Source organism: Carassius auratus, chromosome 17 (assembly GCF_003368295.1).
Source record: "Carassius auratus strain Wakin chromosome 17, ASM336829v1, whole genome shotgun sequence".
NCBI lineage: Eukaryota > Metazoa > Chordata > Actinopteri > Cypriniformes > Cyprinidae > Carassius > Carassius auratus.
This window is the reverse complement of record NC_039259.1, coordinates 16,825,024-16,897,112: the sequence shown is the minus strand read 5'-3', so window position 1 is coordinate 16,897,112 and position 72,089 is coordinate 16,825,024. Positions and strand designations below refer to the sequence as shown.

Sequence of the window (72,089 nt, the reverse complement as noted above, 5' to 3'; positions counted from 1 at the left end):
GCAAGAACCTGCGTTTAAACTCTTAAACAGATCCAATGTTCAAGCTGGAAAGGAGGATTGGAACAGTTTTACATTGTGACAAAAATCATAAAGGTAAAAAAAGTTCTTCATAATTTCATAATAGATAAAGAACAGTCTCCCTATACCTTTAAAAAAATAAACAAACAAAAAATACTTAAATCTCTCAGGACATTTAATGTAACTTACAGTAAAATACTATTAAATGTACAGTTTTGGAAATAAAAACAAGTCACCTTATAATTTACTATGGAAAAATTCTTGATTAAATATTAAATTAAACAAAATTAGAAACACTGTCAATATGAATACACGCATAATGTCACGGATACCATTGCGTGTGTTTTCCTTGTGCATTTGCATACACATTAAATGTCTTTCTCAAATCTTATTCTTGCTGCACAGCATGCGGCGTCACATTGTTTCCTGTTTATTTGTTTTTGTTATTTTCAATTATTGCGGATGAATGACACATCCGTGTAAACTGCCAATCATACATCAGTTGTAATCGTCCTTGTCATAAGCACGGTTCAGCGATGTCAATCAAATTCTCATTTCCTGGTGTTACCGTGACAAAATGTGTGTATGACTGAGAGGTCTGATTCTCGGCAGACTCCAGCCCTACAATGAAGAAACCACTTCTGACCTGATATCCACAGACTCTTCTGTCCCCTTCAACGCCTGACAGATAATATTTCATCATTTTTCTAGATACGGAGTACGGTGAGACTTTATGTCCAGGGGCACATTGTATGTTTACACCCCCAGGTTGAGGTTGAATAGTGTCTGTGCTGCTCTGACACTGGCCATATGTACACTTTTAGACGCTGGTCTCCCTAAGGCATCATCTGCCTCGTTTCCTGAAGCACTTTACAACAAAAATAAGAGGAAATCGAATGGAAGTTTGGTGTTTTTGGCTGCCTCCTGTGGTGCCGAGCCACTGTTTATTTCTCAATGTCTTAGCAAAACAGCCTCGTCAAGCAGCAATCTCAACAACCCTATGATGTAAAGGTTAGGAAATGCCCAGCGTGCCCGTCAATAGTTTGCGCTGATACACACTGCAAAAAATGTTATGAACAAAAATGCTGTGGTAAAAACCTGTAGGTAGTTTACAGTAAGCTATATATACGGTAGAGATTAAATGTAAATTTACATAACACCTTTTGATTCTCAATATAACAAGTCATCTTAGAATTGACAATAAAGTCAAATGTGACACTTCACTTTTGGTTTTTCATTGAAATAACAGGTTCATATTATTTATTCATTAAAGGGATAGTTCACTCAAAAATGAAAATTCTGTAATTTAGTACCAAACCTCATGTCGTTCCAAACCCAAGAGACCTTTGTTCATTATCGGAACACAAATTATCATATGATAATGTGTCATATGAGTTACCATGAGGGTGTTTTGTATTTGTCTGCATGACACTACACTTTCTATGTAGTAGAATTTACTTTGGAATAACATCTATATACTGTTTGTATATGTGGAATAGCTACTTTTTATAACCATACACCATATAAAATGTAAATATCCGTACAAGTCTGGTTTATTGTACGCTTAACCTTTAATGTAAAAGACACGTATACGTAAATGTCACAGTGTCTGGTCTATGTATCCCTTGGTGTCTCACTTCCCCATATCATCACACCACTTCAGTACTGCATTTCACACTAAGCTTTATCTGAACTAATCACTTCATTGCACACAGCTGTTCCCACTCACATTGTTTGCACCTGTCTATATATACCCTGTTTGTTTCTGTCATTGTCATGGAGTCCATGATTTATGTCACCCTGTTTTTTCGTGTTCCCTGGTGTTTGTCTTGTTTCTTGTTTTGGACTGCTTTTCTGGATTTTGAACTGATTTGGATTTCTGGATTACCCAAATAATATACTGCTTTTGGATCTTCTCGTTTGTGTGCATTTCGTGACAGTAAATGCACACGTTGTTCTTTACAGTTGCTTGCATTTTTGCTGTATTTTTATTTATATGTACAGGTAACCACAGCGGCCAATTTTATTCTGTTTAAACAGAAGATTTGTTTTAAGTAATGTATTTGTTTATTTATGTGAAACTTGGTCCAGCATTTTTTTTTGTTTTTTGTAAGCTACAACTGTTTAAAAAGGTAAAATGTACAGACTTCAGTAAGGATGCTAGCATTCTTTGCTGTGTTTTACAGTATATTTGCTTATCTCTTCTTAACTTCTTAACTATTATTTTATTTTAAAACCAAACCTCACTGCTCAAAAAAAAAAAAAAGAGAGAGAGTGAAAGAGAGGATTTACAGCTTGCATTTCTCCTTACATGCAGGTCAATACATCTCCTTTGGATTCACGACATGCTAAGGTCACAAGGGAGCACAGATAAGCATATAGATTATTGTTAAATAGGAAATGCCAATACAAGGCCATGCCAAGCCATGCTGTTTTCTTTTAATGATCCTCTTTGAGATCCTAAAGGGCCGATAAATGACTGGTGATGGCTGGTTAATCCTGTCTATAGTAAACACTCCAGCGTGGCCAGGTCTTATGCTCATCTCTCTTTATCCAGGTTTCATAATTTATTGATAGAAAAACTTGCATTCGTTTTCCATAATCCATCTGTAAATTGGAAGTCTGCCTCTCATAAAACGATCTGTTGATAAAAATATGTATTGCATTCTGTGCTGTGCATTCAAGCGTTACATATGGGAGTTTTACTCTCTGAGTTTAATCTGAAATACTGATGTAATGATTATTATTTATACCGTATGGAATTTTAATGGTACATTACAAAATATATACGTTCTAGAATACTTTGAAAGATGAGACAGGTAAAAGCTGCTACCTGTTTAAAGGCCAAAAGTGCTTTAAAATATACATAATTTCATATTTCCCTCCAAAATTAAAATTCTTCGATATTCATGGCATGCTTATATACTCGCATTGGGTTATAAAATGATTTATGTAATCATGATCATTGAGGGATATTCTGATGGAATATCCCTTTTGGCAGAAGGCTGGAGGTGGAAATTTAAGTTTAAGCAATTTTCTGAGGAAAATGATCCATCACATATCATGTCTTCGCAAAAGCAAAACTAGGCAATGCCATCCAAAAGTCTGAAAATAAATTATTTTGAAAATATGTGCCAATTATGATTATGTTAATTTAACAAAGATTACAAATTTTCCCACATATTGGGACAAATCACAGATTTTTCATGTGAAAATTTAGCTTTGCCATCACATAAATAAATAAAAAATGTAAATATATTAAAATACAAAACTAAAAATAATATTTCAAAATTTTACTGTTTTTGAGCAAATAAATTCAGCCTTGGTGAGCTGGAAAAACCAAACCAAACAAAAAACGTATTCAACCTTAGTTAAAGAAACTTCCTGAAAATAGTTAAGGCTACATTTCATAAATGTTAGGGCTTTTTGTTACTATTTTATTGGGGCAAATTGTCACAGATGTCATTTCATTTTATACAAATGTAATTTTATAGAAAGTGTCTCAACCGAGTTATATTCTATAATTGTCTGTTTAATGGTTGTTTCCATTGTCCACACAACTGCAATAGCCTTTGAAGTAAAAATCTACAGAGAAATGTACTTGGTTCAACAAAATAGTTCGATAAACAAATAAATGACTAAATCAGAGTCAATGTTGGCGCTAACTTAATCTTAGCACCTTAATGAATGGCTTTTATAAAGGTTAGTTTTCAAAACAATAAACAAGATGTCTCCCAAAAAGAATTAACTAAGGTTTTCAAGCACACAGAGTAAAAAAAATAATAATAATAAAAATAAATTGAGTGGCAATGAGTGAAAAGAGGAAGTGAGGTTTGTGGTTGAATTGTGCCTCCAGAGCCATAAACACTCAAGGTTGTTGGCCTTACATAGAAATGAATGCAGTCAGGTCCACTTCACTAATGAAAGAAGTCATGACTATTCTTCAGTGAAATACATAAACACACACACAGCAGCCGCACACATGTACACACCCCACACAAAAACTCACATAAACACCAGAAGCTATCAAATTAATTTCCGAAGCAGTGCAGTTTAAATCGGAATCTCTTCTGCAGCCCTGACCCGCTGCCAATGTATATTTAATCAAGATGAATGACCTTTTTTGCAGTCTTTGTGTTTTCCGCAGCCCGACCAATGAAATGCATGGCCTACGCTTTAAGTGATTGCTTCTGGAAGGCAAGGGAGCGGATTCATTCATTTCAGGACACTGAAATGTTTTCACAAACACGGATACAATGTCGTGGTAAGAAGATTATCGCAGTAACCATTTGAACCATGATGTAAAGAAGGTTGGGACATGTCTGAGGAATCTTCTGTCTGGCATATTTCAAACCTCCCCCAGTCTTAAAGAAACTAAATGACACAGAACAACATCAGTATATAGCTTGGCGTCTATGCATGATGTAACTTGTTTGCTTGAACATTATGTAAGGACTCCTCCAATTCACGTCAGGGTTCTGATGACACTGTCAATGTTCATTTTGTGATAATGACCAGCTTACAGTATATTATCCAGCATTATTACACAGCCAAAATGCACAAAACAACCATTCTAGCAACACAACAAACAAGTATTTTATAAATAAATAAATAAATAAATATTTCGAAAATTTTCATTCAAAATACTAGCCAAAAATTGAAATTATAATAAAATAACAATAATGACTTGTATTCACCTGATGTCATAATTCTCAACTCATAAATATGAACTTCCCAGGACAACCTGAACACACCATGATATACAGTATGTACAATGTTACCATGGATGACTGTAAATATTAGGAAATACTGCTGAACGCTGCCATTGGCCAATCAGAATCAAGAATACCAGTTCTTAAACAATCCAAGAAAAGCATACAGCACACCTCTTGCAATCCTCTCTGCATCCAACCATCCATTCTAAAGATATTCCAGTCACATTGTATGCTCTGTAGGGAAAACAAGAGGTACATGACCAGATCCCTGAACCAAGTCAAAGGCTCTTGTATGGACTCCTATGCACTTCCTATAGTCTCCCAATACAATGTCATTTAACAACAAGTCAAACAGATTACTCATATGCATATACTGTAATAAAAATATAGGAGGGAGTCTGTATGACATCTGTATCCATAGCATTTTGCTATTGTCCACATTCAATTGTGCTCAGAGTCAAGGAAAAAGATAAGGGTCGGTCTTTCAGAGCTGTATCCATGTAGGAGTACAGAAAGGTGACAACCCAAAGGACAAAATGTGCTAGGAATACATAACCCACATAAACAGAGAATAAAAAAGACAAATAAGCGGCAATGTGAGCACAGAAAAGATGTCAGACTGACATTAAAACATTTATTCATATTTCGAGTGGCCTCTCTCTCTCTCATACACACACCTCACATTTCTTGCATACAGGGTCAGGCAATAAACTGTTGACCAACTGTATAATGCATCAATGTCTGACTTGAAATGGTCAAAGAGATCAAGTCGGCTCTCTCTGGAAGAAAGAATAACCTGCTTTCTTCTGCAACCGTGTTGCCATTAACATTTGAAAAGGGCACACAGAAAGAATAAAACACACACACACACAAAAAAAAGAAGAATGGATGCAAGCGAGGTCACAGCGGTGATTTAAGAGCCACATACACTTTCATGCTGCTAAAATTACATGGCAGAGGCTTTTTATTTTTGCACTATGATGTCAAATAGATGAGACATAAACAGACGCCCTCTAAAACCCCCTCACCTCGCCAAGGTAACCTGCTGAAATAATATAGTTATTAACACCCAACAAATCTGAGGTTCAGTGTTGTCCTGGGAAATTCTGAATGCATGTGAATGAACAAAATGTAGAGTACGAATTTCACTGCATTAGATAAAACATCAAACCAAGTGGAATCTGCAAACATTTGAGGCTAGAGGATTTTCCAATTATTTATTAATAATTCTGTTTATTTATTACTTGCTTGAAAAGTGTGCTGAAATGAATATATTAACACATCATGATGTGATATATGATATGATTTGATATAACTGAATGGCATTTATGCAATGTAAAAATGCTGCGGTCAAAAAAGCATATAAGATAACAAGTTATACAATAAATAATAAAATAATAAGCTATTTATAGAACTAATGCTACCTTTGAAAATATCTCTTGCGATTATTTCTGATCTAGAAGTGTTTTATTGTGGTCTTGTGTCATAATTCAAAGCATTTGTTCTCTGACCACTGAGGTTCATTGTATGCACTTAACAAATCATCACAGTATAATTATGCTTTCCCTTTGCTTATGCAACATACGTTTTTGTCCTCTTCTTCCAGATATTCCCAGCACGATAAATTGTCTGAGCAATTAAAGGAAACCCTGATGCAATTAGAGAGCTTGATCCCAATCTCTGATCATAAAAATGAGTCTGTATACCCTCAGTTACAGTGCTTGTAAAAGGACAAAAAAAAAAAAAAAGGAAAATATTAATTTTGAGTCTCTTCTGCCCTCCTGTGGTCAGATGCTGCGTTGGATTTATTAACTTGATCTGAAAGAAGTCTTTTTTTATATATATAAAAAGTCATAAAAAATGTGTTTAAGAATACATATACCCTCCAGATTACCTATATCTATATTATCTATAAAACAGATGCAATATTTAAAAGGTAGCATAAACAGTATTTTAGTACTGCACTCAATAATAAAGCCTACTGTTTATCAATAAAATATATATACTAAACTATGTTTTATAACAACAACGAAAAAACATTTAAATTGCTAGTCATTTTCCTACCTAAAAATAAATAAAATAGCTATTCTCTAAAAAATAAAACTCTGATATTGTGCAGCTATTTTCCTTCCTACAATGTTATCAGATAGGAGCTTATATTTCTAAGATATCAAACCATCAATCAATAAACCAAAATCCTATCTCTGATGACCTTGCTGTTCCTTCCCCCAGAGCAGACTGATAAATGAGGTACAGATTGTAGAAGTTAAAAAATCAAATAGAAGTAATCAATGTATGCATCCAATTGTATTATAAGCCTCCACAGGAGAGCGGTGTAAATAAAGTAGTCTGTAAAGCTGACTTGACAGCTCCACAAATCTAAAAAAAAAAAAAAAAAAAAAGAAAAAAAAAAAAATTCATACCAACTATGAGAAATCCCTTCACATCTAAATCGCAATGGAAACGTAGACTGAAAAATGAAATAGGTTATGAAAGATGACATGTTCTGTGTGGATACTATCAAAGAAAGAAACTGAATATCAAATTTAGCCAATGCTTTTCTCCTCTGAAATTGTTTCCAAAAAATTGCACATGGCTCCATCACAATGCCGGAGAAAATGATGCCTTTAACAATGGCCTACAGTAAAAACTTGTTTTCACAGATACCCCTCAAGTCACAAGAAGGACGTTTATATGGTGGAAAGGGCCTTAAAACTGCTATTCAATTTCAAAAAGCATGTAGCTATATATATATTATATATATATATATATATATATATATATATATATATATATATATATATATATATATTATATATATATATATATATATATATATATATATATATATATATATATATATATATATATATACACACACACACACACAAACATTTATTTTATTTTTTTCATCAGAATCAACTACAGTTTTACAGATTCATATATCTGGATGTAAGCCAACATCTGACATCAAGGATTTGTTTATATACATTTTCTCTTCTGTTCGAGAGAAAGAAAAAAAAAGTGTGAGCTCAAAAGAAGCATTCATCATAAAACTTCATGGCAATTCTGTCTTTGAGTCAACATGCTTTTAATCATTATTTAGCATTTTAATGTTACCATACACGTACAAATATATTATATTTAAGCCTATATACATAATACTGTATATTTATAATAAATATATGCTTTACAGTTTTAAATTAACAAATACAACAAAACATTGCAGGAATCTCTAGAAAATACTTACAGACGCTGAAATTGTTGATTGTTGCTTTCCCACCAAAATGATGTCACTTCCTGGAGGACGATGTCTTTTATTCATTAAAGGGATTTTGCACACTAGACTAGCTGTTAACTACAACAAAGACTAAAACAATATTTATTTGAAACGTATGACAAGAGAAAGAATAATTACGAAATTTTGAATATTTCCTAATGATCAGAGCTTTTATTTTTATTAACACCACACCACTTTTACTTTTACATAACACCAGGAACAAGGCAAAGATAGGTAAACATTAAAATAAAAGAACATTAACTTTATTAAATAAACTGAAGATTACCCGGAAATCAATGTTCACATAATATATTCCTAATATATATATATAATTAGGAATGACTCTTTTCTAAACGCAGATAATATAATAAAATCAATTCGTTTTCACCTAAATGGTTTACTGTGGTAACCAGTATTTTTTATCACCCAATATAAACCACGCCCCCGTAGATGACGCGTGTCCCCTCTGACTGGAGACGCTTGTGGTGGGCGTGGTTAGGTTCATCATGGCACCGCCCATTGCGGAAACTGCAAGTCAGCTGATAATGTTGGAGGAACGCACTAGTAAGAATGAACATAGGTAATCAGTTTTTGAGTATTTTTCTCTTTTTCAGCATTTGTTTAGGTGAGGACTACGATTTGGATGATAAAACTGGATTAGGACGATCGTTTGATGGCATTGGTGGTTTAAGCGGTGGCGGGGTGAGTGTTTTACTTTAGTCCGCTTCCTTTTTCAGAGTTTCTGTAGGGCTCAGTTTACAGAAAACGCTAACGTCTTCATAACAATAACACTCAATGTCTTATAAATGTTTTTTTACAGGCGACCTCGCGTTTGCTCGTCAATTATGCTGAACCATATAGGAGTCAGATTCTAGACTATCTGTTCAAGGTGTGTTTGCTTAGAAAGCAATCTGATCAGACTATGTTTATGTAATATTGTGTATTTACATTATAGACTGTATACATGTCAATATGTATTTAATAGCCTAAATTTGGAGCCTCATTACAAATCCTGAAGGTTGAAATTGGAGGTGATGCTCAGACTACAGGTATAGAGCACTTTCACTTTTAAAACTTATGTGGAGTGAATGTGTTATCCATATGACCTATTTAATGTAATCATTTACAGATGGAACTGAGCCATCACACATGCATTATGGAGATGATGCAAATTATTTTAGAGGATATGAATGGTGGCTAATGAAGGAAGCCAAGAAGAGAAATCCAAACATCACCCTCATAGGTAAATAAATAAAAAATCTGTACCAAATGGATCAAACAGGGCAAACATCCAAAGTACTTAAAGTGTTCTTGTACTAATGCATTCAGTTCCAGACTGTTATTAGTAGTTTTCAACTTTAATCGTTGATTTTCAACAGGTCTACCATGGGCTTTTCCGGGATGGGTTGGAAATGGTGAAAACTGGCCATATAGTTTCCCTGATATTACTGCTTCTTATGTGGTTTCCTGGATTCTTGGGGCCAAGCAGTACCATGACTTGGACATTGATTATGTTGGGGTGAATGCATCTCATCAATTCCAATAAACTTTCAGTTTTTCTGTGGCCATATTCCTCATTAAAATAAACATCGGATTAATTTTTTTATTGCACAGATATGGAATGAAAGGAGTTTTAACTGTAAGTACATAAAGGTGAGTACTGTCAGAGTTTCATCTTTCATAATATTTTTTTTTTATTTTTATTAAATACTCTTCATCTACCGTATTTGTATCCTGCCTCCACAAATTCTGTTGCACTTCTTAACATCTGTTAAATTAATAATACTCTAGTGTATAAAAGTTTGAGGTTGGAAAGTTTTATATATATATATATATATATATATATATATACTTCTGTCTGGCAAGAACACATTAAATGCTCAAACGGTGTAGTAAAGACTTTTATTTCAAGTAAATACTGTTCTTTTTGACTGTTCTTTTAAACTTTTTATTCATCAAAGAAAAAAAAAACAATTTCCGCAAAACTATTTTGCAGCAAATCCATTTTTAACACTGATAATAATAAGACATGTTCCTTGAGCACCAAATCACAATATTATAATGATTTTTAAAGGACCATGTGACAGTGAAGACTGAACTGCTGATAAAATGTAGCTTTAAACAGGAATAAATTATATTTATAATTTATTTCAATTTATTTCAAAACAGATAACATACATTTAAAATTGAAATAATCTTTCACATTATCTATGTGTATATTTGATCAAATAAATGGTGTGTAATATTAATAAATGGTAATATTCAAAAATCTTACTGACCCTAAAATTTTGAAAAGTGAAATGGTGTCCGTTTTATTGTTACATTGTTTTTTTATTTTTTATTTTGCATTTACATTTGCATTTTTGATACATAGACAGCATGTGAAACTTAAGTTTAGGTCTAAAATGGCCATGTATATTTTCTTTCTCTGCAATGTTTGCTAGCTTTTGCGATATACACTGGATAAAAGTGGTCTGGAGAGAGTTAAAATCATTGCAAGTGATAACCTCTGGGAGCCGATTACCTCTGTTGTAATTGCTGACAAAGAGCTACAGGAGGCCGTTGAAATTTTAGGGTAAATTTTTTTCAAATGTACTGTACACATTCCTTTTTTAAATATGCATTCACGGGGAAAAATACACAGAATGACATGTAGATATGTTTAAAGTGTGGTGATGTGAGATCCTGAATGTTAGAATGGTTTGACTGACAGGGTTCATTATCCTGGCACCAACACTGTGCCTAAGGCCCTAAAGACTGGCAAGAAACTATGGTCTTCTGAAGACTACAGTACCTTTAATGACGATGTCGGCGGAGGCTGCTGGGCCCGAATTCTCAACCAGAACTACGTTAATGGCAAAATGACAGCGTATGACAACTCAGATTTGATCTAAATCATGTAGCATTTCCCAGTATATAAGGAGAAATATCACACATATAAACATTCAGACATATAAACGTGTATATTCAATGATGAGAAAAGCGGTTTGTGTTTGCTTTTAGGACCATATCTTGGAACCTTGTTTCTAGTTATTATGGGGAGCTTCCCTTTGGAAGGGATGGACTAATGACTGCAAAAGAGCCATGGAGTGGAAATTATGTTGTCGAGTCCCCTATTTGGATCACAGGTAGTGCATTTTTATATACTCTATATATGCATAAGTATTATATGCATAATATAAATAATGTGTGATATAACTATCAAAGTTTTTGATTCATAAAATTCTATAAGCCCACACTACCCAGTTTACGGAGCCTGGCTGGAAGTACCTGCAGACAGTGGGACACTTCACACATGGTGGAAGTTATGTTGCATTAACAGATGAAAGAGGAAATCTAACAATAATCACTGAAACTATGGTGAGAATTAGTATAATGTTCACTACAATTCAAAAGTTAAGGGTCACAAAGGTTTACATTTTTTAAATACATATTTTTGAAAGAAGTCACTTATGCTTGGCAAGGCTGGTGAGAACAGCATTTATTTGAAGTAGAATCTTGTCTCTTTTGATCAATATAATGTATCCTTGATGAATAAAAGCATTAAAGCATTTCTTTTGAACAGTAGTGTACATATATCCAGTTAACGGTCTTTATATTTGTACGAAAACCCATTGCTCCATTTTATTTAATTTTTTTAGACCCATGATCACTCCGTGTGTATAAGACCTCCTCTGCCTCCATATGATGTCACTGCCCAGAATGTCACCTTCCACCTGAAAGGGACCTTTGTATGTTTTTGTTTTCTCCCTCTATTTTTTTGTGGTTTAAAGGGTTAATAATAGATAAAATGACTTTAAATTTTCATAATTATTTGGAATAACTTCTTTTTTCTTTTTTTTTTTTTTTTACAGGCTTCAATCGGTGAGCTGCAGGTGTGGCATTCAAAGTTTGATTTCAAGACAAACAAGACGGTCCTCTTCCAAAATATCAAGCCTATTAAAGTAAGTTTATACATAAAAATCAAGATATTCATGATATAATCTCTTTTTAAAAACAGTTACACTTTATTTTAAGGCATAGGCTACTTGTTACAGTGTAATTAATTGTGTAATTATACACAATTAGTTGTTATTATAACATAATTATGATATAGTATGTTATTATAAAATATTCTGAAGTTGTCTGGGTTCTTAAAAAATATGAATAGGTTTAATAAATGATTTTTCTAAAAATTATTTACTTGTTATTTGAAATCTAATGTAATATCTCTATGTAAACTGTGAATGCTGTAGGTAACTGAAGGGTCTTTCAGCATAGAGCTCGATGTTGATGAGGTATATACATTTACTACTGTACGAAATGGTCAGAGAGGGAGTTACCCAGATCCTCCACCCTCTGCTCCCTTTCCTAAATCATACAAAGATGATTTTGATGTCTGTAAGTAGCTCTATTTTCAATCTCTTCCCTCATTTAATAGTTATTCTAATACTTTTCACACAGTGTGCACAAATCTAACAACTTTGGCTTCCTGTATCCCAGCTGGAAATCCGTATTTCTCAGAGGCTCCAAACTTTGCAGATCAGACGGGGGTCTTTGAATACTTCACCAACCTGACAGATCCTGGACCGCATGCTTCCACTCTGCGACAGGTGGTCACTCAGCGTCCAGTGACCTGGGCTGCAGATGCTGATCAGACAATAAGTGTTATTGGTGATTATCAATGGTGAGGACTTTATAACTATTAAGTACGCTGCAATTAAAAAAATTGGTGTCAGAAATTAATAATTGAAATCAGTAAGGATTCAGTAAAAACATTTATAATGCTGTTCTTTTCTTTTTAACACTTATGATAAGAAGAAATATTTCTTGAGCACCCAATCAGCATAATAGTATGATTTCTGAAGAATCATGTGACACTGAAGGCTGTAGTATTGGCTGCTGAAATCAAAGGAATAAGTTACATTTTAAAATATATTACAATGGAAACAGTTGTTTGAAATTGCAATAATATTTCATAATATCACAAATTGTTCTGTATTTTTAATCAAGTAAATGTAGCCCTAGTAAGCATAGACTTATTTGAAAAACATAAAATTAAGCAACAAAACTTTTACACTTTGGTCATGTACTTGCTTGAGAAAAATAGATTCTATGCAGTTCACAGCTGAATACACTTATGATTATCAGGAAAGACCTGATGGTGTCATGTGACATATACATGGAGTCTGTGCACACTGGTGGAGTCTTCATTGCTGTCAGAGTGAACAAAGGTGGAGGTGTTGTCCGAAGCACAAGGGGAGTCTTTCTCTGGGTCTATGCAGATGGCACCTACAAAGTCACAAATGACCTCAGTAAGCATCTGGATAATAAAAGCCTTGTTTCCCTTTTTCCCTACTGCTGTAAGTTTGACTAAGCCAGGTCATATTTGCCATTTGATTCAACAGATGGAATGACGGTTCTTGCTGAGGGCCTGTCTGGAACTAGAGCACGTGTGTGGTACACACTGACCCTTACAGTCAAGGTCTGTTGAAATATATTTGTAAATGTTTCTAAATATATTTATTGCTGAGTTTTTCTTTTTTTTAATTTTAGTTCTGTCCATTGTTTCTTGAATCTAATTTTGCTACACTGTCAGATTTGTGCTTCAGTTGATCTGTCATTTATTCTGTGTTTTAGGGAAACTATGCATCAGCAGATCTCAATGGCTATCCCCTCTGGAAGAATACAGTGCTCTGGGAGCCACGACATGGATGGGCGGCCATAGGCACTAGTTCATTTGAACTCGCACAGTTTGATAATTTTGCCATAGAGGCCTTAACTTGATGGTTTTTGATTTGCCACTGTTGTGACACTGTAAACTAGCAGACTGGAATCAAACAGGTGTGTGACTACTGTGATTACTGTGAAATTTTACGAGTTGTTAATTTTTAAGGGAATCATATGATGTTGCTAAAAATAACATTATTTTGTGTATTTGGTGAAATGAAATGTGTTTCTGCGGTTTAAGGTTCAAAAGACACATTATTTTTATTATTTTACATAATTTTCCCCATACTATACATTATTGTTGCTCCTCTATGCCCTGCCTTTCTGAAACGCAACGATTTTTACAAAGATCATCATTATAAAAAGTGAAGCGTGCTCTGATTGGCCAGCTATCCAGTGTATTGTGATTGGCTGAATGCCTCAAGCGTGTGATGGAAATGTAACACGCCTTAACACTGTGATGCCAAGTGTCCTGGTCAGAACAATGGCGGAACAAGACATTAAACATTAAAACCCATTAACAAGACATTTGTTGCATCCAGTGAGGACATAATTATGGATTATAATGACTTATACTGTCTTTTTATGTGTTGCATTGCATCATGCCATGTAAACATAAAACCATTGCTGGATTTGTGATTGGAGAAATGACAAACAACAAGTACTACTCTACACTGCTCAAAATCCGCTTTTAAATCATCAGTGACAAATCCTTTAAATATGTAAACGTACTTACAGACTGTGAGTCAGAACAGCTGGCATTGTAGTCTTCTTTCCCAGGATCAGGAAACAGTCCTCCATAAAATGTGCTGCACACATCTGAATATCTGGGTTGAACTGTTCTGGAACAATGTTGTAAATACAACTTAACCACTGATTTCTAGTTGTGTCCTCTTTTGAAAGGCTAAACAAAGTATTTTCGCTTTCGCAACAAAACACACTACATCTTCACAACATGGCGGCAGTGGTGACCAATATTATGAAGCTGCAGACTCGGAGCCTGAGCCTGCTGCATCTACAGTCCTGCACCCAGAGTCCCACATTCTTAGCCGCCTCGCAAAATACGTACAGTTGGTCGATTTGTCTAAACCTCTGTGTCAGTTAGGTTTAGGGGCGGGGTTAGGTGTAGGTCATTCGTACAAATTCATAGGAATTGTGCAACTCGTAAAATACATACGATTTGGCAAAAATCGTATGAATTTGTATGAGTGTGGTCGTACGAATTAGCCACCTCCTAAAATATGTACGAATTGCCGTGAGATGAGGTTGTAAGGGGTCTGAGAATGCGGTACTCTGCAGCTTCATACTACGCGTGGTGACAGCAACAATAAAGTTACGCCTTCTTTCTTTTCGTGAAGTTTTGGGCGGCATTATGCAAATCATCCCATATCATGACATAGACGTGGGGCATGTTATAACAAGCTGTTTTAGGAGGCCATGGATGAGTCTTAACTTTTATAAAGAATATCTCTTAGGTTTTGAGACTTTAGTCTTTGCAACTTTATGTATCTTATCTATTCACGAACAGCTTGTAACACTCCAAAGAGAAAGAAAACTTGAAATCGCATCATATGATCCCTTTAAGGTTTCAGTTGCATCTACAGCCAGTGTGTATTAATAATAATTAACTATTATTATTATCATAATTATCATTTTGGTTGATTTAAAACATCTAGAAAAATGACAGTGTGACTTTTGTTTTCTTTTTTGTTAATTTAATTTGAATGTATATATATTTTTTCTAATAAATGACTGTTAAGCTGGAAAAAAAAGATCTTGCATTGTGTCATTTAAAGCAGGGAGAGCTGTACAAATTTGTGACAGTATATTCATGCTAAAGCACTAATAAATGCTTTATAATTTTTCAATTCATTATGAATGTCATGCCACACTCCTAAATGTAAATGAATAGTGAAACAATATTTGTAATTTTTATGTAATGGTGATTTGAATAAAGGAAATACTTAGCTTAAAAGGTGTGTTGGGGGGGGGGGGGGTTCACAGTGTTCACAGTGTTAAAGAGATGGATTCTACATGCTAAACATGGCCAAACTTTATTTTTTATTTTTTATTTTTTATAATTTGGACAAATGACCGAATTTCTGTGCTGAAAATCTTACTTCCGGTTGGTACAAGTTTCTCGGAAAAGCATGCACACGTAGACCATAGGAGAGAGCGAGAATGTGCACATCAACAGACTTCATTGGGAAATCGTCGCCAGCGCTCCTTGGGATTTGTTTGAGAATGTCTCCAAATAAGTGTGTTTTTGGATGTGAGGGAAAGTTTACAGTGATCAGAACCCAGCGTTACATGAATAGAGGATGCAGTTTGTTTTTTTTCCCGGGGCAGCAACGGAGTGTAGCATTGTGTGCTCGTCGTTTCAGCCTCCAGGAGCTCGGCTTTTTCTGGAGAGAATCAGAAAGCTGTATTTTTCTGTTATAAATATGATAAAACTAAACTAAAATTTTTGGAGATATGAAGGATGCAGTACTACTCTAGGTACTCAAGATTAACATGAGATTAGGTGAAAACTGTGTTATGTTATGTTATGTACCCTTTAAGACATTGTGACAGTATGTTGAAATAGGCTTATTCCAAAACATCACACCTTTCTCCTGTGAAAAAAAATATGAAAAAGTTATAATTTTGTTGAATAATGTTAGTCTACCTGCTTTAACCAGCTTGATCCAAGTCTCTGCCCCATCAGTGGTTAGTCCAGATGATCAATTATCTAGCTCAGCTTAGACCAGATAATGACCACAACTGACCAGCATGATCAATCACACACAACCACCTGCAATCAGAAACATGTAATGCCATGTCTGTGAAGCAGCACAGCAACATTTAGACTACGGAGAAATATCCATGTTTTATGCGTTGTTTTACATGATTTGCGTTAGCTCATAGTAGTATGATAAATATAACCTTTTATATAAGGCTAAAGCTAGACTTTAACTGAAACAGACGGTCAAAATAATGAATCACTGTTAGTGAATATATTCGTTTGTCTGCATTTTGTCATCTAGATTCTAGACAACACTAATATTATTTATTTTTATTTTAAATTGTATTTTTTTTTATTATTATTACTATTATTTACTTATTTATTTATTTTAAATGATTTGTATTATTTATAGAAGCTTATGTTGTAAAAACTATTTAGTGTCATACCACTGATCTATTTTATAGATCAGTGTGTCATACGCACGTTGAACCACGTGAATACACCTGTTTCCTAGCAACAAAACAACAACAACACGGAATGGCAGCCAAGACTGTTGAGATGCCGCAAAACGCCAGACGTGTTTTTATTAACGATATTGATAAATATACATCGAAAAATATTGCAAGGGTAAGATTTATCAATTGCAATATTATATATAGAAAAACTGTGTCACATGTTTTAGCTTAATAATTATAGACACTGCTTGAAATGAAGTGTCGACTTGCAGGGCAATTATGTCCATACGTTACAACAGTATCGTTAACGTTATATATTGTTTACCCTTATTCTCCTGTTTTTAGTTTTTAGACTCATGTGTGGTTGGTGCATCTCTTGTGGACCCTGGAGAGGCTGATGTGGAAGAAGATGACGACAGGCTGCATGATGAGCAACCAAAACTCAAAGGAGCAACCTTCCAGATTGTGGGAACTGTTTCCAGCCAAACAGAGGAGGCGTGCAGTTTCATTGCTGAAGAGTACAGCGTAAATAAATCACAACTAGCCTACAGAATGCAGAAGACATTAATTTTATAAGTTGTTGCCAGTTGTATTTTTATTCACCAAATACCTTTTACTCCCTAACAGAACTTGAAGCGAGAAGACCTTCTGCATCATCTAATGAAATGTGATGTGGTCATTTATGATATTACTCAGAATGCTGATCAGATAGATGAAGCCCAGTGGGCTGTCTCAGGTATCACATTTTTATTAAATCAATGTGCACTTCTTTCTATTTATTTATTTATTTATTTATTTATTTTTTTGAGCAGATGCTAGTTAAATTTTTTATTTTTTTTTATTTTTTCAAATCACAGCTCTTTATGAAGAAATGGACCAGTTTTCTGGGCCCAAGATGTTTATCCTGGTGTCAACAATTATGACGTGGACTATGACTAAAGCAGCTGATAAAGTAGGAATAATTAAAGTTATCAAATAAGTACTCTATTGATCACCACGAAACAAGAGTAAAAGAAAAAAAAAAAAAAATTATATTTTTAACTCCACTATAGGATTATCCAGAGATTCCTTTTACAGAAGAACACTACAGGAGAAGAAAAGCTCACCCCAACTTCCATGATCATATCGGTTTGGAGAAACTTGTGGTCAAATTAGGCAAAACTGTAAGCAAGAATCGCTTACATTTAGAAAAGCAACACAATATTAAACAGCTGTATACACTATTTGTATTTGCTAATAACATTTGCAACACTTCAAGTGAGAAGTACTTAAAAGTCTGAAGTTTATATTTATTTTTGAATGATTTTCAGAAAAGCTCCCAGTTCTCTACATATGTTGTTGCATCAGGGCTACAGTATGGAATGGGAGAACACATCTTCCATTTATTTTTTAAGGTAAATCATATGCACATACTTTAAAAAGTTGTAATTACTTTGTGCTAATTAAAGTGTTGAAGCCAAATAGTTGCTTCGTGTAGATGTCATGGTTGGGCGAAGTCTCCCAGGTGCCCATCTTTGGAGACGGCTCCAATATTATCCCCACTATTCACATCAGTGATCTGGCAGGGTAAGTAATATTGTGGAGCTTTTTATGAAAACTAAATTACTGGCCATTTACACCCCTTTGATTTGGATTCATGAAGGATCATCCAAAATATCATTGACCACAAGCCGAAGTCACAATACTTTGTTGCGGTTGATGATTCCAAAAACACAATGGAGGATATCATAAAGGTGAGAATTTACACTTTCAGTATATATATATATATATATATATATATATATATATGTATGTATGTATATTTGAAAATTAATGGTTCTCATTCAAAGAAATCTTCTTCCAGGCAGTATCACTTGTGCTTGGACCAGGAAAAACTCAGAATGTTTCAAAAGAGGAGATTTATCTAACACGGGATCTGACGGTTGTTCTGACATACTACAGTGAAGATTATCAATATTGTACAGTTTTGGTTATGTAATTGACAATTTTTTTTCCCTCTTTTTTTAAATTTTTTTTTTTTAGCAAACAGATATTGATTCTTTGCTTGTCAACCTTCGTATTGAAGCAACATATCCAAAAGAGAATTTTAACATTCAGTGGGTGTCAGAATCTGGCATGGTTGAAAACATTGAGCAGATCACTGAAGAATACAAGCAGACAAGGGGATTGTTGGTACGCTGAAATACTCTTGCGTTTGTGATACTTCCTCTCTGTCGAAGATCAGAGTTGGGATCTTTGCGTTTCATCAAAAGTTTTACAGTATAAACACCTGTTTATATGTGTCTCAGCCCCTTCGGATCTGCATCCTGGGACCACCTGCTGTTGGGAAGAGCACTATAGCGGAGAGGATATGCAAGCTTTACAAACTTCACCATGTTAAGCTTAAGGAGACAATCACTGAAACATTAGAAAACCTGGTCAGTGTTGTACAACACCTAGAATTTATTCACAACCATCAAAGCATGTTCATATAATTAAGATATTATTTAAAAAGATAGTTCACCCAAAAAAAGAAAACTGTCACCATTCACTCACCCTCAAGTTGTTCCAAACCTGTATGAGTTTCTTCCTTATGTTCAATATATCTGGTGATATATATATATCAAGATAATTTGACAAATGTTAGTAGCCAAACCTGACTTCCAGTAGTGAAAAAAACTAAAACAAACATAGAATCATTAGCTACCATCAACTGTTTGGTTATCAACATTCTTCAAGATATCTTCTTTTGTGTTTAACAGATACAGATGGAACACCATGAGGGTGTGAGATAAACGATGACCAAGTTTTCATTTATGGGTGAACTATCCCTTTCAAAAAAAGCAAAATAAAAATAATGCTGAAGTAAATAAATCATTTCTGTTTTTAAGAATTGAAAAAAAAAAAAAGATCTTTAAATTGTAAATATTTAATACTGATGATTCATCTAAACAATCAGGAGTCGTGTGTTGGAATGGAGGATGAGGAAAATGATCAGAGTGAAGCTCAGGAGTTTCTGGACACTCTGAAGGAAAACATGAATCAGAATGGAGGTTGTATATTTGTAATGTGTTATGTGATATATATTGAGATTATATATATTAAGATTTTTGTTTTTGTTGTTTAGGACGGCTAGATAACCAATATGTCATTCGTATAATGAGAGACAAACTCAGGACTAAACCCTGTATGAACCAGGGCTTTGTTTTGGACGGTTTTCCAAAGACTTACGAGCAGGCGAAGGAGTTATTTACTGGTGAGAAATATGCCCCTTTTAAGGTGCTATATTAACAAATTAAATCATTATTCTGATTAATAATACATGAGTTTTGATTTGCTGCATGATTTTTTACATATTCAACAGGTGATGAAGAGCCTGAGGACTTGCAATCTAAACACGAGAAAAAGATCATCCCAGGTCTGTAATTAATTAATGTAAAGTATAATGCAGATTAGAAATGCCTTTAATTATTAGCCTTAAGATTTGAGTCTTGCATGACTGATTCAAATCTTATAAAATTCATTTAGCTACACAAAGTGTTCAAAAGTTTAATAGTTGTAAAAGGAATCTCTCATACTCACCAAAAGTTGAATTTATTTCATCAAAAATACAGCAAAACAGAAATGTTATTAAAATTTTATAATACCATTTGGCTAATTTAATGCATAAATCAAAATATTAAGCCCTTTCAAGAAAAACTGTACCATGCAGTTTTTGAATGAGAAGGCTGTGCAGTCTTGTTCAGCTGAGCTTTATATAATGTGAACATTTTCAGTGAGATGTTATATTTGTAGACATGAACTGAGAATATGACACCCACAACTCATTTAAAAGATATACTTTAACATGTGGCTTTAAACATCGCTATGACACTATTAAAACATTCATCTGTCTCTTTTTCAGAGTTTGTGTTCTTTGTCGACGCCACTGATGTTTTCCTGAAAACCCGCGTCCTGAATCTACCCGAGACTGTTGTAGAAGGAACCTCATACACTCCTGAACAGTTCCTTCGCCGCTTAGCCAGTTTCAGAGAAAGAAACGTAGAGGATGAGACGTTGCTGAACTACTTTGAGGATCTGGAGATTCATCCTGAGCACATGGGTAATGCTAAAGGAGAGAAACAAATCACATTTTAATGAAGTGCAGTAGTACTACATCTGTTGATCTAACTAATACAGGCTAAGCATTAAGGTACAATCACATTTACGAATTTTCCTGGACAAAATCCAGACATTTCAATATGTTGGTGGGTTTTGATGTGAGAGAATGAAAGGAGACGGACTTGGGCATTGTTCTGGTTTAGAAGTGACAGCTAAAATGTTTTAATGAGGGATTTGTTTCGTACAAACATGCAGCTTTTCATTTCACAAGACGTTAACTGTTGAACTGAAGTCGTGGATCACTTTTTTTTGGATTATTATGGTGTTTTTATCAGCAGTTTGGACTCTCATTCTGACGGCACCCATTCACAAGTGTGGCCTAAGTGTTCAAATACCTGCATATCTATTTTCCTTATTTCTCTTTTATTTCAGAGATTACAAGCAATGATGACAGTGAATACCTGCTGGTCATAGAGAAGGTTTGCAAAAAGGTGGGCAAACCGAAGAACTATGGGATAGTTTTAGAAGAGGTTGAGGAAGAAGAGCGGCGGCAAGCAGAACAACAGCTAAAGGAAAGGGCAGCACAAAGAGCCGAGGCAGAGCGGCGGGAGGAAGAGGAGGCCCAACAGAGAGATCAGCGCTGGGGGGAATGGGTAAGCACCTGCATTCAGTCTTCTGATAACCACAGTGGATTCAGTGCATTTTAAGTTGTTATAAACTTTATCAGTATATAAAAAGATTCTAATCTCTTCTTGTCTATGAGATGTTAGTGTGTGTTTGATTGTTTTAAGAATCATCGACTTGAGGAGGTGAGGAGACAAGAATATGACCTGTTGGAATCTCAGTCAGAACTTTTAAGGAACTATCTGATGAAGGATGTGATGCCCACTCTCACCCAAGGGCTCATCGAATGCTGCAGAATACGTCCTGACGACCCCATAGACTTCCTGGTGGGTTGGTCATCTTAATAATACTTATAGAGTCATTTGTTTTTCTGGATGAATTGTAAAATTGTCACTCTTTGTATCTTTCAGGCCGAATACCTTCTAAAAAATAATCCTGAAGGGTAATAAAACATGGACATTATTTGCCTTGGGGTTTCAGCAGCAAGTGTAACTTCTGTCTTAATGTTGATTGAAAATCTAAATCTTTAATACAGTCTGTGATTATGAATGAATAATAATATTTCAATGATGCATGTAATGAACAAATACAATGCAAATCAAATAGAAAACACATTTCTTTCACTGTGTTTATCTTTCCATGATTTCAAAATGCAAAGACAAAAAACCTTAAAAGGTTGATGGAATGAAGCTGGTAATTGGAAGTTCGTTTGTGGGAAATGATGTCCATCATGTCATGATTAGACGTATTTGTCCTCTGTTTTCAAAGGATAAATGTTACAAATGGCAGATAATTAACAGACCCTTTTAGCTAGCCCATAATTGATTTCATTAGTAAAATAAACAAATACTGCAATTTAGGAAGTGCTGTAGCTCTTTCAGTTCAGCTTTTAATATGATAATACATTAACATAGTCCTCAGTGCCACTTCATCTGTTCTCAAATCGAAGAATATTATACTGACTAAAACAATGATCCAATGCAGAAGGGCCACAAAGGGTGCAAGAGTCCAGTTTACAGTAGGCAATAACAGAACTCAAAGACATGAGGAATCACGGGGTAAATGGCAGCAGAAGGTGGCAATAAACAATAAACCGGGTTGGAATTTACAAGTCAAGTGCAACCATAATAGATGTACAGCTGCTAAGGATGGGATTGTGTATGACAAAGCACAGGTGCATGAGGTTAGGCAGAAATATTGGCTGTCTGTAATATGGATGGGCCCCGAGTGGAAACGGTTTATGAATCTGTTTATCAGCACTTTTGATGCAGAACAAACTTTTTAAAATATCAGCCCTAAGAGTTTCAATTTGAAATTCAGCTACTCAAATAGGCAAGCATCAGTGATCGGAGATATGATCATTTAACAAGCTCCTCTGACTTTTAAATGTATTGAAAATGTTGCATTAGGAAAAATGTTTTCCAAAATTTCCAAAAAGCCAAAATTTATTGCACAGTATTTTTCGAAGAATATTATTGTAAATTGACTTTGTTACCTAAAATGTCTACTTAAAAATCTATATAAAATAAATACATTAATATTTACTGTTATAAAAGTTCCGGGTCCAGATTTTTTGACAAAAAAAGAGAAAAGATCAGCATTTATTATTATTATTATTATTTTTTTTTTACTAAAAATCTTTCTTGATGAACGAAAGAACGAAAAAATCACCTTTGATGAACTTTCTGCATCCTTGCTAAAAGTGTCCCTGCCTAAAGTATTAATTGCAAAGAATAAAAGTACTATTTTATTTATTAATTAAAATCTCACTACACAAACTTTTGCTAAGTTATACTGTTTAAATCTACTATTCTGTCTTTCAAGACTTTAGCAGGTTACTATACAGGTATATACCACTAGATGGCACTCCTACCCATGCAATACAACATATTTCTTTTCCTTCTGATTTCCCACCAAGACCACTAAGATTGAAACAAACAACCCATTTGACCACATACTGTGGAAACATTTATGTATGTTAAACAGTTAAGCCTGAGTTTATACTACTACTGCAAACTTGTATAAGTATCGATAAGAACTTTTTTTCCCACGGCACTGAACTATATTTGCACCTTTTGGATCAATAAAGCATGCCTTTTAATATAATAACACAAAACTAATACAGTATCCAGTATAACTTTCATTGCTCAGTTTTTGAGAGATGTTTATTTCAGTCTTTAATGACTTTAAATGATAACTGTATGTCAATGCTACAAGGAATAAATACAATGCAAATCAAAGAGAACAATGCAATTACTTACCTATGCCACACACACACATAATTTATTCAATTTATTTTTTTGTATTTATGTTTTCAACTATGTTTGCACCTTATAAAGCAGACCTATTATTAGTATCGGGGCTAAATGTGTCACATGTAAGTCCAGAAGTCTGTACAGGTGTGTTTACTTATGTCACTACATTAGAGGTCTGAGTATCTGGCTGTAAAACAGTCAATCCAAAACCCTGTCTGAATTGGAGGGGGGAAGTGTTTTGTTGCTTAGGAACAGTTGTGTCTGTGTCTCAGTAGGGGTCTCCTTGTGAATATCATTATGTTCCCTTCAATCGACAGAAATTACACATTTTTCTAGTCTGCCAATATTTATCATTGGCTGCACTCACTTGCAAGGCCTGAAAATGTATTTTTATTGATTACAGGACATAATCTGGGATCATAACTAACTTTGTATCCACATAATATTCTAGATGTCTACAATGAAAGGTCTTTTCATCTTGACAAACTACGAGAACATTAGCAAAAGTAAAATGCATGTGGTTGTTTTGTTCAATATACCTTGTTTTTGTTCACAACAAACCTGGCAGGTCAACAAAGTATTTTTTTTTTTTTTTACTACTACTTTAACTAACTCTCACCGACTGAAAGAGTGAAAGAAAGTGCGATTGATCCATTTTCTCCTGCAACAATAGAGCGGTGAAAAGAATTAAAGATCATTTTGAAGTCGCGAGATGTAATTGTACATGTTCTGTTGCTCACGAAATAAAACAGACGGAGCGGGTGAGGCCAGAGGACGTGGCGAGGAGCGGAAAGGTACCCGGCGAGTCTGCACCCTGCGACTGATTGTGCGCAGGATCATGTTGACAGGAGGAAGGAGGAGATGCAGCCACACGTACAGCAGGGATGCTGGGTACCTAGGCCAGAAATTCATCAAAATGGGGGAACACCTCCAAGAAATGTGCGTCAGACGGTGTGTGTGCTCCTCTCGCATCATCCCTTTGGAAAGTCTGTGAAATGTTTCAATGATCGATGATGATTAGGAAGGGGGTCAGTAAGAACAATGTGTATTAGTAATAGAGATGACTGTCTTCTATAATTGCTTACCTTGAAGTCAAAATATGAAATTTACTTTTCAGAAAGACTTTTCAGCTTCTGAATGTGTTATCAGAGGGTATTACTTATTACTTTTAAGTGTGTGTGTATATGTGTGTGTGTGTGTGCGTGTATATATACGTGTGTGTGTATGTGTGTTGAAATAGAATTTATAACATTAAAATGTTAAATACATTAAAATCTGAAATATAAAATGCAAACTTTTTTTTTTTACCTTCCACATTTTTGCCTTTTTATGAATTGGTTTGTGTTTCATAAAGATAATATATATATATTATCTTTAAATATATATATATTATCTATAAATAAATATATTATTATAATATATTATAATAAAAAATATTATAATACATTTATTCATAAAATATATTAATATCATAATGTATTTATTTAGGTTAATACTTTTCACATGTTTGCCTTTTCCATGAATTGGTTTATTTCACACAGCTAAAATAGATCAAATTTATTTATGTTTTCATTTAGGTTCAATTGTATTATTTATTTATTTTTATTTTACTTTTCACGTGTTTGCCTTGTTATGAATTGTTTTGTATTTCAAAAAGCTATAATATAATTTATCAAATATTTATTATTGAATTATTATCGTATGTAATAACGCAGCCTCGATTTTGACAACTTACCTCACACAGTATAACAACATGCCATATTTTTGGATAAATTAACTTTTTTTCTTTGGGCCACATTTTACTTTATTTAATATTTTATTTTATTTTATTTTATTTATTTTTTTTTGTATTTTAGTGAATATTTCAGTATTTAAGTCACCACAGAAATTGACTTGAATTGAAATTGAAAAAATAAATAAAATAAGAAATATCCACTTTAGTAAAACAAAAAAAAAAAAAACAAAAAAAAAAAAAACAAGTGTGGCAACTAGCCCCAGTCTCCCTCTAAATAAAACTCTATTTATAAATCATAGAAAACAAGCCCCCAATAGCCTCCTGTCAATTACAAGCAGGTGCTCACTAACAACTGTCCAATTTCTTGGGCTCCGCCTGAAAAAATGTTTGACATTTTATCTTTGAGTACAGACGTACACGCCGCATCATTCCCAGCGTCTGTGCATCTGTTCCCAACATCCTTACGATCAGGTTTCAAAGTCTGTTTGTTCCAGAGCCGGGGTGGGTTGAAGCTGGCTGGGCGATGTGCGGCAGCAGAGTTGGTGAGATGGAAGCCTTTGTTAAAAACATCAGGTAGAGCGTGGGGGGGCTGTTGGCACAGCGGCGCTTGCCCCCATGCTGTTCTGTCAATCTGCCCCTGCCCCGTGCCGAGAGGAGGAGGGAGGCAGACACCGGGGGGCCAATCCTCCATGAGACCCAAATCACGCCAGACGAGAAAAGATGGTCCCTGGCTAAATACAGTTATCCCCCCTCATCTGTCAATCAAGAAATCATTGAGTAATTTGGGATTTGCCAAGAAAAGCATTCAAATCTCTCAGTGCGAATACAGTAGTTTTTGATATGCAATGTGTGTGGAACAATTCATTTTTCTGACACTTCTTATTTTGGAAAGGCCTTATTCATTTTTAATAAAAATATTTTCAGCTTAGATGAATTTTGTGTGTGTGTGTGTTGTTGTTGGTTTTTTTTTACACTTAAAAGTTTCTTTTTTGAAAAATCTATAGGTAAACACCATTAATTGGTAATAAATTAATGGCATGTGTTGGAGAAATTAAATCGAATTGATTCAAAAATGCACAAGCCTATTTTTAGAGACCATAATTACATAGTCTGTGGAAATGTTAACGGAAATTCAAATCAAATTTACAAACTCAATCTCGCCGTTCAAACTCATTTATTGCATTTCACAAAGGTTGTTTTTCATTTACCAAACATATTCTTAATTACCTTGAATTTAAAGACACATGGCAGATGGTATTTAGTGCGCCTTACACAAAAGAAGCCTATATTTTCAGATACAACACCTTTTCATGTGCATCCGCAGCGTAAACTAAAAGAAAAAGTGATTCGTCCTTTGTTGTTGGCTAGCGTTGAGTAGCGCGTGTAAACTAAGACCCGCACAGAGGTAAATCCCGGCTTCTTAAATTTAACATATGTTCTTCTTCCCACACATTGTGATTCTCTGCACCAGCAGTAAGCGATACATGTGAGGGAGTTTGAGGCACTCACCGATGTCGTCTTGTCATCCAGACGACGATACGCTACATTAGCAGACGCAGGCAGGGAAGGGGCCTCATACACGAGTGTGAATATTAGGGGAGATGGAACCCGAGCAAACAGGATTTAGAGCACACCTCTGTATCAACACAGATTTAGTCAGCGTCACCCTCCGGGGACACAAGGAGAAATGGAGGGAGAGGCTTCTCTTCGTTTCGAGATGATTCACGTTGGGAGTGGGCTTGCAAAATTGCTTTATGGAAAGTGGAGGAAGCCTCGGCGGGAACATTAGGCAGGAAACAGCAGGAGGGCTACTGTTTCATTAGGGAAAGAGGCTTCGGCTTTATTACCAGGATTTGGAGTTTTATGGTTATCGTTATTTGCCATAGAATTATTATGCTTATATGTCTTCTAGTCAGCTGTTTGGGTGGGGAGCAGATAGGTGGTCTCGGTGCATTTGGCCAGGTCTGGAGAAAAAGGCAGCAGAACCGTACCCTTGGTGGCCGTCGCGTTTGCCGTGCACAGATCCTGCTCAGCAGTGTCTTCTGCGTTTCGACCAGGAAGTCCTCCTATGAACAGAGAGTGATAGAGTAGTAGCTTATTCATATTTAATGAGATACGGCCCTGTTTCTTCATCAGTGCTCCATCTAACATGACTTTGGCATTAGCTTGTACGGAATTGACATGTGATGAGTGAGAGTAGAAAAACAACAATCGTAACTCTGGTTGGCATGTTCAATCTGGTAGTGATGAGTTACGAAAAAATGGAAAGCATCATGGTCGTCTTGTGAGGAACGGCTTCAGTTACTGCTCGGCAAAATTTTAGCTTTAAAAGCCAGACAATTCAATAGGAAGTCGAATCTGGAGTTTCAAGTGAGGACAAAAAAGTTTGTCACGAATTCTTGCTTGGAAAATTTCGAGGGTGAGTCAATCCAATAGGAATTTACAAGATCTCCTGCTGGCAGATCACTATGCAAATTTCATGCGATTTGAATTTCCATTAACATTCTCAATAGGACCTTGAAGAGTTGGGAGTTTCATGTGACGGTGAGAAAGTTCACCAATCAGATTTCGCTCATGATAGATAGATCACGTAAGGTTAAAAAAGACTTTCACGTAAGGTTAAAAAAGACCTTGAAGTTGGAAGTTTCAAGGGCAATGTGAGGTTGGAAGTCGGAAGTGTGAGGGCAAAAAGTTTTCAAAATTCAGATTTTGAAGTTGGTCATGCAAATTCTTCACAATGACCAAGAGAAAGCTGTGTGGCTTCTGTGTGAGCAGTGTTTCACACGTCTTTATGCTATTGACAGTGGAGCTTTATTATACACAAAATTTTGCTAATGTGACCGCACCTTTCCCCTTGATAAATCATCACCGGGATGATTGGACCTCACCGGTGTGATTCCTAACGGCGGCAAGAATAGGTCCTGCCTGGAAGAGGCGCCGTCTTGCGGTGCCAACCTTTCCGACCCCAGCAGAGCGCGGTGCTGCGGTGTACCGTGCTGGTTGCCCACCCTCCCTACCGGGCGGGCCGTCTGCAGCAGAGCAGTTAATAAAGAGATTGATTATCAGCCTGTCAGGAAGTGACAGTTGGACAGAGCCACTCCCCATGAATGACAGAGGGCATGCACCGCTCGCAGCAGCCAAGAGCGGCAGAACCAGCACCGCGCCACCAGCACCTCCGCACCGTGCCAACCTTGCTGCGGGGAGGAAGAGCCCCGCCGCGAGCACAGCCATCGCCTTCTGGAGCAGCAGCTACACGGCTGCTGACTTCACTTCCTGTGCCAGAGTCAGAGTTCAACGCCGCTGCCTGCAGCAGACTGACTGCCGGGTTCCCAACAACATACGTGAGCATTTTTTTTCATGAGATGCAACATTCACACCAGACTAAAGAATTCAAGCAAATATCTAGTTCCTGCAATTTGAATACTTTTACGCCAAGGATGGATTTTTAATAAAAGACGTGGAAGAAACACTTTTGCCTGCATTCTAAATAATTTATGGCTAAATAAATGTATCCATGCCAGTAGGTGTCAGTATAGAGTCCAAGAACATTGTCACATAGCACAATTCACGAATTGAAATTTTGTATTGTGACACTTTTAATATATTCTCAATTAATTATCTTTATAGCTCTGTTTGTTCTGATTTAGCTGATTAATTGTACGCTTCAATGTATGGTGACCTCAACGAGTAAACGTAACTGTTGACCCACTCTGTCTGTTGGACTAGCTTGATTGAGAGACCATATGTTTCAATGCTCATGGATTAGCAACAGTGCATTAGAGAGGCAGAAGTGGCTTCCTTCTAATTAATGATTTAGCACCTCACAGGTACACACACACACACACACACACATACACAGTTCTACGCCTCATCCGGCCCTGCTTTGTCAGTCCCCCGAATGAAGGGCTGTCTGCGCGCTGTGGCAATCTCGCGACTGACTTTGTTTGAAGTCACTCTTGTCTGTCTCTTCGCCGGTGCGCCTGTCTATTGGCCGCGTCCCCCTTTTTTAATGAAACAGAAGCGTTAATAGAATCACTGGGAAAAGCAGGTGATAAAAGTCGATCCATCGAGCGCGCCTGTATCCTGAGTTGCGAGCGCACTGTTCAAACAGAGCATTGTTCAAAGACAATGCATGCAAAAGACACACGGCTGCCGAAGGAATAAAAAAAAAAAGAGAAGGAGAGAAAGGGAAATGGAAAAAAAAAGCTGCTCCCTGTCTTCAGCAAGATCAAAACAACTCCAAGGTAAAATATACAATGAAGGGCCCCCTGATCTGACCAGCATCTCAGATGAGAGGACGATGCAGTCTTCCTGACATGTTACAGAGGGAGAGAGAGAGAGACAGAAAGCAAAATAAAGAGGCCTCACAAAAGTTTGAGATATTCAGGCCTTATGAATGCATTCATGGAGCATTGTACATGCATTACAAATGTCAAATTAACGCCCGCTTGAGCCGAAATGATATTCCGAGCATATGAAATGACCCTCAGAGAGATAAAAAACATCCGAAATGGGAGGTAAACGCACTTGACTCGGTTCATTTCAGCCCTAATAAAGACATCACATCCCAGCCTGACAATACGAATGAATTTCGGTAGCATTCCAAGTCCCGTTTTTTGAAACATCATCCCGGGATATATGCGATTCGAGTGCTTTTTTTCAAACATCGGTAGAGCGAGCTGACATTTTATCATTGCAGGAAAAACAGAAGTCTCTTTCACACTTCATTGGCCATCGCAGAGATCAATACGGGCGCCGGTTAGAGGAATATCAGCCGGGGATGGTGCAGAAGTATCTGTAGAAACGGCATCGGGGAGAACGAGACGAAAAAGAGGAGGAGTGAAGCTGTGTTAGAAGGCGACACAGATGGACAAGAGCCTTTATGGTGGCGGCTCCTGCTGGCATGGTGCCACCAGCCCCAGACTCCCTTTGTTTGCCAGGCTACTAAACTAATAGAGATAAAAGCAGGTTCCCGCTGGCCAGGAATTATAAAGTCATTAACGAATACAAATAAGGCTGAGAATGAAGGGGCAAGGAGAGGAGGCTTTCTCAGGCCAGCTGAGTCTGAGAGGAGGGTCGAGGTTTGGGGAATCTGGCCGAGGTTAGACGTCTCTTAGTGTGTAAACAACCCCGATTTCCTCTTTTACTATTTGATAGTGTCCAAAAACATGGACCGTCCTGCAGTGTGACATGACACAACAGCATTTTGACTAATCATTGTACATGCATATTTCTTTCTAATGAAATCACACGAATTGAGAGATTATAGGGAATGTTTATATTTTCTAACTTTACAGAGCTATTTAAAAAAAAATCTTAAAAAATTAAATGTGGATTAACTTTTTTTTTAATTAAAATTAATAATAAAAAAAGATAAAATCTCATGGACATGTGATTATGGTATGCACTTAAGCAAAAGTGTAAACAAAATCTATTTAGCAATTAACTTATTTTCAATTAACACATTTTTATAAATCATATGAATTAAGATATTGTATAGAATATTTATTTTTTTATTTTTTGTAATAAACATCTATCTATCTATCTATCTATCTATCTATCTATCTATCTATCTATCTATCTATCTATCTATCTATCTATCTATTTAAAAATACCTAATACAAATATAAAGTGAGTAAAATTGGTTTGAGGAAATTGGTTTAAAAATCTAATGAAAAAAATTATTATGGATGTGTCAGATTCTCATATACTAATAAAGCAAAACATAAACAAAATAATAATTTAGCAATCATAGCAATTCTTCTTTCATATCAAATTAGTATATATCAGTCCATGAAGAATTTAGTTTCATTGTCTGGTCAAACAAGCATTCATTTCTATATTTTTCCCCCTCAAATCTTTTAATTTCCTCTCTCCTTTTATCTGCACAATAGATCCTCAGCATGTCTTCTCTTCCCTCGTGTAATCTCAATATTATTTAAGGTAGCCATTGCACAATGGCTGTGAAAATGGGAGTCATTTAAGCCCTTCTCCCCAAGCAGTGGTCTTGGCAACTAAACTAGCTCATTTGTTCACTCTGCATTCCCTTGGACAGCCTTATAAATGGAAGCACTATCCAATTATTACAGGGGATAAAACTAGAGCTCCAGAAAACCAAAGCAGAATCTATTACCGGTGTATGTGTGTGTGCGTGTATGTGTGTGAAAGAGAAAGGCTTTGCCCATATGCCTCACAAACTACTTCACACAGGGCAGGTGACACATCACCGAGACCTAAACATGTGAATATTCTTCAACCTTGACGGCAACATGTTCACTTACATTGTATTGCAATAAATCATTATTTTGCTTAATCTTAAATTTACCTTAAACTTTGTGTTTGTTTGTTTTTTTATCCCAAAATTATTCTAAAGAGAAAGCATGAAACAGCAAGAAAATTGATGCACAGCTGGCTTGATATGATATTTGACATCTTTCAAGATATATACAGTATGCCGTCACAAGTTACCTTAGTGCGATTGTTTGCATGCATGTGAAGGGACTTCTGCGATTGGATATGGAATCATTGCATTTTTGTATGAAGCTGCAGCTTTAAGTTGATATTCAATGATGAAAAGGGGGTTACTTTAGAAACTCTCTGATAATTGGCTTCTTAAAAGCATCTCATTTTTAACAATGTCACTGTGGCTGGTGGATGACAATTAATCTGTTTTCCAGTGTTTTCTTGGCATCTGTGCCAATTACTTTATATGCTAATATATGTAAATTACTCAGCATTTGAGGTGCCAGTAAAAACTATGCTTGTATTGTATATTATTTTTTAATTCATGCAATACAATTGAAGTCTATTTTCAAAAACACTATTTTAAATCTTAAATAAATAATGAGCTTTTTAAATATATTTTAGCATGGAAAGTAACAATTAAATGCATAAGTAATACTAATATAGCAGCTAAGCTCTTAAATATAGTTTAATAATTTTCAAATCATTTCAGACAACGCAGTCAGCTAATGCTCTGCAACAGAAAGCATCTTTGAAACAATCGGACTTGTTTGCATCATTTCTTTGTTTACCACTGTGACAATGAGAATTAGTCACTCCACATATGAACGCAGTGCCAAACACATTTATTTCTCACTCGAACAGTCAAACTGCATTTTTACACTCACCATACATCCTATTTAAGTGCATCCTGGATTTTGTGTTTGTCATTGTGTCGGCACATTCATATTTTTTTCTATTTCTTTTCTCTGCCCCCCCCACCCCTTCTCTGTTAGTGGGAAAGAGGATAATGACTTCACCGCTAAGTAAATGTTAATGAATGCACTTCGCCATCTGACTAGGTCTTTTCTCTTAACATAAATAGCTATAATTACCAACATATTCTCTCTAGCTCACACTATCTCTCTCTTTCTTCCTCTCTCTCTCTCTCTCTCTCTCTCTCTCTCACACACACACACACACACTCTATGACCCTGCATCAGAAGTGTGCTCCCTCTATTGTCCTGTGCTAAGTTCATCTGCTTCTCATCTCTGAAGGTAGATGTCACTGTTGCACACTAAATGGATCTGTAAACTTTAGCCTGAGAGATGACGGATGTTTAATGTTGGGTATATTATTAGTATGAGATATTTAAAATAAGTAAAAAAAAAAAAAAAAAAAACTTTATCATCTTATCATCTTAGAAATATATCGGAAAGATGGACTTGACAAGTCAATACAAGTCATTTTATACATTTCAAATTCATAAAAATAGACACCAGACTTTGAAAGAAATATTTTAGCTGCATTAATGAGCTATTTTATCTAAACTTGTCCTTGCAAATGAAGGTTTAAAATCCATTATAATTTAAATCTGTGTTCTATTTGCTAGTTAATTATCAGCAAAGCATCATTAATTAAATCAACGTTTTTAAAATATATATATATATATATATATATATATATATATATATATATATATATATATATATATATATATATATATATATATATACACACACAGCGGCAATAAAAGCCAATGCTATAATTTTGACTATTAATTTATTCCACTAGTTTATCAATAATCATTCTCTCAATCATAAAAATACTTTTCTACTAAACCAACACATATGCATTCATAAATCCTGATGTGCCGTCCCGAACCTAGTTATGTAACACTTAAAAATCAAAAATCATAAATATTTTGAGCCATAAGTTAATTCTGTGCAAGACTGATAGATTGAAATAATCAAGTTCTTGTTTTACATTTGTGAGAAACTGCAAAAAAACAATTATTCGATTTAGCTTAACAGCACATTTTCATAATTACCACGTATTACTCACGAGGAGTACAATGAATGCAAGATCTGATAATTATAATAAGCACACTCATATTGGAAGTGCATCAGGCGAATGTGACACTGTGTCAAAATAAAGTTACAGCACTAAAGATGAGTGACTGAGTTCTGAACATCATCATAAACATATTCAACACACACACACACACACACACACACACACATCATATGAATATATATCTCCTGTGTCAGTGCCGTGGAGAACGGCAGCCAGCTCGGCGATCCGAAGCTCTCTCGGCTGATTCAAAAATGTATCTTTCAGGCGTCTATTATCAATTTGACTTTATCTTCTCTTTACCAGAGGTGTGAAATCTCAGCCTCATACGTGTAATTAAGGTGGGCTGCGGTGCTTAAGAGAGGCTTGATTTGAAGCGATTACCAGAGGCGAGAGCTCAAAAGTACACCGCTGTGACCTCAGGGGCAGTCTGGAGAGCTGCTGGCTGAAGCCACGGCTAATTTAATAGATCTCCTCAGCTTTACATTTAAATATCATCACAGTGGCGATGAGCCCCCGATAGGCTTTGTTCTCGCGTGTGGCTGAGGAGAGATTATTTGCCGTGCAGATCTGACCTGATGGCTTCCCTCCCCACTAAACTCTTCTGTTTGTTCAGCCTAAGAGCACGCGAGACATCGATCCGCCCGTTTGAAAAGATGCAGTTAGGTGACAGTGGCTTTGAACTGTTGTTGCTACACATGCCAATATGAATGTCACAGCGATGGTCTCTAAAAACATGGGTCGTTCTGCAGCTTGACACAATGCAACTAGTTCAAACTGCATTAAATGATATAAAGTGAGATTACATAGTTTAATAAAATATTGTATTTAGTCAAATAATACATATACATATATAACCTATTTAACACACACATTTGCATATATAATGTAAATGTGTGTGTCTGTAAAATTTAGGAACTTTTAAATACACACACACACACACAAAATTGCTTTCCCCTTGACTAAAATGTTATTTTTATTCAGCCCAAGAGCGACATTGATTCACCCGTTTGGAAAGATGCAGTTGGGTGATTGTAGTTTTGAACTCTTGCTGCTACAAGTACAAAATAAAATTGTCACTCTAAAAGGAGGATATAGCGTAAAGCGAACTTTCCCAAAAAGAAAAGAGCCAAACCCCAAAATAAAAAGGGCCCAAGATGCGTGCTACTGCATTTAAATTTAAAAACAGAAATGAAACACTGCCTCTAATTCAAAGTGCATTTCCCTCTGCTCAACTATGACAATAACATCCAATCATTCAAAGGGAGAAGCACTGAAATTCTATATTAGAAGAAAGAGAGAGAATTTTAATAAAAGGAACAAGACATAGAAAAGAGGGAAGCAGAGAGGAGAACAGACACTGTGTAGCCCGTGTAGTGCTGGGCATCATCTCCGCCGGTCTTGTCTGTGCTGATTTTAATGAGTCATTTCGATGCACGCTATGAAGATTAGGTGCCGGTGACGGCACTGCGCCATCTGTAAGGTAGCCGAGCATTCACAGTAATCTATCTCACGCTCTCTGTTGTGGATGGAGAGACGGCGGGACAAGGTCACCACAGGTGGAACCGTTAACGCAGTGTCAGAACACAGACCTGAAACCTTTTCTGAGAAGCCCTTCTCAAAACCTCCAGGAGATTTGTGTTTATTTTCCGCTTGCTGACTGCGCTTGAGATCAAATGCAAAAGTGTTTTTCTTTCTTTTACAATCACTGTGCATCAATTTAGGGTCTGGGTGACCGGCTAAGATAAAATGTTATGAAAAGTTACAGCTTGAGTTCCTTTCAAAGCGCTAAACTAAGCCTCGATGTATATATGGAGTGTTTTTCAGTCGCTAAGTGGTGTCAAGGATCTTTGAGCAAGCTGTAAATCAGAGGTGCACCTTGGCTATTTACAGCAAATTATACAGCATGAATGATTCAGTGATTAGAAACATTCTGGCATTAATTACTTTCACAAGGTCTGCAGGACTTAAGCACCGCTAGCTCTTCACACTGTACAAATGTCCAAAACCTTAAGAGCGACGGAGTGAATCACAGGAACAAATTCCTTATTAGAAAGTGTTCAGGTTTTTGCTAGTAAGATGGTGGCTAAGTTAGCTTTTAGACCAGCTGTTTCTTAATGAGGATGTGTCAAAGAAAAAGTGACTGAAAATATGCTGGTTTGGTGCTCAAGAATTATGCACTTTTTATCGCGATTACAAACTACTCTGCTACTTAATTTTTTTAATTTATTTATTTATTTTATATATTTATTTATTGTGTGTGTGACTTTTTTTTCTTAACATAAAGCGCAGAAAGAATATTATTTCTTTATTTCTTTTTTCTTTTTTACATTTTAAATTTTTTTACTGCCTAATGACCAATTGAATGCATTATTTTTTAATAAAATTATTCATTTTAATGTACATTATTCTATGTTGTTAGTATTATAAATATAATGTAGAGTATAATCATGGATTGTTAATTGTAAGTATAGTAAATATTCAATAAACAAATATAAATAAATATATAAAGCAAAACTTTAAGTTATAACTTAAATTTACAAGTAAGATTAAATGAGGTGAATTAAGGAAAAAAACTTTGTGCAGTAATATAAGTATATTAATATGCAGTGGTGACTGGAATGGACTATGAAAGGACATATACATTCACATTATTTGAATTGACTTAACATGGCCAAATACACAGTGAAGACTTCTAAGGGTACTACAGTGCACACTACAGTACACTACATTGACATGTAGTCACTGAGTACTAACAGTTACACTGAAGTACCACCAAACACAACACAAATGTCTCTCTGTATCTCCCCCCCCCCCCCCCCATCAACCACTGTTTAAATGACAGCTAACTGTGCACTTAGTGAATGGGAAATGTATGCTAGCACTGGACACTGTTGTGAAAACAGCGAAAACAGAAAACAGCATGTGTGGATTTCTTACTGCAGGTCAGTCAGACGCAGGATTTCCAGGTATAAATATAATTCACCTTCCCGTTCCACTGTAGCCACTGAACTGCTCTTCACTGAAGTCAGAACAGAGACCATCTTTCAAAAGTCCCTTCAAAAGTTCTTATACAGGAGGAAAGGGATTTTTTTTCCCTCCAAGACCGAAGCTTTAAAAATAAAACCAGAAGCCCTTGCTGACAGGAAAGAGTCTTGCAAATAGACTTCCGATAAAATAAAAAAGTAAAACATATTCAAACAACTGATAACATATAAAGAGAAAATAAATAACCTGATGTTGTTGGGGCATGTGCAAGGAGTGTTTGGAGGGCATTATTCTCTGTAGGACATGGCAGCGGTACTCTGTTTCAGGCCCAAAGCTGTGGTGATTGAGTGGCTGTGAGTTAATTACTGATTACCTCTGGGGCCGTTCACCTGTGAGCCCATCATTACCTCACACTCACGCCAAGCAGGTGCCATCCCTGGTTGTCCGCCACGCTTGTCTACTGTGGCATGATTCCCTGGCCTGGGCCTAAACCCCTTTCACAGGAACCGCAGGGGCACATGGCAAAGCTCAAACCTCAACATCTAGCACTATCCAGGCTAGAGGTCAACTTCTCCTTTCTCCCCCCTTCTCCGTTGGATCTGGAGCTCTCTCTTCGGCCTGGCCGGAGGACACAAGGAAACAGCTGGCCTACGCCTGCCCGCTTGGACATGGCAGTTCTAGAGCATCGATAGTGGTGCCCACCACACCAGCTGATCCTCTCCCAGGGTCCCTGTCACGATGATGTCTTCATCGCTAACCGGAGCAGACGCCCGCTCCTGGCAGCAACTGGAGGTGACAACAAATCCAATTATCTCCCCTCCATGGAGCCCAGGCAGCCCATGCCGGTGTGACAGAGACGAGGAAGGGGACAGGCAATGCCCTGCCCACTCCATCCCACCCTCCCCCTGAAGATAGTGGGCAAACATATTGACTACTGCCCCATCACTCCAGTCACAGGGACAAGAGGACAAACAGGGGGCTCCTGTGGTCTGCACAAGAAAAACACAAAGATACAGAGAAATAGATCAAGACAGACAGACAGACAAACAGAAATGGTATTCAAATACACAGACACATGCATATTGATATACAGACAGACAGACAGAACGATACATACAGTAGATTGAACTACAGAATGCTTGAATGAATGAATAGAATGGAATGACAGATAGAGATGGTCCGATGGATAGATAGATCATTTGTAATCCTGCCATCAGTCACGGTTGTGTGTCATTGACACAAATGTCCTACCATATGGATATATAAGTCTGAACTGACTAATGCATGCTGTGCACAAATCTGATTTGCGATAAATGTTTTTAGGTGACACATCCTGAGTCAACCTGTATAAACCAATTAAATATCCATATTTAAAATGAGCTTACACTGGGAGCATTAGAGGTGGGTTAAATGGATATTAAAGAAATATGTATTGATTGTTTATCAGTGTTTATAGGTCATCTTCAACTTTGATGAAAAGCCAGAGAAAGAGAGCAAGATGAAGTGAGAAAGAGGGCACTAGAAGACTAGTGTGCAAAGCTCAATCTTTATTCAAGGTTCTAATTCTATTTCTCAAAAGAGTCTTTATAGATATAGGTATAGGTATCAAAACAAAGTCCTACCTTATTGCACCACATTAAAGGCGTCAATACAGCAAAGTCGAGAATAACTTGACTAAGAATTTTCCAACATTTAATAAACTGTGGACTAATTTTGACTCTTGCGGCTAATTTTAATGGCGACACTTTCCATTTTAAGTATCTGTTCATGGCCTTACCATTTCAACCAGAAATGTGCATAATGCTCTCTGATGTTTATACAATTTTTTCTGTCTTTTTTCCAGTTGCCTAATCCAGTCATTTGAAATGTGTCCATTTTGGACTCTTGGCCACCAAATGCAAGACATGAAGATCGATCAGTTGTGGGACTATATTCAACCCAGTCATAAATTGCTGGAAATAAAATCACTGGTTTATATGACTCAATCTCAATAAAGTTTACACATGTTTTTGGTCCATGAACTGGATCTCACTCTGAACGCGTGCTGTCTGTGAAGGTTTGGCCAGGCCCGCTTTTAGAATTAAATCAAGGGTGCTCGAGGGAAGGAGGGAGGGATGGATGGATGGATGGATGCATAGATAGATGGATGAATAAAATCAACTCTGTAACTGGCTACACTGACAAGTCATTGAATCAGTTAATCAACTGATTTGTTCAGCAACATCTATTCAATCAGAAACTAAATGTGTTACTTGCAGTTGTGAGGCTATTACAGGTTTAGTGAGTTCATTCAAATGATTCATTCAGAAACACTGACTCATTCAGGAACTAAAGAGCACTAAAATGTCTTGCCTGTAGAGATGCAACAGCTGGTCATGCTTCTGTGAGTCACAGAATTGTTCGTTCAAATGATTGGTTTAAAAACACTGATTCGTTAAATGCCACTGCTGTGTGTTGCTCTGAGACTCTCAAAGCTTTCACTGTTGCTTTGTTTGAAATAATTCTAATTTGCAGAGCAAAAATTGACAGAGCAACTAACAATAATTAAAGTAAGGTCCTCAATATTATGTTATATAATGTACTGAACGGTTATATATATATATATATATATATATATATATATATATATATATATATATATATATATAGTAGTAGTTAATATATTAGTATTAACTAGATGACGTGACTTTACAAAGCACAACACTTTATAAAGTACAGACACTTCATATTGGCCCTCACAGTAGCATGAAAATCACTGGAACTGGTTGTCACAAGTCTGATGATAATTGAAATTCTTCATTCATGTGCACATGTGATTGGTTACAATTCTCACACGTTCAAGCAATAAATAAATACATAGGCTACATAAAAATAGAGGGCTAAGTGCTGCAAACTTTCGCTGCTTCCAAAGATGACCTAATAGACCGTCCATATTCATATGCAGACCATGCCACTGCAGTCCTGTTAATTTGAAAGGGAAAGGAATATTCTTCTGGCTGAAGCCCTCTGATAAAGGCAGTGACTCACGGGTTTGATGATATTCAGATGAGCCTTCACTGTGGGTGACTGGTGACTCAGGGCGCTTGAGCATGGAGTTGGAGGACATGCCCAGAGGGAGATTCTAAAATTCTGATGGACCAACTCATCCAATGGGCCATTTCTAGTGGAGTAGAGGGAAAAGATAGCATCCAGTCCCATCAAAATATGAGCCAACATGTTTCAGGCAAAGGCTTCTGAGACAGCTCAACAAAGAACCACTGAAGCAAAGGCTTCTCACACTTTACTGGACATTTACTGCACCTGTCTATATAGACACATACATTGGTGACCATATGCATTAGTGAGGAAATGTAAAGGATAGTTCGCCCTAAAATAAACATTCTGTTGTTATTTACTGACCCTTGTGTTAATTTCCCCACTTTCAGAAATGATGTTATCTCACAAGGGGAAAAATTCATATGGGTTTGAATTTTATTTGTGAAATGTCCCCTTAAAGCTGCGGTAGGGAACTTTTGACGCTCTAGCGGTTAATAAACAGAACTGCTTGCGTCTTGCGGAAGAACATCGTAGCCGGAACTACTTCTCTCTGTTTCTGTCTATGAAGAATCACAAAGGTACTGGGTTACTCCGCCGCGGTACCCCCGAAGCAATCTAAAATAGTCCGAATATAAACACTTATTATAGGTGCACCCTAGTGATTCAGGACAAGCCAAAAACACGGTTTGGAAAATGGATTCATGGTGTACTCGCTTATTATATACATTTTTCTACATTTTGAACCCAAACAAAGTTACGGACCGCAGCTCTGATTGGTTATTTTTTACCGGGAGCGATGGAGTTTCTGCAAATGGCAATAGGAACACTGGGAGGAGCCAGAGTAGCTTGATTTTTTCACAGATTATCTGTCTCATATTCTACTGTCAGGACATAATGACAGGTTTAATAAATATGTTTAAATATTTAAAAATATTTTTTTACAAAAGTTCCCTACAGCACCTTTAAGTGGTTAAGTTTGGGCTTAATAATAAGGATTTTTTTTGGCAGTCAGGTTAGTAGTTCTTGCTTGGACAAAATTTTCACTGGCCACACCACAAATTATTGATATATATATATATTTTAGAAATACCTTTATTTATATGTACACTACCATTAGACAAGACATTAATATTTTATTTAGCAAGGAAAGCCTTACATTGACAGTGAAGACAATTACAATTTTAAATAAACACTATTTATCAAAGAAAATGCAAAAAAAAAAAAAAAAAAAAATGTAAAAAATGATCTATATGAAAAACAAATGCCACAAATGCTGGCGCCACAACTTCTCAAAAGCCTTTACATCAGTTTGTTTTTCATATGATCTTCCACAGTCCTCAACCCTCATCCCCCTTTTCACCCTCAAATAGAAAAAAAGGATGAAAAAACAACAACAACAACCTCTACTTCCTGTGAAACTGTTGGTCGCACCTCTGACTGCACTGATGGGGGAGAGTAAAGCCATTAAAATGACACGGAGACAGATCGTGTGTGACACTTCAAAGGGTCTGGAAAAAGCTGGAAAACTGAGCAGTGCAACCTCCTCATCCACCCTCCGGCGGGAAAGAGAGGAGAAAAAAACACAAAGCCGACAAGCACGCGCCGCATGGTCAACACAAGCACCCAGAGACTCCCGCGCTCTCCTCTCGGCCTCCCCCCAGACCCAAACACAGACTCGTCCCCCGCGACTACACGTCCAATGATTACACTATTCCCGCTCTCGCGCTCAGAGGGGCTAATTAATGCTTTAATATGCAAATGAGTGCCACAGTAAATTACACAGCTGGCAAATATGCCTGTTTTGCCCCCAAAACTACATCAGGAAATGAGCGAGACTGCGTGTGGATTGTGAATGCAAAGAGACAGAAGGTTTATTTCGAAACTGCAAAGACAATTTCACCTCAAAGTTTTAATGGCGCAAGGGTAAAAGTTTAGGAAGAGTCTATTTGCAAGATCTGAACAGGTTTATACAGCGGACAGGGTTTTGAATTTAGACAGCACAAAGTTGCTTTGAATGGCACATCAATTAGAGACTAAATTTAATTTTACACAATGTAAAAAGGCTGCGAGGGAAGCAGATATATTCTGTTTAGTTTGTTGTACAGTTGAAAAATATAAATCTCCCTAAATCTTCACGACCTCATGTCTGTTCACATGTTGTTAAATACAGTGTCTAGTAATTTTAAAGTCTAGTGTTTAAGCAGACTGGCTTCTACAACAAGATATTGGTGACAAGTGCTATTTTTTTTTTCCATGACAGTGAGAGCAGATGCAAAGAAACAGAGAGATGTGAGAGTGTGATTTGGTTTAGCTTTGATAAACATATGACACTTGTCTGCTTTGCTATCCACGGCTGTCGTTTTCATGCCCTACAACCATGTGAAGTTGATGGGAGAAGATTCTGTGAAAGTATCACTAAAATATGGAACTTGTTACTCACAAATTCCACTTCTCTAATTAAAGTATACGGCCATATGGAACTTTAAAGATATGTTTTGCACTCACTGTGAAGATAAAGGCAGAAGAAAAAATATAAAGCTGTGGTGCACAGGTAGCACTTGCAATGTATAGGAACGTTTGAGTTTTATATACATTCAAAATAATAGCATAAAAAGCACATAAATACAAATAAAAGTGAAATTAGACACAGGAGCAGAAGAAAACATTAAAGAGACAAGCTCCTAGAAGCTCCTATCTATATTAGATAAACAACTATTAACCCCCCCCCCCCCACACACACACACAATTTTGTCCCAATTCTATTCCACAATTGAAATCACAGAACATCATAATTTTGACAAACTGTGAAACTGACATTCAATTAATTGCAGTAACTATTTTAATTATTAATGTTCTTGTTACTATTAATCTTAGTTGCCAAGAAATGCATGTCACATATCTTACATACTCTATGTACAAACCTATTATGACATGACCCCCCCCCCCCATTAAAAGCATAGCATTATTGAACGAATACATGCTTTTATATAAATTGTAAGAAATTAGAAAAAAAATTAAACACAAAGCATTTTTTAATCCAACCAGCATTTATAAAATAAATTTAGTTTTTGATTTTGAAGTGAAAATTCTTACTGACTCAAAACTTTTGACTGGTAGTGTATATAGATTATTTTATTTTTTACAAAAATATTCACTTTTGTATTTTTTTTTATTTATTCCATAAATACATTAATACACCTTTGCTGAAAACCAATGGCATATAAACTACTATTTTTAATTCTGAATTTGAAAACAGCAATGACCATGTAAATATTTGCTCTTTTTTATATTACTCTTTAAGAGTGCACTTGTGTATGTGTGTGTGTGTGTGTGTAGCTCATCATAAGCAGCTCATCAGAGGTCCCATGAGCAGGACCTGCTCTCTGTCTGCTCACTCACTCAACTCCAGCCATCATAGAGTCAGACACCATGACCGACCACAAACACTAACCAACTCTTAGTTCCACTTGGAGTCTGTCCCACAAGACCACCTGCCCCTCTGCAGCCCTACCTGCATCTCTAATGATCCTTAATGAGAGACATCACAGCAACCTTACTGTGCCATGCACAACAACAACAATGACATAGAGCAAACAGCAAAGGAAAGAATATGATGCCATTGTTGTACATCACTGTCTTGAATGTATATAGCTCACACCACAAAAAGACAAGTCAATTTTTTTAAATACACGGTCTTGGAAGAATCTGATGTGAATTGTTGAATGTGTAAAGTTTGACCTTAACTGAGAGCACATGCACATTGCTAAAGAGATGGATAACATGGTCCCAAATTTCCGAACTTCCTAAGACTCCCACAATGAATATTTTAGATCAGTAAATAATTAATAATTAACACCAAACAGGCCACTGATCAAATAGATTTGGGCTTCAACAGACACGGCAAATCAGATGCTGTAAACAAAGACCCAAGGACCTACATTCCCTCCCAACCACCTTCCTCTCGTTTAAATATGCGCATGTAAAATCGCGCCACGCACACATCCGCATACGCTTTTCTTTTGAAGAATGAAATTTTCGCTTTTCTCAGTCCCAGGGAATTTTACGAAACTGAATCAGAACACTTGATCTGACCACCCGCTGATTTCTGATGGAAAGATTTGCTTTTTAATACAATCGTCAGTCGTTCTGCCACGTTGTGCCTGGCCCAGACAAATCCCAGCAGTGTGTCTTCTTGTACTGCCACAGTGAAATGTCTCATTCTCCATCGGTTAAATACCACCCTGCTGTAATCTATCACAGTGGAAATGTTAATAACATCGTCCTCTGTTTCAGCTGAGCTTAAATATGACACATTTAAGACAGATGGTGTGTTTTCAGGGCGTTTATCGATGAAAATATATTTCGAGGTGCAGCTGATTGACGGGGTAAAAACATCAGAATCCAAGCAAATGACTGATATAAAAAAATAAAAAATAAAACAATCCGTTTCTAGCATTAGAATCTTTTTCAAAGAGAGCATTCTGTCCTTTCACAAATTTAATTAATGCTTTAATATGCAGATAAGATAGAGGAGATAAAATCCTGACAAACAGATGGCAAGTGAACTTTCTCTGTTCTGGCATGTTCTTAAGTTGCAGTATCTTTTTTTTCAAGGTTTTTGCAGCAAAGTGTGAAGCAGCAGCTCTAGGAGATCAGCAACATCTTGCATCTTTGACAGGAACTTCTGTCTTTGAGTCAAACTTGGTTAATATTGGAACATACAGCGATAATGAGTTTACCTGAACAACTTTATTAATTGTGATAGCAAAATCCATCACCAGACCTGGACTGACAAGCTGAGGTCCCCAAATTTTGTGTGTAAAGAAGGTCAAGCTGACAACTGACCTTTTCCTCTTTCAGATGTTGGTCCAGATCCAGTCTGATGAGTGAACGGTTGATCTTTAGGGTCAACGCCAGAGCCATGAGGCCCCCAGCAAGCACCTGGTTCTGCCGTACATCCAATCGCTGGATCTGTGGACTCTCTGCAAGGATCTCTGCCAAAGTCACACCACCTGGCACGATGAAAAGAAAAGACAAGTTTAGTTATAAGATAAAACAAAAATGCATCCCAGTAAAAAAGGAAATTTAGAAGGAGAGGATGTGTCAAAGAAGCAGAAATGCAATATTACGAACCCTACCCTCACATGATATTCCTGTGGAAGCTAGGCCAAGTTGCAATAAAGAGCGATTGATCATGAGGGACTCCTTTAACATGTGAATGCCTCTGTTCTCGAGGTTGTTTTTCCCAAGGTTCAACGTTTCGAGCGTTTTTAAGTGGGGCTGGGGGGAAAAAAAGAAAGACGGAAAACAGGATGTTTAAGAAAACGTGCACTGATGAGCTTGTTTTTAAATCACTTTTTTGTAATTCAAAACTGTCCTTTTTCTGTGTATTTCAATCCAATTATGGATGGTGAATTTGTGTCACTTTGAGAGTTTTAAGTATCACACGCCGCGCCGTGGCAATAGATTGGCTCTCAAGAGCATATTAGCCACGTCATTTATGAAGCACGATTAGCAGTCATATAAAGCAGGAGATAGCAGAGCACATGAGGGAAAAGCCATGTTGCATAACAGAACATACACCGTGCCAACTCGCTACACTCATTATTCTCACTTAGTCTCCTGCTTTAAATTAAAAAAAAAACACAGACAGCTAAAAAAAAACAAGCTCAGAGATCAACTCAGAGTTCATTTGCGTCACTGTTACAACACTCAAGCATGTAAACACCCACACATATAGGGGAAAGCAGGGCACAGTGTAACACTTTTTGACTTTCTCAGTTTGTGTAACTCCACATAGGGTTTAGAATATATATATATATTTATCCACAATCATTTCACACTTGTTTAGTACAAATATGTGTCTTTGTTTCATAATTACAGTGTATACGTTTTTCTTCATTTACCCTCAAAAGTGGAAGTGAAATGTGACAACATGCTCCATTGGTTACATACATTGTAACATCTGAGGGGCATGTTGTAACATGTAATGCAGTGTTACAATGTGCCCTATTTGCGTAACTGGAATTTAAAACTGGTTAGTGTCTTCTGCTTGAGGCATTAAAAAACTTAACTGATAAATAATAGATTGAAGATTAAAGTAATAGCAGAGTTGTCTCATTTTAAATAAATAATGAAAACTGAAGAAAAAAAAACTTAATTCTTGCACACTTTTTCTCTATATAATGTTGATATTGTAGCAGTAAATACTGTAAATTTGGTTATGCTACCATGTGTGGAACCACGTGTGTTACAATTGTTTTTATACAGTCTACGGTCACAACTAACCCCACGTTACTTTGTGCCCCGCGCTCCGCTACACATACATTATCATTATACATATACAAAACCATCAAGCCCCATCAATGATTCAGAGAAAGAAAGAAATGTCACTGAAATGTCATTTCAAATGCAAAACACTTCATAATGCAGCAGAATTTTTATTTGTCATATATTGGTTTTAAGCTATCGGTTATATCTTTACCTCTAAATATACTAATGCGCTGATATAAACTTATTTATATACGATTCTACCATTTACCCACCTTCATGTTCAAATCTCTATCATTATTTTATTTTATTTTATATTTTATTTATATTTTACCAGAAGATATTCTGAGAAATGTCTTGGTGTGTATTCCTATACAATGAAAGTCTGTTTGGTTACCAACATTCTTCAGAATATCTTCTTTTGTGTTTTTCAGAAGAGAGTCATACAGGTTTTGACATGAGGGTGAGTAAATGATAACACTGTATCTTTAAATAGATATATAAAATGTACTTTTATTCAAATCAAAGGAACAAAGGCATTATTATTGCTGCTGCTGCTATTATTAGTAATAATAATAATAATACATTTTTGTTTGTTTCTAAGTGAGGCTGAAATAAATAAATAAATAAAGCTAAATTTACTACAAACATTGCAAAGTATTGTTAATATACAGTAATAAATGTAACAATTTAACTGAAGTATAGCGTCATTCCAACAGCCTATGGTTGACAACTTCAGTCATCCTATTTCCAGTTGGTCAGACAAGGATCCGCTGAAAAATGGGGATAACATTGTGATTTAATTATGTTCTGCTGACATCAGAGAGTTATGTGTCTGCCCAAATAACCCATTTATTCACTCTCTCTCTCTCTCTTCTTCTGCCTTTAAAGAATCCCCAGGAAAAAAAAAAGAAAGAAAGGTTAATAACAACCCTTCCTGTGTCATATTCGACACGACCAGCCATTGGACTAATTATATTCATTATGGCCGCATGGATGTCTACTTATCCTTCTTAATGACAGACCACATGAAAAAGCCCTCTAAACACATATCTATTATTTAATCAAACTGTTCCCATTTGGTACAGGCAAAATGGAATGAGCAGGCATTATTTTTGGCCTGAATGAATCCTCTGTGAACACGCCAAAGGCCGAGAGAAGAGAAAGCAGGCCTTTAATTTGTAGCTTTTGATTTGAATCGCCATTCAGATGACAGAAAGGTACAGTTTATTCTGACAATCAGAGCTGCTGAGGAGGAATAGATATTATTAAGGATTAGAGATGAGCTTTCCAGTGAGGATGAGACAAGCCATTTCCTTTTGTTCTCTTCTCTTTTCTCTTTGTGTGTCAAACTCTGCCGTAGACCACAAAAAAAGAGATATATCCAGTAGCTGTCGTGTTGACGGTTTGGGTACTTCCTCTCCAAAGCCAAGCAGGGGCCACATGCAGTGTCACTGTTCGTCTTTAATCAAAGCCACACTCAGATAAAATAGAAATGAATAAATAACTGAAAATCACTGTATTTACTACTACGTGCAACCTGCAGTTTATTCTACAGGAACAGAGCCACTCAAAATTGAAACTTCTCAGGAACACAAAAGGTGAACTTTCAAGTGAGCATCCCACTCTTTTCCATGTAACGTTAGTAAATCAGGAACGGAGCCGTCTAGTTTTCTGAAGATATGCGATAGCATATTTTTAGAATCTGAGAGAAGTGTAATAGCTTTTCAGTGAAAATCCCGACATCCATTCATGAATGAATATTTATTTAAAATCAGATTTTTTCAAGGGAATTGGTTGATCATAGGGCTCTGAATCTTTGGGTAGACAGCGATTCGATTCGATTCGCAATTCATAGGTTTTCGATTCGATTCAAGAACGGTTTTAGAATTTAGAACGGTTCAATTCGATTTGATTCAAAATAATGAAATAAATGTGATTCTGCTTTGTTTACGTGCATCCACAGGATTATTTTAATGCTTCCTTAAATTCTTTAAATGCTTAGTCAGGGGACAAATTACACAGCAGCATTTATTGTTACAGAATCATAGACTAGAAAAAAAAGAAAAAGAAAAGAAAACACACACACACACACACAAAACATCCATTGTTAGATGCTAGTTTAATGAAGCTATGGTATGACATGGCATATGTAAAAATGGATGTAAGCCAAGAAAAAAAGAGCTTTAAAAGTATTATGCATAAGCTAACATTTTGCCATCATTTCAGAAGTGACAGAAATGTCAAATACAATAATTTTATGTATGTAGCCTATGTATTATTATATGTCTATGGTTGGTGTAATCTGCAGTACCACGTCAAAAGCCGAAGAAGAACCGGTTCGTTGGAGAAGCATTATAGCCGCGACGGAGGCAAATAAATATCAAATCATTCAATTCTTATTTAAAACTACAAAAGGAGACAATAACAGAACAGGAGAAGACAGGATTTCCGTCTCCACAAGGACTTGTATCACGGCAGATCAACACTGTTTGTCGCGGAAGAGTAGTGATGTTGTGATTCACGACGCTGCTGACGTGTTTTCTGGTGCACCCAATAACAAAGATAACACGTCAGCAGCATCGTACCTCAACAACATCAGTGTAGTGTTGCAAACACGCTCACAACAGACCCGGAAGAGAAACAATGCTCAATAAAATTTTAATTTTTGTTATTTTTGGAACAAAATCTATTTCCGATGCTTCAACTAATTCTAACTGACCCTCTGATGTCACATGGACTACTTTGATTATGTTTTTATTATCTTTCTGAACATGGACAGTATACTGTACACACAGCTACAATGGAGGGACTGAGAGCTCTCGGACTAAATCTAAAATATCTTATACTGTGTTCCGAAGATGAACGGAGGTCTAACAGGTTTGGAACGACATGAGGGTGAGTCATTAATGACATAATTTAAATTTTTGGGTGAACTAACCATTTAACCAGCTCTCCCTTCCAAGATGTCAATCTGCACAAAAATACTAATTTATAATTGAGCCGTCGTCTTAAGAAAAGAAAAAAAAAACATATAAAATAAAACCAAAACAAAGACAATTTTGGCTATATTTGGATGCAAAATAAGAGAAGCAAAATAACATCTGTTTTAACTGAAAGCACTGCTTCTCTCAGCCTCTTTGTGAACAAAGCAGACACAGAGAAAGAGGTATGTGTGTGCTGGGAAATCAAGATCTCGTGCGGCAGTGGCAGTGAGTCATAGAGACCCGCTAAGGTTTGTCTATGTCGCTAGATTTGTCAATAGTCGATTTAAAAAAAAAAAAAAAAAGTCACTAAGTTGGCAATACTGTATTAAAATTCACATAAAGGGTTCTTGCAGACCAATCACAGCGCTTGCTGTCCGTGTAGAATTGACACGCTGTTAGATTTTTTTGAGAGGTGCACGTCAGGCTACGGCGTAGGCTACATTTTAAGGATAATTTATACTTCTGCGTCGAACGTACAGCACAGCCTACGCATAGACGCACATCCTAAGTCACAAATAGCTAGCTTCCATTCACTGTAATTGCATAGATTTTGAATTCCTTCCAAATTTCTCCTTTTCTGTTTCACAGAAGCCAGAAAAGTCATACAGGTTTGGGGGAACTTTTTCCATGAACTAAAACACAGTGTGAAAAGCTGCTGTGAACATGTTTCATCTTCCAGATGTGTTACTTTTTTAACTTTCTCTGTTTTTTTAATCACACTTCGTAAGTCTAGAAGTGCTGTTGTAATGATTAAGACTGCACATATCTCTATTATCTCGCCCGAGAGAAAATCTCACCAGAACATTCTGTAAATGGCTCATGCCAAGATGAGTGATGTGATTGTTACTCAGTATCAGCGTTCTCAAACCAGTCTTCTGAAAGCTCAAAGCATCACAAATCTCCTCAAAACCTGTGAAACAAAGAGAGATGACTACACAAGAGCTGAAACAAATTGTGCATTTTAACCACACAAACCTTTTCAACCGTGCTATTGGAAGCGCCACAATACGTCCTCAAACAAAACAGGCATACCTGAGTCAGACATGGTATTGTTGCCCAGGTCCAAGGTGTTAAGAGTGCTGTTGTATTTGAGGAGGTCGCCAAGTTGCAGGGAGTTCTGGGAGGTGTTGAGGCTGTTTTCAGAGAGGTAAAGCTCCTGCAAAGTGACATTCCTTTTCAGAGCACCGACTAGTGCAAGAATTGAGAAAAATCTTCAATAAGCTTGGCGCTTTGTCCTTGTCCGAATGTGTGCAACTACAAAATATGTCATGTAAGACAATCTGCAAAAATAAAAAATAATAATAAATTTGCCCACAGCAGTTCTTCCAAATGACAACAAAGGCTCACTGAAAGCTTTAAGGTTGTGTAGGACTATCTCCATTATCATTTTTATTTACATCGCTGTGATTATCACGGTCATCATTTTAATCATCAACATCATTACATGTCCCTTTTAGGGCCAGAGAAGCTTTCATATGCTTTTTTGTCTGTGGCCTCACAGAGCTGTCTCTCCAAATCAATGCGGCAGATTTGATCAGACCCTTTCGGTTGCATGCGGAATGCCAACATTGTCATCATACACAGTAGGAACCAAATAGGGGGATCGTTGAATTGATCGGAGGGACTCCACTGTGCGAGTCAGCGAGTCCCGCAATCAGGGCCCCACCGATCGATAGCAATGATCAGAAGCTGGGCGTCCCGCTGGGAAGAATGAGGGGGGCGGCCGAGTGGCCCCAAAATATCAAATGGATCCACATGCTGCTTAAAGAGACAGAGCCATTAAGACATAGGATGTGCCACTCCACTCCTCAGTCTCATTTAAGGTCATTTTACTTGGGCTCTGTTAATGGCCTATGTCTACAACATTTCATTCGCTCTCTTTCTTTTACCATTCATTTCCCGGGCTATGCATAGAATACCCTGATGAACAAAAAGTGCAGTATGATAAGCTTAGTGTATAGAACACTGTATCCTGCAGTGCAATGCACTTGACCAGTGTGATGAATGAATTGAAAGTTATATGAGCCACATCTTTTTAAATTTCACAAATTTAGATTTCTATGACTATGAAATTATCTGTGCTTATCTAAAAATAAAATAGAATGAATTCAATTAAAAACTGTAACATGTAATAAAACTATTAATGAAATATACAAGAAGTATACACATTTTAATGCATTTTAATATTGTATTATCTTTAACTACACATTGTCACATTGGGTTCACTAAGCCAGATACAGGATTCTATAGGTTTTACATGTTTTAATAATACATGTCCTAATGACAATGTTATGCACATGTTTGAAGGGCCGGCACATCTTTATAAAAGCACTGGCTGTAGTAATGTGTCCTTTTTAGTAGGCTAGCAGTACAATGCCATGGGAGAGACTCCATCTCACAGTGAGCTGGCCGAAGAGTCCTGAATGGATCGGTGCAGCAATGTGTAAAGTGACAGGAAGAAGATTACGACATCTAATCCAAGCCCAGTCTAGCTGTTAGGGTCACTGGGCCAAAATCTGCCACTCCTCCCCTTGTCCTGCTTCATCTGTTCCTGCTGGCCAGGGCCACTCATGGAGAACGCTCATTTTAAACACATGCTATCTGTACTTTGGAACTGACATATTGCAGTATTCACACGAGAGAAACTTGTAGACCAATATTAGCACTTTCTGCATTGTTAAAAAAAAAAATCTTTGTGAACATTAGGTGTGATTTTTCAAGATAACGCATCCTCTGGGACGGTATGTTGTGCTGTCTTGATATCATTAAAGGATTCAAAACTCCGCCTGGAGTAAACATACTTATGCAGCGGGAAAGTGCACTTGCTAGACCAAGACCATGCCAAATGTCACAATAAAAAAAAAACTAAAAAAAAAACTTTCACCATCCTTATGATGAGTCTATATTAGCACAGATGAACTTTGCTGCGTTTTTTCATTATATAGTTTTTTTCTTCAGAACAGATCTGGATAAATTTAGTATTACATCACCTGCTCACCAATGAATACTCTGCAGCGAATGGGTGCCATCAGAATGAAAGTCCAAACAGCTGATTAAAAACAGCACAAAAATCCACAAGTAATAAACACCACTCCAGTCAATCAATTAACATCTTGTGAACGGCTATATGTGTTTGTAAGAAACCAGTCCATCAAAAATCCATAACATCGCTTCCTCCAGTCTTCTGGTCTGAATCAGGAGAGAAATATGCACAGATCAATCAACTTTTACAAGTGAAAGACAGTTCCACTATGAAAATATATTATACATAAGAGGACAACAGTGGGTGGAATTTGCAATGGTTTAAAGTAAAAACAGCTTAATGACGAATACAGCTTTTCACTTCACAAGACATTTGGTTAATTGAAGGACTGGAGTCGTGTGGATTACCTGTGGATTATTGTTACTTTTTTTTTATCCGTCGTTTGTCTGAATGTCACAATTCTTATTCTGACAGCACCCATTCACTGAATTTTTCACTGAATGTTTCTTTAATACAGTTGACCCCATTTCCCACAATGCACCTGTTAGCATCATTTGCATTTCACAGCACAGGGTCATATTCTCAGGCCGCTAGCACCCAAACTTTCTTCCATTCTTAGATCGCATGCACTTCAAGTGAATGGTGTGTGCTGGGCATACCAAGTGTGAAGAGAGGTTTGCGCTCAGGCAAGTGTTTTCAAGGTGTAGCACTGTCAGCCTGCTGGTGAGAAGGGCTTTTGACAAGGCCTGCGCGGCGTAGTCCACCATAGGCATGTTGCAAGCATCCAGCCTCCACAGGCATCCACTCTGAAGAGACCAGACAGCAAACCATCAGAGAGAGAGAGACACAGACTCAGAGGCCTGGTTTTGCCCTCACTGCGGACTGGCCTCTCTGTCTCACACTCTCTCATCAAAAACCCACCCTGTCTACAGAAGCAGAAACGTCAAAACTGGAAAACAATTCTGACGGGAGGTTCCCAAAGATCTGCAGGCCATTCCGGAGTTTCATCCTTTAGTCCACCACTTCAAAAGTGTCCAGATTTTTTTCTTCTCTTCCTTTCTTGGGAGATTTTGATTGATCTCGTATAATACCGCCTGAGAGCGTGCCTTTGGTTTTTACCATTGAAGTCCTCATCACCATGAGGTGATGCCGTCTTTCATCTAGAGCTGTTGCTAAATGAACACATATTGTCAGGAGTTTTATGAGGACTTTAATGATGTCCATTAAAATCAAAGTGTGAATGTGGCTTTATTCAGCAGTGCGGACATTTTCATCTTTGATGCTTGGTAATTCATTGCTTCCAATTCAATCTGAATACCACTGTGAGGTATCGGTTCACACTTGAGGATGCATGAGGCATGTTATAGAACTTAAAAAATGAAGGAAGCTGTTTACATTTTTAGTCGAATTAATTTACTTTTAAGATAAAATGCCATTGCCAAGACATTATGCAGTAATTTAAAGAATATAAAATTTTTTTTTGAAGGTGAACCATCTTAAAATGCATTAAAGATATCAATTGTTTGATACCATATTTACATGGCTTAAAATGTTTAGTTTGTTTTGTTAATGAACACAAAGTGACCCTCCAAATCCATTTACATGTACAGCATTCTTTACTTGATTAAAATAATCATCTCTACAATATTATAGGCCTAGCTGAAATATTTATTTCACAACTCATTGGGCAGTATGATTTCATGTGCAGTGTAAAAAAATATTCAAATCTTACCTGTCGGAGGAGGTGTGACAGTGACAGCCAACCTGAGAATCCCATGCCTGAGTTCGAGGACACATCGAGGTGTGTAGCTGACTCGAGGTAAAAACATATCTAGCAAAGATGATGCTCACTTTTGAGAGGTAATAAATCAGTAAAAGTCAACAGAACCCTGACATAAAATAAATAATAAATAAATAAATAAATAAATGAATAAAAATTGTTTAGAGTTTTGGGAGCAGACACGTGCATGAGGGCTTTTTTCTATTTACTGTTTATTTGCGAATGCAGCAGTTGCGCGTAGGATCTAATTTTTGCTATGGAATCAATGCGACCACGGGCTGGAAAAGTTCAAATTCAGCCTGTATAGTGTGAAAAAAAATAATAATAATTAAGTGTGTTTAAGGGGTACTTGACATGTTTTTCTTCTTCTTCTACTAGGCTTGGTTGTGATTATGGGGCATAATCTAAAGTGTCCACGCTTCTTTAAAAAAAAAAAAAAAAAAAAAACGCACTATTTACCTTTATTCCACATCGATCTGTCTCTTTTCTAACCAAGCCCTTCTCTCAGAAATACGAGATGGGCTGAGATTGGTCCGCTGGCTCAGTGTGTTGTTGTGATTCGTTAAACCGCCTCAAGGGCATCTGAACAAACATCCCTCCCCTCAAGCGCAAAATGTGCTACATTTTTATTGTAAACAAGTCAATACATTGCTATTGTAAATATATAGTATATTAAAATAAAATTTGAATCAATACTATATTTGTTGTTATTAGCCTTTTTATGTATATATTTACTTTTAGTCAAGGTGGTAGTAGCTATACATTTGTACTGCAGTTCATAAAACTTGAAAATTCACGTGACCCAGCAATTGAACCAAAGTTTGAAAACAGCCTTAAATGCAAATGTTCATATACTTACATTTTCCTCAAGCTCAGCCCCCTGCACACTGATAAAATCAAATTGGACTGATTTCAGGATCTCTTCAAGAGATTCACAGGAGCAATAATCTAACTGCTCACCTGGAAAAGCAATCAAAATGGAGATACCATTATTTACACTTTGGATGACCCTCTCTCTACCAAGCACATTTGCTGTGACAAATTTCTGAATAAACTAACACCAAACCAAGAACTACACTACAAAATCTCTGCCCCTCATAGTGAAGCATATTAGACACTAACACACATAACACGATCACGTCTGATCCCCTCCCTTCAGCGCAGGAGACAATCAAAGGGCTTCTGATTATGCAGGAACAGATGACTTTTAAACAAAGCCCTGAGAAATACTTTGATGGCCACAGCAGTCCGTCTATATTAGACACGCGTTGCAAAGGCCCCCTTCCCCTCATAAACTCTTATCTTCCTGGTCGGGGAAAAGCCAGATTGCTCTGAGCTGCATGTTGGGGAGATAATAATTTATTCATCATTAGCATAATCATTTGTAATTTTTTTTTTTTTTTTTTTTTTTTTTACAATAATCACTTAACTATACCACAGGAAAGGGGGAATCAGAAATCCCATTTTTCTAATCCCCTCTGCCATGTTCAGATAATGACACTGAGACTTGGAGTTAGATGGCATCAGTGTGTGACAGGGCGCAGGAAGCCAGAACATGCTGACCCGCACTTGAAGCTCACTTCTGCTGGTATCAATAACCGCTGTTTCAGTCTTCAAAGGGACAGCAGTTTAATCCCAAACTAATGCCCTTCAGCATCTGCATGCACATTTCAATTAACAGGCTTGTCAAAGTTCTGATCTTATCAAAGTGTGGTAGCTCTAAAAAGTACATGCGGTTTGCTAAAACCACACTTCAAGGATAATGGGACTGCTACTGCTAATGTTAAGCAGCTAAGCCAGTTACTTTGTATATTTGACTTAAGGCTGCAAACTGATTAATCGTGATTAATTGCATTCAAAATAAAAGTTTATGTTTACATAATGTGTGTGTACTATATATATTGATTATGCATATATAAATACACACTCATACATGTACACAGTACACACTCATATAGTAGGCTGTAAACAAAAATTTCCATTTTGAATGTGATTAATCGCGATTAATCGTTTTGCAACCCTAATTTTAATTAACTTTTTTTCCTTTTTTTTTCGCAGGGGAAGCTGAATTTATTTCATTTCAATGTATTTATAGTTAAACATTCTCTGAAACCTTTAATAACATTATCCAATGTTATTAACCAATGACGCGACTTTGGGACAACACTATTAATCTTGGGGCATGTTCAAGTTCAAAATGGTGCGCAACGTTTTGCTACGGTTTCCGGGTTGAACGTCCTTTTTCCTGGAAACAGTGTGCACCGGTGTGCAACGGGGTTTGAGATGCGTTTTCTCTTGTTTGGTGGGTGTGTCAGAACTGCAGTCCAATCAGCAGCAACATGTATATAAAGCGGTATTAAAGTGAACTCGCACAATGGCTTCAAGGAAAATAATGTACAAATGTGTTCGTTGCAGCTCGGTATACGCTACAACTGAGGATATTAGAAGACATGTTTGTCGTAAGTTTTATTGTAAAAATATAGGATATCAACATAATGATGTAGTTGTTTATATTTTTAGCTTCAATGCAAGTGTATGACATTTGGTATAGAAATAAACAATGGTAAATATGTGCTTTTCCTAAAAATGAGGAAGAAAATACAGGGTATTAAAGCCGTATGAACTACAAATAAAGTCAGTATGTGAGGCTAAATAGATGGCTCCGAAAATTCTTCACAAAGAATGGCCTTCTCAGCTGCCATTTTTGCAACTCTTGCGTCATCAGAACAATGTGTTCAATGCATCACCATTTCTGTTTAAAAAACGTTGTGCCACGTTTTGTCGGGGCTGAACGCAGCCCTGGACTTTAAACTATTGTTTGAGACAAAGTCTCTGTGTGTGAATGTTAATTTCTTCTATATCGTGTTCCATAAAAATGGAAATGTTTGGGGTGGGGTGGGGGGGTGCAGTGTTGCACCAGTTATGGCTACATGTTCTTATGGCCCCATAATTCCCATAGATTCTTAAAACAAATACACTTATACGTGATTCCACATTTTAACACAGCACAAAAGGGCAAATTACCCTAGTTTTACAATGGAAGGAAAGATAAACAAAACATCTGATTGCTAAAATGGATGTTTGAACCTTCCATTATGCTGTCACGGTTGGTGTGCATCTCCCTCCCAGAGTTGTGTCTATGAATTTGAAAGATGTTCTGTTTGTTTTAGGATCGCACAGTAGAGTGTTTACAGCAGGTCATACTAGTGATGCCAAATACGTGCTGATGGAAAGATGAATAAAGCTGGAATACCTGGACGGATGAAGGGATGAGCGTCTCAGGTGAAATAATAGCACTGGGGGATTTTTTCTGGTGGTGTTTAGCTTTAAAAAACCAATAACGTTGTTCAGGGGGATAGCAAAATAATATATAGTGAATTACTGAACTTACCTGACAGGTCAAAACACCTGGCTCTGTCAGTAACACAAGTAATTTGCTGTATGAAAAAGAGAAAGACATATCAAAATCAATAGATGCCTGCACTTCTGTACTTAATATTGAATTCAAAATACATAAGAAAAATAAGTAATTTTTCAAGTTGTTAAAAAGTAAATAAAAGTTTTAAAATGCTCATCGCAATGGTCTCCAAATAAACATTACCATTAGGTCCCAATTCTATACACTTAATCCACTAATAAGAAAGCATGTGAGATGCGAAAGGTATCAAAATGTATTTTGTGAATCCTGTAATTGTACCGTCACTAAAATACCTCAAACGAAACGTAATCATCAACATTTGAAAGTGACACCAAACAGTTTATGTTGATTTCAAGTACGTCACAGCGCAGATCATTTGAGCTCAATCTGGCCATCTTGCCGCTAGACTGTAGCTAGCAGATGGCAGTTAGCATCTATCAGGCAACGGACTGATGAAGTCCCTCAGTCAACCTGCTGTAAACACGAACAGGACGTCATATGGGATTTTGCGTTTAGAGCAAAACAAATTAAGCATCGCAATGTGCGAACGAACACTAGCACAGTTTAATATTATTCCGAAAGAAAAGTCTCGACAAGGCTGACTTAAGGCCATGCTTTTGTACCTCTCTTTCTTTGTTTGATGTTTTCCATCTTAATAAATGTGGAAACTTCTGAAGCCCTTCGCTGCTAAGCTATGTTCTGTGCTGTGTATTGAGGAAAATGAAATGACAAAGTATAAAATGCATTGATGTGTCAGGAGGGAGAGGACAAAATGAAGTGATAAAAAGAGCTTTGCTTCCTCCAGGCAGAATGGGACACAGCTTATAAACTTGACTTCCACAGACGGCATCTCAAGTGCATTTCCAATTCTTCACTCAAAGACTCCTGGAGACCCACTCCAGCATTCGGCAGTCTGGGTGGCTTTGTATTAGCAACTGTTTGAGAGCATATATTTCTCCTTTTTCCCTCATTTAATTAGTTGAAAAAAAAAAAATGATTTCGAAACATTTTATACAGTAAAAGCTCTCAGGGATTAAAATCAGCCGCACATTTTCCTTTCAGCATCTTTTCTGCAATAAAGGATAAATTATTTAAAATAACACGACCTTTTATCTCACACCCTTTTGAAGGCAGCAAATTAAAAATGTAAATTGGGATCTAATTAATATGCAAATATATTCATTCCCAGTTAACAATTAGCAATTAAACCTGCAGTGTCTAGAAAGAGCATAGACAAAATTAATAACTTAATTTATCATTAGCAAAATGAAAATGTACACAATTTTTTTTTGGTTTTAAAATTGTTACGCTGTCTCCCTGCCTCTTCATCAGCATCAGAGTCAGAAAAAGAAGAAGACATTTAATAGAACAATTTGGTGCTTGTCATAGAAAATGATAAATAACTAGCCTCAAAAACAACATGATTTGCTACATGGATGGTGACTGCAGCGTTGCATCTCCAGACGGTTGGCAAGGAAATAAACATGCCTATTTCATGCAGTAAAGAAAGAAATCACTGCAAACCCTCACAGTCGAGAGGATGCGGTGGACATTAAAGATTAAAAGTGGTAAAGTTATTTATACTCTACGGTGTTTAGATGTGAGAGATTGTGAAATTCCACTCCGTAATGGGGGGAGGACAGTTATTTCACTTCAGACACTCTGTGGCTTTCTGATGAATGTTCAGCGCTCACAGCTAAGCAGCTTGACAGAGTCAGGCTGGGAGCAAGGATGTTTTTTGGGGAGCTCTGCAGCTCTGCATTCGCTCTAATGGGAGGACGGTTCAGTCTGAAATACAAACTTCTCACAAAATCTACGCCTTATCCTGCAGGGAGATGAAATGCTGAATCGTTTGATGACGCTTCCTTAGCTTCTGAGGCGAGCACTCATACTGTATGGGGCGCTTCTGTAAGTCTTTTCTCTTTGTTATTTTCTGATTCTGCAATTGCCACCACCTCCGACAGGATTTGCACTTCAGTGGCGGTGACACTTCAACAAACGTTACTCATTTACAAGCCCCTGGGATAGTAACTCATATCAAGAAGTTTCTGTGTGTTCTGAGACGGAGTGGACATGGAAAACTTTGAACAAGAAACTTCTAGACCAAGCGTACAACGCTAAACAAAGAATAAGGAGAATGAAAATAATAATAATTCTTCAAAGGAATAGTTCACCCAAAAATACAAATTTGCTGAAAATGTACTCTCCTTCAGGCCATCCAAGATGTGCTTGTTTCTTTGTCGAAACACATTTAGAGAAATTCTGCAAGACATCGCTTGCTCTCCAATGGATCCTCTGCAGTGAATGGGTGCCGTCAGAAAGAGAGTCCAGATAGCTGATAAATTTTTTTTTTTTAAATCACAATAATCCACAAGTAATCCATATGACTCCAGTCATCAGTTAATGTCTTATAAAGTTACAGTGTTGCATGTTTGGAAGAAAGAATTCCATTATTAATGCATTTTAATAAACCATTGTTTGTGGCTAAAATACGCAGCCCATAATATGCAGTGTTGCTTCTTTCAGTGAAAGGTTCACCCCCTGTTGTCAAAATCCTCCAAAATATTTGTTAAGAACTGTTTTCACTTGTAAACAGTGCTTTTGCATATCCCTCTCCTGGTTCAGACAAGTCAACTTTTTCACTGGAGAAAACAGTACTATGAATCAAGGACGTATTTTAGCCGGAAGCAACAGTTTGAAGTTGAAAACACTTTAATGATGGATTTGTGGCTGCTTTTCACAAGATGTTAATTGATGGACTGGAGACGTGAATTATTATGTTTTCACCAGCTATTTGAACGTTCATTCTGACGGCACCCATTCACTGCAGATGATTCATTGGTGAGTAAGTGATGTTAAGCTAAATTTCTCCAAATCTGTTGTGATGAAGAAACAAACTCATCTACATTTTGGTAGTATTTTTTTTTTTTTTTGCATTTCTTTTTCTTTTTTTTTTTAAATGGTGAGCAATTCCTTTAAGCAGTTGGCCAGTGTTGAAACAAGGGGGTCTGAGGTCCTTCATACAAGCCTTTCGTTTGTTTACCTCTTCTGTGAAGATGTAACCAAAAGCAATACTATTTTACCCACTTAAAAAAAAATCTAAGAAAAGAGAAAGCCCACGGGTGCAATAAAAGCTTTAAATAGTTTTCAGCAGACATCCTCTAGGGATGATCCTGCCTGGGAAAAAAACCCACCTAATTTGATAATTATGCTCTTTAAGCAGCAAATTTCATTTAGCATTCTCTTATTAGACATTCATAAGCAGTCCTCAACTAAATATCCTTCCTTTTAGCTTCTGCTTAACCATACATATTTCACCCTTTTAGAGGGACCACCTACATTCCTTTTAAATGCAGTGGGGTTCATTAGCGGCATGGAGATAATGCCGAGAGTGTGTTTAATGTAAGCAATGCTAAGTCCTAATTTTCCACAAATAATTCTCCTTGATCTAATCGTAAATTTATGCAGAAGAGAAACCGATGCTCTTAACGTTGCTGGTCAAAGTAAAATAAGTAAGTGCAGAGCTTGAATTATGCATGCATGCTCACGTATGAGTGTGTGTGTGTGTGTGTGCGCTTTTCATTTCCTTTCATTTACCTGTTTGTTATTGTCTTGCTTTTTTAGTTCAATAAAACGTGGTGGGCTAATTAACCTTCTCCCTAAGAGGGATTAAAATGTGTTTATTTTTCTTTTCATCCTCTTTCTTTCTTTAATTTCAAAGTTATTTTCACCAAATAATGTTCATTACACATAGCTATTGCAAACCAAATCTTCTGCACAAATAACCTAATATTAGCAAGAAATCAAAGCATGAGAAGTGCTGTGTGTATTAATGCATGCTACTCCACTGTACCTTTAATTGATCAAGAGCCTTTGGGTTTGGTTTCACGTGCTTTTCACAGCTCTGCTTGTAGGCCAGAATTATATCTGTAAGAGTGAGACAGTCAGCTAAAACAGAACAAATGTTAAACATATTAGAGCCACGTCAAAAATATGAAATTTATATTCCATTATCTCAAAAAAAAAATGATAGAAATAAAGATAGAAATAAATTGGCTCCCTGACATATATGAAGAAAATAAATATTTCATTTTATTTAATTTACATTAAAATATTATAGTTGTTGTACGTTCTTTATATTCATTATGATAAAAAATGTCAGCATATAAGGTTCAATAAAAAATCAGATTCATTATAAAAATTAATTAATACTTTTCTTCATGTATGTGTGTGTAAGGAATATTGCTGCTGTACATATAACATGAATAACCCCCATAGCATCAGTGGTGTCAAAAGTACTGGCATTCATTACTCAAGTAGAAGTATAGATACTAGGGTTTAAAAAGACTTTTGTAGAAGTTGAAGTATCAACTCAAGCTTTTTACTCAAGTAAAAGTGTAAAAGTACTGGTTTAAAAAACTACTTAAAGTATAAAAGTAAAAGTAATGTAAGGAAAAAAAATGCCATTAAGAACAAAAGCTTGGGCCGTGCCACAAGGGCCTATTGTGCACTACCCCACCTCCTCAAAAAAACATTTTTCTAAAGGCTATAATGACTATAATGTTATATTAAAATGTTCATATTGAAAAATTTGGGATGCACTAGGCTACCTGTTTCAGCCACATATATGCCCATTGAAAATGAACTCATTTTAGTACAATGCAAATACATTAAAGAGCTAGAGATATGATGACTAGTTGCCAATAAGTATTGTTATGGTGGAAAAAGTCAAACTTCAGAGGCATGTCATCAATAACCTTTAATGGAATGTAAATGTACATCCAAGCTTAGCTGCAGGACTCTGTGAGGGCAATGGACAAGAACATTGGTGCAGGCTTAGTAACAATTACTCTTGTGTGGTTGACTATTTACAATAAACATTATAGTGCTGTCAAAATGAATGATTAATCTAAGTGATTAATCAAAAACTAAAAATGAAAAATAACTCATAATCCTGATACCTTCTTGATTGATAGCTTCTTGTATTCGGTACATATGTCTGCTATGTCCAGTGTTCGGGGGGTAATGAGTTACAAAGTTGATATAGAGCTTCACAGTCCCACCCACAGCCCGAGAGAGCTCTGGTGCCGGAAGTAAATTTCCCATTCATTTCTCCCATTCACTTTCGGAAAAATCCGTATCTAAAGAGTTTTAGAGCATGTGTGAGGATAACCTGCTACGGCTGAACTCATAAGCATATAACATATCATTTCAAGTGAAAAAATTAAGACAAAATCCAAAAAAAGTCAAAGGTACAAGACTGTGTACATATTTTCATTTCGAGCGCAGGAACTACTCATCCCATAAACCACCGCGCCCCATTGAATTCGACTGAAGCCACAACTGCGAACGAGGCAACGAGCCTTTTGAGCGACATCCAAATCTGATGACGGCCGCTCACGCAAACTTTTTCCTCCAGTGAATTTTATTTTATATAGTGAATGTGCAGTAATAGCAGTTCTTTCAGTATTAATCGTGTAAATAAATAGTGTTTTATATATGTATTGTGTATTGATTTTTATTTTATCATCGTGTATTTTATATTGTGTGCGTGTGTGAAAGTGGTTAACGATAACGTCAGCAACATGGTGCAGTGCTTTATACCTGACTGCAATCACCGCTCAGTTGTCAACACTTGTCGTTGCCATTACACAAATGTTCAGTAAATGCACAAAAAGTTATGTCTAGGCTAAATATTGTTTTGACAGTGGCATTATAAAATGGTTGATATGACTCATTTCATATGGAGGCTACAGTAGCCTAGCTAAAGTGGACGATAATGCTAACTAAAGTTACCAACCTCCCTGCAAAACTCTCAATGGCAGCCAAGGAGATCATGATTGCACTGATAAGTCTACCGTGCAAAAACGCAACACAGGTTTTTATTTTATTTTATTTTTTTATTAATGATCTTCAGTCTTCACGGACCTTCGAGGGGTTTAACCAGACGGTTACACGAGCTCCACCAATCAGATACATCACTGTGGGATTGTGGGATTGTTCAGGATTGTGGGTAATGAAGTACTTAGCCAAGACATCGCGAATAAAAGGCATTTATATCAAAACAAGGTTAGTGGCCCCATGATCTTTTTACGTTTATATGAGCATATACTGTTGCTTAGTACAGCCATAGCTGGTTTTAAGTCTACCATGTATGGTTACGTTTTTATGGCTTATACCCCAAATGTCAATGCAGAAATTGCATTTAATTTTTAGTTCCGGCACCAGCTGTGGGTGGGACTGTGATGCTCTATAGCCTAGATATCACAACATTGTCATTTGCGTCATCAATCGCAAACGATAATTTATTAAAACGTCTCACTACCCAACTACCTACAGTAGCTTAATTTGTGGAGGACGAAGAGAAAGCACCCATTTGGCAAATGAGCCAGTACTGAGAAATAAATAATAACTTTTAAGTAGGGTCCAGTGCCTTTTCGATACTTTTAAAATGGTACTGGCACCTCAACGTGCCTGAACCGATACAAAAAAAAAAAAAAAAAAAAAAAAGAACTACAAAAAAAACTATGGATAACATTAAAGAACATTACAAATATTTAAAATAAATCCATAGCTTTCACCTTGGATGCTCTCATTTCCCAAGTTGTGCTTCCCTTAATCTAAGGCTAATAAATGTATTTCACAATCTGGGTCATTATTTAATACAAAAGTACACATAATGTTTCTACTGTATCTCTGTCACTCACTCTGATATTTAGTTAAGATGAGTGCTGTCTGTCACTGTCTTAAATCAGTTCTGTGAATGACTGTATGCTCATTCTTTATAAAGTAGCAACAATCTCGTTTTTAAAATACAGTACTGTGCAAAAGTCTTATGGAAAAGAAAGAATAGTGTTTTCACCCCAAAAAAGGGTTTTAAGCCAGTTATTTATATCTTTTGCTGCAATGTGTCAGTAGGACAGTAGTTTGCCATTAATTTTAATAATAATCTAGTGCGGTAATCAAGCAGTTTGACAATGGCAAAATGAATGTTTGGAAATGTAAACTGATATTTTATACTGACACTACAGCAAAATATATAAATAACTGGCCGAACACCATTCTTTTAAGTGAAAATACTGCCTAAGACTTTTGCACAGCAGTGTATGTATAAAGTACGTATGATTAAATGAAGTATATTTAAATAAGTGTAATTAAAGTATACGTTCGTTCATATGTGTTAAGGGCTAGATTGTCGCTGGAGGAAATAGCTGTTTCGTGATTAGCGGTGACAAGCGAAACTTTACAGTAGATGAGAAACCGACTGATCGTGACCTTTTGTAAACTGTATTTATGACAAAGAACTTCACAGATACAGATGTTCTAACAATCTATCGGTAAACACACACCTTGTGTCCTCTGTCTCTGTTTGAGCTCGCGCTGCTCCACCGCGGTCCGCGGATTGAAGAGCGCGCTGAAAGACGGGAGGAGACCGGACTGACGCCGGTTTCATTTGAAATTTAAGCGGACTGACTCTGAGGCGATCGGATACCGGTTCCAACCTACTTTTAAGAAATATATTGTTTGATAAACGAATCCAAAACTGTCTATGCCCTTGCTGGAGTGTGATGTGATTTGTGTCATGTGCAGGTGTGATGGATCGCGTACGGACCAATAGGGTGTCGGAATGGTATATGTGTATACTTCTCATCCAACCACAATCAAATTCACTCCATCCTGATGGCGCGATTTATCTGGATAGGTTTCTTTCTCTCTCTCTGAACGATAACAATCCGGAATGAAATAGCAGTAACGAAGCTATTTTTTAAAATGTAAGGAGTAGAAAGTACAGATACTTGCGTGAAAATGGAGTAGAAGTAAAAAGTCGGCTGAAAAATAATTACTCAAGTAAAGTATAGATACCCCAAATTTCTACTTAAGTACAGTAACGAAGTATTTGTACTTCGTTACTTGACACCTCTGCATAGCATACATGATTACCCCGTAACAGATCTATGAAGGTGGAGCTGGGGAAGGTGGAGAGTTTCTGAAGTGAGCTACTACTGCTACAGCAAATACTGCCAAATATATGAATGTTGAGCATCGAGCTTATTGGCTACCGATACAAGAGAGAACCAATCAGCTGTGAAAATATTAACATTCTTACACACAAAAACAGCCATTACAAAGATTTTACACAGAACAACATAATAACAGATAATAATAAGAAATTTATGAAATTTTATGCTCAAATCAGCCTATTAGAATTATTTTTTAAGGATCACGTGACGGTCATGACTAATAGTTGCCGAAAATTCAGCTTTGCCATCACATAAATTACATTTAAATAACTTAAATAAAAAAGATATTTAAATGGAAAACAGTTATTTTTTATGCATTTTAATGTAGCAAATAAGTTTAGGATTGGGATCGGGATTTCTTTCAGAAACATAAAAAACCGACATTAAACTGACCATATCTCACACAACAATCAATGTTGTTTTTGCTTTTGTGACAAATGATGTTACATGAATAAACACGAGCACATCTGAAGAGGCCGTCTGCATAACATCAACACCATCTCACCCTCTTGAAGTTCAGCCCTTCTCTCCACAAAGTCAGACACCATCTGCTCATCTGGGGGAAATGATACACATTTTTCTCTGCCCTCCTTCACGGACTGAGATGTTGCCTCTTCCTCTGAGTGCCCTGTCATTCTTCTGCTATGAGCGATGTCCTACAAAGTTGATTAACCAAAATTTCCATCAATATGCATCTCTGATGTCATGTTCTTCTATGTCAGACGTCCCATTAGCTCAGACGTCAGTCCTCTGAACTATAAAATCCTTCATGTATAATAACATCTCTGGAAACATTATCTGCCCCTCATTGTGACAGAAAACAAACCATGAAATGTCCTCTAAAATTTGCTTCTGTGAATTGTGTTGTTATTCTGTAGCCTAATAGTCACTATAGGCAAAAGGAAACTTAAACTCACAGCATAGCACTTCTACAAAACTGTTATAGGATATCTCATTATCAATTATTCATAAACTATATGCCTGTCAACACTAGTACAGCTCCATATAAGTCAACATCAAATATGCACATGGGGAAATGGAGCCTAAAATATTTTTGAGAGCTACTTAATGTTAACTCACATTAAATGTAAAAAAGTACTCTAAAAATTCTGTAAAAATAGGGGACAATTTATTGTGTAGGCTACTTAGTATGAAGGATTTGCCCAGATTGATTGTTGAATCTATATTATAAATGTTACACTCTATTGTGTTTAATGATTAAAATGAATGTATAATGTCCATTCATAAAAAAAATAAAAAAATAAATAAAAAAAGTGTTTAATAGGCTACTGTTTATGAGAGACAATGACAATATATATGTATGCACCTTAAAATATAAATGATAATGTATAAAATCTGTATCTAAAATTAGACTTGTTTTGTTGTTTTTTTCTCTATCCACTAGTAATATTATAAAAAAAAAAAAAAAATTACTTCCTGATTCCCACCACCTCTGAAAACATAGTTTAATGTAATAGTCACCTGTTAAGAAAGAAAAAAGAGACATGTTTGCTATAGTGTAATGTTTATAAATGATCTTTTGTTGCACCCCCCCCCCCCCCCCCCCCCCCCAATTTGTATTTTTATTATGATAATAAAACCATTGTAACTGTTTGTGAAAAAAGGTATAAAACTACTTATCCCATGAAGCATTGCAAGACCAGGAATCAGGCAGCCTTGTTTCTGACCAATCACGTTCAATGAGCCTCACACTGATGAGCAGTTTTGCGGGAACTTTGGAGAGGAAGAGCTGTTTGCAACCTGCCACTTACCCACGGAAAGGTTAGTAGAATATTCTTGATCTGCTTTAATTAAATATAATGCTCCTGTGCATTTAATATCCGATTATGAGGACAAATACTCGGCTCTGTTGTAATAAACAGCCATAATAAGGCAGCTAACCGTGCTAGCATAGCAAGTGAAATAGTTGATCGGCATTTTACAGTTTCCCCCTCAATTACAATATCAACAACCCAATGTTCCTCTCATTGATTACGTGGGACATTAACCACGTTTTATCACTCTTAATAAGCTTTTATCACGTAAATAAACTGAAACCACAGCTTTTAGTGCATGTGTTGTAAAAGTGAAACAAAAAGCATCATTGGCATGACTGCAAATTCAAACTGTATCCATATCACAATGTCATCACTGAGTTTGTCATCAGTTGTAGTTCTTGTGCTAATATGTCGGTGATGCTGAAAGTCTCAACAATATCAACTTTTTTATGTCAACAATAAATCTCAAAGACTGACCTGCACGACAGTTTTAATAAGTCACACCCTAGTATACATGTTTCTTGTTTGTACTTGTAGTGTAGGCCTCTATTTAAGAAAACACGAATCTTCAGTGTTAGCTAATGTTTATATATCTGTAAAATATAAAATATGAAGAGACTACATCTGATAATCAGGTCCAGATTTGATGGTGAAGTGTAAAACTACATTAAACTTTTTGAATGGTTTTAATTCCATCTTATTAATTAATTAATTTATTTATTTATTTTTTAAACCAAAAAAGAAGGAATTTAAGGATTTGCACTATCCTAAGCAAATGTGTGGAACTGACAGGGTTGCTGTGATCGTAGAACATATATACATCGCAGAGAATTTCAAAAATGTGATTTCCAGGTCTACTTAAGTCATAAAAAAAATGTAAAATCTTAAAAGGTCATGCAAATGCACAGAAATGGTTGCATTAGACAATTTAAATAATGTTTTTAGTCATCCTTATTAACTATAGAGTAATATTGCTAATATATTTGTTATGAATAGTGTTGTATAAAAATATATTTTTCCCATATTGTCCAGTATATCTAAAGTTCCCCATTTTAATTCAATAATAGAATTTGTATTTCTCTTGTTTGAAAATTATTCAGTAAAATGCCACCAAAGTCCAAGGCAGATGGGGCGAAGAAAGCGAGAGCTCCAGCCAAAAGGAAACTGGCTGAAGAATTCCCACCTGGAGAAGTTCTGACGGATAATGCAAAGAAAAAATGGAAGCTTGGATCGGCTGTGGGGCAGGGAGGTTTTGGCCTGCTGTATCTCGGTAAGATTAAAAAAAGCTCTCATAAATTTTGAAGTTCTAATGCTTTATTTTGTTTTATTTATCAGTTGCTCAAATGTAAATTTTTCATACATCTTTTAGCAAATTCAGACTCTTCAGGATCTGTTGGTGCTGATGCACCTTATGTCATTAAAGTGGTAAGGGACTTTTGTTGCTTTTGGCAGATATATGTTTAGATCTTGCATTTTTTGAATGTCTGCAATGTTTGGGTGGTCAGCAATGTAACGTCAATCAATGAAAGGCATTTCTGTGACCTTAACTAGAACAGTAAACACATTTTTTAAAATAAAATAATAAACTTAGAAGAATTATTTGAAATGACCGACAACCAACACTTATTATTATCTTAAGTAAACAAAGCAATAATGCATATCATTATTACCTAATAGCTTTGGTAAAAGAGTATGAGTAGCAACCTTTGCATGGGAATGTAAACAAATGTGACCCGTCACGGAAACCAGTGACACAAGTCGGCAGCACAACTTTCGCCAGCTCTAGCTGATATCAAAATTCAATGAAGGTGTACGCCGCAAAGATGATCACAGACGAGCTGAACCGTGGCCGTTACACCGAAAATGTTTTGAAGTACCTCTTCGACAATCCGGAGGCTTATGAACAAGCGCTCACTGATTCTGAAGACGATCTGAGCGACGATGAGAGCGACATAATAAGACTGTAATATCCCTAATCTACAACTGAGCGAAGATGACGACGAGGAAGAATATATTGGACTGGCGTCAGACGAGTTGGACCGTAAGATATCAGAGGCTATATCGATAGTAACATTTGATTGGGATAAAGACAGAGAAATGGGGAAAATCCGTAACATTTAGAGGCAAACAGAGGCACAGTGCAAACTTCGGAGATGGTTACATCCACAAAGAAGACCCAGACAAAGAGAAAGTGTTCCAGAACGGGGGGAGCTTTAAAGGGGGTATGGCTTATTTAAATGAGATGTAAATGAGCCCCATTGTCACTCGCAGCAGTGAGAACAGATGAGAACTGCAAAATCTTTAGAGGCTATTTTCTGCTTTTTGAGCTTTTTTGAGTGCCTACCTTCAAATGGCCACAACTTTTCCAAATATTATCAGATTTCCATGTGTTACACATCGTTGGAAAGCTTGGAGACTACACTTTCAGAATATGTGATTGACTCAAAATGCCCCAGAACCGACTTGTTTCTTTCCGTGATTGGTCACAAATGTTTACATTTTACAAGCAAACTAAATAAAATGTAGTTCTTTGGTGAAATAACATTGCGTGGAAGTATAATAATGGATGTATACTTTCCCTCTGCTTTTTTAAATGCATGTGCGTTCACGTTTTTATATTTCATTGTAAATGTCAGTTATTTTGGGTGATAATTTTTACTGTGTCTTGCAGGAGCCTAGTGAAAATGGCCCTCTCTTCTCTGAACTGAAGTTCTACATGCGTGCTGCCAAACCCGATCTAAGTATGCCCTTGTGACTGCAAATACACCCTCATATGCATGAAGAGCCAGTATGAAAAAAGTCTAAGAGCAACTCTTTTAATTAAAGAAGAGGCCTTATGGAGACAGACAACCCACAACTCTCTGCCTTTGGTGGCTCTTATGGCTGCCCCAAGGCCACAGCATTGCGCTTTATTTAATAACAATCCAAATGTCAGTCTCCCTTGACAATTAACTGCAATATTACTAAGGGATGCTCATGTTTTATTCATTGAAATATTGTAATGTTGGTAAATATTTGTCCCACCAGCAGATTACCTTGCGGCACACTTGCAGTTTGGTTCCTGAGGAATACTCTTATATTACTTTGAGCATCAACAAGTTTAAAGAATAAAAGTTTTGAATGATTTTTATCAACTTAATTTATGAATTTGATTGCATTAAACGGTTATTGTGATAATCTCACTTAGTTGTTTTAGAACTGATTTAAAACACTATAGTGTCTTTTGATTTGAAGTGGAATAGTTAATATTTTGTGAATCCTGTTGTGATAGAATGTTTTACATGTTTATTCAGTTGGAGCTTGGATGAAGTCAAGGAAAATTGACTATTTGGGAGTTCCAAAATATTGGGGTTCTGGTTTTCATGAGAAAGGCGGTAAGAGGTAGGAGAAAAAAAAACAAAAAAAAACACTGTTTTCTAAAGGATTACATGATAAATAACATGACACCCTTAATTATTTTTTTAGGAAGTTTTTATTATCTTTTGAGTATGGCCAATTTAAAGGCCATTTAAAGTATGATGATTTTACCTAAATGTTTATGACAGGTACAGATTTATGGTCATGGATCGATTTGGAATGGACCTACAGAAGAAGTTTGAGGGAAATGAAAAGAAATTTCCAAGGAAACTGGTTCTTCAGCTGGGACTCAGACTTGTAGGTTTCGTCTTAAAGTAGCAATCTGTGGCAAAATTTGAATAGTGCTCCAAGTTGTTATTATTATTATTATTATTATCATTATCAGTTTTTTTTTTTTTAGCTGACAACTAAGACAGTAGTCATGTACTTTCCTTTGACAAAGCAAATCATTAATGTTACAAATGTCACTGTAGAAATGGCCACTTCACATATGTATGTGTCATCCAAAATTAATTTATTTCACAACCCAAATGTGTTATAATATGTGAGTAATGTGGGAGGCCACTCCTATTTAGAATAAAATACTAATAATTATTCAACATATAAATACAAATACATTTTATAGCTATACAATTTAAATGAAGGCCATTTACATATGCATAGATTTTTTTTTTTTCCAGTGACTGTTGTGGCTTTTCATGCAGTGGGAGAAAATCATATATTCCTGTATTATTATGAAATCTCATATTCTAACATATCTTTCATCTCTCTAGCTTGACATTCTGGAGTACATCCATGACCATGAATATGTGCATGCAGACATCAAAGCCTCCAACCTCCTCCTGTCTTACACCAATCCCAATCAGGTTTGTTTCAAGCCTTCCAAATGTTTAACAGATCTCTGTTGCCATGGCTGTATGGCTATAACTTTAGAGAAGTAGAAGGCAGTGTGTGTAGACTGCAGGACTATACAGAGCTCCTGCTTCTTTTAATTGGGGTACCAGTGATTTGTAATATAAGAAACTACTTGTCTTATTTTTTTTCCATCTGTTAATGAGATTTGGGTGGAGAAAAAAAAAGCAAAACAATTTAAGCCTTTAATGCGGCTCATAAACTGGAGAGATTAGAGACAGTATTGAAGCTGTCTCTAGCAAATAAGGTTTGGGTGCTGGGAAGGGGCAAATATTTAATTTGAAGATTAATAATGTATCAGTGATGTATTATTAAGCTGCTATTTTTAAAGTCACAATTTAAAACTCGGCCTCTTGGGATTAGTCGCTGCTTTCTTGGTGACTCTGAGCATCTATTTTTTTTTTTTTTTTCTTTCAATTGCACGGGTGTTCTTTTTGCCTCTGAATACATGCATGTTTGTGTTTTATTAATGTGTGTATAACATGCACTGAGTGTTGATTAAATTACAGAAATGCTTAGGGGTCATTTGATGTTGCTAAAAATAACATTATTTGGTGTAATGCAGTTGAAGGTTAAAAAACACATTAATTTCCACAAACCATACATTATTGTTGTTCCCCTCTGCCCTGCCTTTCTGAAACATGTTGAATTTAATATAGCTCATTGT

At 36.4% G+C, this 72,089-nt stretch overlaps 4 protein-coding genes and 1 long non-coding RNA gene across 5 annotated transcripts in view; 3 read left to right on the top strand and 2 right to left on the bottom strand.

Moving 5' to 3' along the window:
• The first annotated feature begins 8,533 nt into the window (after positions 1-8,533).
• galcb (galactosylceramidase b) lies at positions 8,534-15,485 on the top strand. The gene is made up of 17 exons (XM_026286102.1): positions 8,534-8,715; positions 8,834-8,902; positions 8,999-9,062; positions 9,143-9,256; positions 9,393-9,532; positions 9,628-9,666; positions 10,458-10,588; positions 10,727-10,882; positions 11,017-11,141; positions 11,246-11,373; positions 11,655-11,744; positions 11,868-11,957; positions 12,249-12,393; positions 12,496-12,679; positions 13,144-13,307; positions 13,401-13,477; positions 13,633-15,485. The coding sequence occupies exons 1-17, from the start codon at positions 8,584-8,586 to the stop codon at positions 13,777-13,779; spliced, it is 1,995 nt and encodes a 664-aa protein (XP_026141887.1). The 5' UTR covers positions 8,534-8,583; the 3' UTR covers positions 13,780-15,485.
• A 1,479-nt stretch (positions 15,486-16,964) lies between these two features.
• Positions 16,965-22,229, top strand: ak7b (adenylate kinase 7b). The gene is made up of 18 exons (XM_026286101.1): positions 16,965-17,074; positions 17,248-17,427; positions 17,530-17,638; positions 17,760-17,854; positions 17,955-18,065; positions 18,213-18,296; positions 18,380-18,468; positions 18,545-18,635; positions 18,746-18,823; positions 18,925-19,074; positions 19,191-19,319; positions 19,841-19,934; positions 20,009-20,137; positions 20,246-20,299; positions 20,786-20,983; positions 21,415-21,635; positions 21,774-21,932; positions 22,017-22,229. Exons 1-18 carry the CDS (start codon positions 16,985-16,987, stop codon positions 22,050-22,052), a joined length of 2,097 nt encoding a protein of 698 aa, XP_026141886.1. The 5' UTR covers positions 16,965-16,984; the 3' UTR covers positions 22,053-22,229.
• Positions 22,230-26,765: 4,536 nt separating this feature from the next.
• Positions 26,766-54,115, bottom strand: LOC113117425 (protein phosphatase 1 regulatory subunit 37-like). Its single transcript, XM_026286100.1, has 8 exons — positions 53,889-54,115; positions 53,078-53,328; positions 52,816-52,962; positions 50,206-50,453; positions 49,971-50,083; positions 45,055-45,196; positions 44,762-44,928; positions 26,766-27,662 (listed from the first exon to the last, which is right to left on the bottom strand). Exons 4-8 carry the CDS (start codon positions 50,216-50,218, stop codon positions 27,405-27,407), a joined length of 693 nt encoding a protein of 230 aa, XP_026141885.1. The 5' UTR covers positions 50,219-50,453; positions 52,816-52,962; positions 53,078-53,328; positions 53,889-54,115; the 3' UTR covers positions 26,766-27,404.
• Positions 54,116-54,707: 592 nt separating this feature from the next.
• LOC113117426 (uncharacterized) lies at positions 54,708-61,279 on the bottom strand. Its single transcript, XR_003294159.1, has 3 exons — positions 61,208-61,279; positions 57,328-57,373; positions 54,708-54,896 (listed from the first exon to the last, which is right to left on the bottom strand). It is a non-coding gene; the product is annotated as an uncharacterized LOC113117426 (long non-coding RNA).
• A 5,761-nt stretch (positions 61,280-67,040) lies between these two features.
• The window catches only part of vrk1 (VRK serine/threonine kinase 1), a 12,638-nt gene continuing 7,589 nt past the window's right edge, over positions 67,041-72,089 (top strand). The window contains exons 1-7 of the mRNA XM_026286098.1: positions 67,041-67,157; positions 68,254-68,423; positions 68,523-68,578; positions 69,825-69,894; positions 70,447-70,534; positions 70,699-70,807; positions 71,284-71,376. Coding sequence (XP_026141883.1) covers positions 68,258-68,423; positions 68,523-68,578; positions 69,825-69,894; positions 70,447-70,534; positions 70,699-70,807; positions 71,284-71,376 — 582 coding nt within the window. The 5' untranslated portion in view covers positions 67,041-67,157; positions 68,254-68,257. The remainder of the gene's footprint in view (positions 67,158-68,253; positions 68,424-68,522; positions 68,579-69,824; positions 69,895-70,446; positions 70,535-70,698; positions 70,808-71,283; positions 71,377-72,089) is intronic.

Excerpts from the sequence above, each read along its gene's own strand:
- galcb (XM_026286102.1), top strand. The coding sequence starts at position 8,584 with ATGAACATAGGTAATCAGTTTTTGAGTATTTTTCTCTTTTTCAGCATT. Across the intron at positions 9,257-9,392 it reads TCCAAACATCACCCTCATAG|GTCTACCATGGGCTTTTCCG; the intron begins GTAAATAAATAA and ends GATTTTCAACAG. Across the intron at positions 13,308-13,400 it reads CAAAGTCACAAATGACCTCA|ATGGAATGACGGTTCTTGCT; the intron begins GTAAGCATCTGG and ends TTGATTCAACAG.
- ak7b (XM_026286101.1), top strand. The coding sequence starts at position 16,985 with ATGGCAGCCAAGACTGTTGAGATGCCGCAAAACGCCAGACGTGTTTTT. Across the intron at positions 18,636-18,745 it reads CAATGGAGGATATCATAAAG|GCAGTATCACTTGTGCTTGG; the intron begins GTGAGAATTTAC and ends ATCTTCTTCCAG. Across the intron at positions 18,824-18,924 it reads ATCTAACACGGGATCTGACG|CAAACAGATATTGATTCTTT; the intron begins GTTGTTCTGACA and ends TTTTTTTTTTAG.
- LOC113117425 (XM_026286100.1), bottom strand. Across the intron at positions 44,929-45,054 it reads CACAGGAATATCATGTGAGG|GTGGTGTGACTTTGGCAGAG; the intron begins GTAGGGTTCGTA and ends TCATCGTGCCAG. Across the intron at positions 27,663-44,761 it reads AACATCTGAAAGAGGAAAAG|GAGGACTTCCTGGTCGAAAC; the intron begins GTCAGTTGTCAG and ends CTCTGTTCATAG.